The 72,089-nt window shown below is 35.4% G+C and overlaps 1 protein-coding gene across 1 annotated transcript; it reads right to left on the minus strand.

The window, feature by feature from the left end:
- Positions 1-23,302: 23,302 nt before the first annotated feature.
- On the minus strand, positions 23,303-52,218 carry LOC131167400 (vacuolar protein-sorting-associated protein 37 homolog 1). Its single transcript, XM_058126210.1, is given in 7 exon segments — positions 23,303-23,619; positions 23,699-23,819; positions 23,934-23,980; positions 24,064-24,103; positions 34,699-34,786; positions 38,598-38,817; positions 51,969-52,218. Coding segments are annotated over 7 exon segments (927 nt in total). The 3' UTR covers positions 23,303-23,458.
- Positions 52,219-72,089: the final 19,871 nt, after the last annotated feature.

Here is a 72,089-nt window from a genome sequence, read left to right on the forward strand (position 1 = left end):
GTACACATTCAAATCTTATAGGTACTCTTATATGATATGGAATGAAGCTCAGTAGAGTATGGTGATTTTCTCAATAAAATTTTTTTCAATGTTTGAATAAAATGTATATGATGAATACTTCAAAGATTCAACCCCAATAAATATTTCTCTAAAAAAGTTTTTCAATAAAAGTGTAGGAGAACCTAGGGCTAGGCAAAGATTAATGCAAGAATATTTTAAAGCAATGAATATTTCAATAGATATATGTTCAAAGCCTTCTTTACTAACTCTCAAAATTTCTCCAAAAAATAATTTTACAAAATATAAGTGTAGGAGATGTTGAGATTTAGCTCAAAATAAATTTTTGCAATAAAGGAATAAGATAAGCTTTTGAATCTTGCAATGAAGATGCTCAAAGATCCATAAGCAATATAAAGTTTCTCCAAAAATATTTATCAATAAAAATATGTAAAGAAACTCAAGCCTTACTCTCGAAAAATGATTTTCAAAATAAAGGATTAAATGAGAGTAAATGCTTTGGAAAAATAAATGAATGCTCTCAATTAAATGATTCTCCAACAATCCTCAAATGCAATAAATTTGCAAGTGAAGGGAGTGAGTAATAAACAAGGTTTTCTTTTAAAAAGATGTTAGCTTTACTGTGATCCCAAGAGGGGTGGTGAATTGGTATTTTTTAAAATTTAACCCCTAGGTATTCCACCTAACACCAGTATATTCACAACCCTATGGTCAGTCTAGTGCAAGTAAAGTAAATGTATACCAGAAATTAAATGAAGTAATTTAATCAATCACACATGCACCAGAGAGCAGTAAAGAGAGGGTGACACCAGATGTGTTTTCGAGTTCGGCCAATTGCCTACATCCCTGCCTTGGCTAACAAGCACAAGGATTATCACTATCACTTGTTCACTTAACCGAGTGGAGCGGCACATAAACAAACCAGGTCAATTAGCACAGGGCTGACCTCAACCTTTACACCAATCCTTACTGAACTAGATTACCGCCTCCTCAGGCCACGCCTGGAATCACTCAGATTTACAATCAAATGGTACAATGAAATAGTATTTTCACGTAAAGCAGATTTGTACCCAAATAATACGCTCAATCACATACGCATCAAAAGCAAGGATATAGTGTAAGCTCAGTGATGCAAGTTTTGTTCTATCAATACTCAATACAGTATAGTCAATATGAAGTTCAAGAGTATTCAACACAATACATTCAGTATGATGCTCAAGAATAATCAACACAAACAATGACTTGGAATCGAAACAAAATATTTTAACAACGCATCAATATTCCAAGTATACTATGCAGATAATCAAACTAGTTTCTAAATGATTTTCTTCACTGAAATGAGCACAAAGCTAGTTTGAAAAGGTTGCTTGCTTGTTTAAAAATTCTTTGCACACCAAAAGCAAAGATATTGGACACTTGCAATGAAATGCAAATATCCTAAGCTTCCTTAGTTTAATCCCACACTAGATTTATAAATGAGAAATCTGTGGGATAAACCTAAGCTATGCTCCCAACAAAATAAATCTCAGCACACACAACAATGGGAGTATTAGCTCTGAGCAACAATCAAATAAACACGAATGAAACTCTCACAATCTTGGATTTGATCAAGAAGATGCAAGTTTGAGAGTATTAGGGCAAAATTTTGATTTTTAAGAGAGGGAGAATTTTTGCTAATCACTTTTTGCTAATCATCAACTAATCATGCATATGAGAACATATTTATAGCCAGGTGGAAAAACATAACTGTTTGGGATAGGATGGGTATTATTAAAAATGTCCCAAAGGATTAAGATCCAATTAGCTTGAAATAACCTTGTTTTACCATGGTTAAAATAATTTTAACCAGGCGAGGTTCGGGTGGCTGAACCTTGGTTCGGTCGCCCGATAAGACATAGTTCAAAAAGTTCTTCAATTAAGTTTGGTCGCCCAAATAAAGGTTCGACAGCCCAAATCAAAGTCTGTAGCCAAGCTTCGTGACTTCTGGTGCCCGGTCAAATTTTTGGTGGCCCGAAGGCAAGTGTTCGGTCGCCCGGGGATATATTTGAACTAAAACCATAGGGTGCCCAAATTGGTGAACAGTCCCTTTCGAAGGGTTCGGCCGCCCAGTGAAGATGTGTGCATTTGAGGTTCAGTCACCCGAGAGCAGGTCAACATTTTGCCTTTCAAAGTTCGGGGGCCCGAGGAGTTTTATACTCCAAAGGTTTGATCACCCGACTCCTCTTATTTTGCTTAGATTTGTCCAATTTTAAGCACAATTATAACACACTCATATATTTTATGCTATGTGTGTGAGTGTTGGAGCCTAAGGTCTTGCTATGGTCTAATTGAGCTTACGCTATATCCTGTATGCATGATGTGCAGGTGATAAGCATACAACCATAGCTTAGGTTACTATTACAGACCCAAATAAATTATTACAGACAATATGAATTACAATTACAAATACAAGTCTTCATGGTCTTCTTGTTTCTTTAAGTGTCCTTCTTTGGGATATTTATTTGAACCTGCATAAGCACTTGACAATCATCAAATATCAGTATTTGTCATTATCAAAACCGAGTGCGACCTATAAGGTCAACAAAAGATTTTTCAAAGGAATTAAGAGAAAGAGAGTAAAATAAAGCTTTAGAGGATTTTCAATATAATCATTAGTTAAGAAAAGAGTTATGAGTATGGTATTTATAGACTTCTTTTAAAATATGACCATTAGTAACCTATTAGGCATTTTCTAATTTGTTTAATTCAAAATTAATGATGTTTTTGTGCTAAAAAAATAGGCAACTCGAGAGGTCCGGTCTACTGGTGAAGGTGTTGATTAGGTAGCCTTTGTTTTATTTTTCAAATTTCTAAGAGGGCCGATCGATTGGGAAAGGTACTAGTCGGCTAGCATCAAGCAATTTCCAAAACCACGATAAATGGCATGCCAGACCAAAAGGACCGGTTGACTGGGCTTTGAGTCCGGTCGACTGGGGCTCCTTTTAGTGCAAAATGGTCGGTTAGCTATGCCTTTGTTTTTGGCTAAAAACATGGTCTGGTCAGCTAGGGTTTTCAGGTAAACATGGACCGGTCAACTGAGACTTTAAAAACAGGCCAAATGTAAGGTCGGTCGACTTGGGCTTTCAAGTATAAAAGATGGCCGATCGGCCGAGCTTTGTTGAAAATATATATTTTCCCTCATGTCCTTATTGGTCAGCTGGGGCGTTTATAACTTGAAAGGTCTCGTCGATTGGGCTTAGTATAAAATGCAATTTTAGCCCTGATTTACTTTCAAAAACATCTTAAAACCTTTGTATAATTTTAGCTTTTATGAAAAAGGTTTTGCAGGCAAGGACAAGTTTCCTAAGGTCAGTCTATGGTCTACTATTAAGCTTAGCATCATATCATGCGAGACATGCATTTTTACAATCAAATCTAAATGCATTTACAACTGAAAATGAATGTCTTTTTTTCTTTGCTCTTCAATTCTTCATGGAATATGCCAGACTGTATATGCTTTATGTCTTTCATGGCTTCCATTTTCTCTTTGTCTTATGTGCGTGCCAAATTATAAACATGTTCAAGCACTAAGTGCATACATAAGATGCAAGTGCTTTGTTAGTATCAAAACAGGGATCAAACTCAAAAAGTTGACAATAGGCTTATGGTATCCAAAGTATACCTCCTTTGAAATAATTAGTTACTTTGATGAGGAATTTTTTGGGTGCAAAATTGATCGCAAAAGTGTGAGTGGAACTTGTCATTTCTTAGGATGGTCTCTTGTCTCTAGGTTCTTCAAGAAACAAGATTTCGTAGCCCTATCTCCCGCCAAGGCCGAATACGTTGCCGATGGTAGTTGTTGTGCCCAAGTATTATATATGAAACAACAACTTGAAGAGTTTAAATAAACTTATGATACTATGCCAATTACATGTGATAACACTAGTGCCATAAATATCTCTAAGAATCCCATATCACATTCACAAATAAAGCATATCGAAATAAGACACCATTTTATTTGTAATCATGTGCAAAAGAGTGATATAATTCTTGAATTTGTGTGCACTAGTGAACAATGAGTTGATATATTCACTAAACCACTTCATGAAGATCGATTTATTTTAATAAGATGTGAATTAGGCTTATTGCATATTAGGGAATTTGTTTGAAACAAACTTGGCCATTAAAATAAGTGTTTAAGACCAATTTTAAGATGTGCTCAGTCGACTGAATCAACATTGACTTTGTTGCCTGAGAGCTTCAGGTGACTCGGGTAACCGAACCACAGCTCGCTCGACCAAACCACGGGTTTTTAAAACCCTAACCCCCACGGTGAAACATAAATGTTTGGCATTTTGATATCACCCAAAGCTTTTCCTCACCTCCACAAAAACCCTAAAACTCTACAAATCCCTCTCCTTTCTCTCTAACTTCAATTCCTCATCAAATTCCACTCATTCCTTCATCTCCATCTCTTTCTCGTCATGCTTAGCACCAAGAATGCTAGGGGAAGAAGGAAATATGTTGGTCAAGATGACTCAAAGGGAATCGACCGTTGGCTTAATTACCACTTCTAGGGCTAAGAAGCTCTACAATGAACGTCTTCGCACCCTAGGCCTTGATTCTGGGTAAGGTTCTTGACCTACTCTTCATGGATCAATACTTTCCCAATGTTTGTCGTCTTTTTTCATATATTGGATGGGGTAGATTTCTCTATTATCAACCCCAATGTGTTTTTCCCCATCTTGTGCATCTCTTTTATGCTAATCTTGTTAAGGATGGTGATCAATACTCCACTCAAGTTCTTGACAAATCTTTTCATTTCACCGACCACAATCTAGCTAAAATTTTTGATATTGAATGTGGTGACTTTGAATGTCCTAGAGTAGAAAACACATGAATTGTGGCCCAAGATTTCACTCCTCAAGATTTCCTACCACTTGTAATGGAGGAGGTCGGTGGCCTTTTTGGTCATCCTCCACTTTACAAGCAACTCACCCTTGAGGCCAAACTTATCCATCTAATCCTCACCTATGACATTCTCCCTCGTGGTGGGTCTAGAGATCACTTGTCCTACCTTGATTGTTTCATCATGTGGTGTCTCTATACTAGTAAGCATCTTGACCTTCCATCGCTTATCATTAGGTGGATGCTTGCAAAAGAAGGTAGTAAGAGGGTTATTCTTCCTTATAGTGGGTCCACCTAGGCGTATCAATGTTGATGACCATAAGAAGGAAGAACAAGCATATGCTTATATGGATGATCCCCACCATGCGGAGCCTAATGTCCAAGAGGGTGCCACAAATCTTCCTCTCGAGCTCCTTTCCTCCATGACCAAGCTTATCAAAGGGATCTTCAAAGAGGTTCTGTAATACCCCAACCCCGAAGGATCTAAGATATTTGCTTTTTACCATTGATTTACGCCGAAAGTAAATAAACTCAATTATAATTAAACCAGAGCACTAATTAACCATATTACAATCATTTATTCCAAAAGAAAAAAAATTACACAAGCATAATTATCTGGCATCATACTAAAATTTCTAATCAAGCTTTATTTTTCTATCCTATTCTCACCTACATGCTTGTTATGCCTGATTTTCGATATGTTCTTCAGAATTATCTAAAATGTAAAAATATGATTGGGATGAGACAACACTCAGTAAGTAAATAAGATTATTATTAGTGTGTGGCCAAAATGAGCTTTTAAAATTTTGTAAAATAATATTTAATACTATAACTTCAAAACTGTTTCTAAAATAAATGTAAATTTAAAATTTTCTGCATAACACTTTTACCATCAACTATAATAGTAAAATTTAATAATCATATACTGTGACAGTTAAATTAAACTTTTAACTTTAAAAACTATAAAAATATTTAATTATATATATATATACTTTTCCTTATATGTTTCCTTTTAGATCATCATTTAGGCACAAGAATAGTCATTTTCATATAAACAAATACTTTTCCTTCAAATCATCAATAACTTTGTACACGTAATTAAATATGTATAAACATGTATTATAAAAATCACCCTTAGACCTGTTAGTCGTAAGTCATGTTTACCCACATGACTAGGTTGTGCGGTCTGAAGACTAGACTTAACTGGCTGGTCGACCAAACTAAATTAACGTACATAATCATTAAGTGAGATTTTCCTTATTAAGTCCTAATCTAGAATCAGGTATGCACTCAAGAGAAATCCACTACCATATATAACCACTATGTAAACAGTGTAGGTGCACTCTGATCCGTTTAAACTTTAAGTTGTGGTACCGAGTATCTGTAACTTTGAACTTCCTTTGTCATAAGGGGTTTTAAAACTATCTTATTATAATTTATGCAATTTAAAATAATATCGTAAAAATCTCATCTTTACTTATATTTTTCATGAAACATGCAACGTAAAAATAAACTCATGCCACACAATTTTTGTGTTAAAAATATTTTTTTTTTAATAGAAAGAAATGCTGAAAATTACCCAAGTGGATTAGAACATTTCTTAACCTAAAAATAAATGCAAGTATATTAAAGATAAAACTGGTATAATTAAATATGCGTAAAAATAAACTCAGGGGAATTTTATGAAACTAACATAATTGAAATTTACTTACAAATAAACTCGTGTATAAATTTTAAATAAAAATCTAACATAATCAAATTTACTTACCTCTTCCTTTACCTTGAACACAATGAATATCTCTAAAAAATGATATCGGAAAGAGTGGGTGAGTGAAAATTTAATTATAACCAAAATTCTTCCTCCACCACTAATTATTTCACTCATTAATCCTTCTTTTCCTTGGAAATTTTTTATGAAAAATGAAGGTTGAGAGCTTCCTCTTTATAGGAAAATTTTGGGGAAGAAATGGAATTTGTAAAAGTGTTAGGAGATTGGTGAAATTATAATTTTTTTTTTAAATTAAGGAATGGGCATGGGATGAGCTAAGTATGGGCTAAGTATGGGATGGGGATGGGGATCATATGGGGGAAATGAGAGTGCTTGCCGACACTCCCATTTAATTAATTTTTAATTAATTTACTTAATTAATTAATTACTTAATTAATTTTTTAAATATTTTTTTAATTTTTTTAAAACTCATTATTATTATCATTTTTATTATTTTTAAGTTATATTTTAGTATTATTTATTTATTTATTTATTTATTTTAAAAAAGAATTAAGTTTGAATTTCGAAAACTCATGTTGGCCTCACATGGTTTTGTGGGCCCCACACAACTTTGAGACCCAAATAGATCCTACGTAACTCCAATAGTTCTCATACGATTTGATGAGCCCTACACAGTTTCGAGACTCATGTGGACCCCAACATGACTTTGAGACTTATGTGGGCCCCACACGGTCTTGTGAGCCCTACATGAGATACCTATATTATTATTATTTTATCATATATTTTTATAAATTATGTGAGTCAAAACATTATTTTATGTACTTATTTACATATACAAACAGTGTCTACCCTATTTATCTTATGAAATTCCATTTTGACTAGACCGACCTCCAGGGAACGACTGAGCCGCAATGGTCTCTGAGCACTCACTTAGACAAGGTCTTTCTTAGGCATCAAACATGGAATCAATGATCCTAACAGAGAAACACTTTCATTTTAATACTAACTAAATGACCATTATTATTATTCTACATTTTTTTTTTTTTTTTGGGTTATTACATCTTCCCCTCCTTATAAAAATCTTTTTCCTTGAAATTTACTAAAATTAAAATGAGTACCTTGTATAATGTTGTGTTTTTATCCGATCCTACTATCGTCGAAAAGATGTGGGTATTTCTAGCGTATTTCTGCTTCTAGTTCTCATGATGCTTTCTCAATGTCATGGTTGTGTTAGAGCACTTTTACCAATGAAATCTTCTTTGTGCGTAACTTTTGATCCTTCTTGTCTAAAATCTGGATTGGTACTTCTTCATATGATAGAGTGTCACTAACTTTTAACGACTTATAACTTATCACATGAGAAGGGTCTGGAACGTACTTCTTTAACATTGAGACATGGAATACATCATAAATTCTCAATAGTGTTGGAAGTAGGGCAATTCTGTAAGTGACTGGACCAATCTTCTCCAATACCTCGAATGGTCCAATATACTTGGGGCTTAGTTTGCCCTTTTTCCCAAACCTCATAATTCTTTTCATTGGAGCAACTTTTAAAAATATATTATCCCCCACTTCAAACTCCAACTCACACTGACGAGTATTCGTATAGCTCCTTTGCCGACTTTGAGGGATTTTTATTTTGTCCAGTATGAGCTTAATTTTCTCAGATGTCCTTTGTATAATCTCGAGACCTAAAAGTCATCGTTTACCAACCTCATCCCAATATAATGGGGATCGGCACTTTCGACCATATAACGCTTCATACGGTGCCATCTCTATGCTGGACTGATAACTGTTGTTATAGGCGAACTCAAATAATAGTAGATACTGAATCCAACTTCCTTTGAAATCCAATTCACAAGCTCTCAACATGTCCTCCAATATCTAAATGGTTCTCTCCGATTGTCCATCAGTTTGAGGATGAAATGTCGCGCTGAAAGTAAGTCGTGATCCCAAGGCTCTTTGCTAACTCTTCCAGAATTGTGATGCGAATCGTGGATCTCGATCTGATACGATAGACACTGGCACGCCATGTAGTCTAACTATCTCTTGAACATACAACTCTGCAAGCATAGTTATAAAGTACTTAACTTTGATCAAAATAAAGTGAGCGGTCTTCATTAGATGATTAACAACCACCCAGATGGCGTTCTATCCATTGAGTGCTAGAGGTAGCCCAATTACAAAATCCATGGAGATGTGCTCCCATTTCCACTCGGGAATGTGGAGTGGTTGCAATGGTTCTACTGGTCTCTGATGTTTAACCTTTACTTGTTGACAAGTAAGACACTGTTCCATGAATTGTGCAATCTCCATTTTCATGTTATTCCACCAAAAAGACTCTCTCAAGTCCCGATACATCTTCGTGCTTCCCGGATGCACTATATAAAGAAATCAATGAGCTTCTTCCAAGATTTTTCTTTTGATATCTTTGTCATTGGTCACACACAATCTAGTTTGGAATCTCATAACTCCACCGTCAGAGATGTTAAAGTCTCCATTCAGTCCATTCTGCACCTTACCCATAATCTTCACTAGCTCTGCATCTTCCATTTGTGCAGCCTTAATCTTTTCCAATAGGGTTTGTTGGATTACCAGATTAGCAATGAGAGTTTGATGATTTCCCTCCACTATTTCCATACCAAATCTTTCTAGATCTATCATGATTTGATGTTGGGTCACCATTGCTGAGACTGATGCATTCAATGACTTTCGACTTAATGCATCTACTACCACGTTGGCTTTTTCCGGGTGGTAGTTAATGGTGCAATCATAATCTTTGATTAATTCTAACCATCTTCTATGTCTCATGTTTAATTCCTTTTGCATGAAGAAGTACTTAAGACTTTTATGTTCTGTGAAAACCTCACACCTTTCACCATATAGATAGTGTCTCCAGATCTTTAGTGCAAATACCACAGCTGCTAATTCCAAATCGTGTGTTGGATAATTCTTCTCGTACTCCTTGAGTTGTCGAGAAGCATATGCAATGACCTTGCCCTGTTGCATTAATACACACCCGAGACCTTTCTGAGATGCATCACTGTAAATCAAAAAACCATTTTCTCCTAATGGAATTGTCAGCACCGAGGGAGTGATGAGTCGTTGCTTTAATTCTTGAAAGCTTTGCTCACATTCATCAGTCCACTCATACTTCATATTCTTTCTTGTCAATCTCGTTAGAGGACCAGGTATTTTAGAAAACCCTTCTACAAATCGACGATAATATCCTGCCAGACCTAAGAAACTCTTGATCTCATGAATATTCTTCGGTCTCGCCCAATCCACTACTACCTCTATTTTACTTGGGTCCAAAAAAATACCATTCTTAGATATCACGTGTCCTAAGAATGCAACTCTTTCTAGCCAGAACTCAAATTTCTTAAGTTTGGCATAGAGTTTCTTTTCTCTTAGTACTTTGAGTACTAGCCTCAAATGGTTCTCATGTTTCTGGGGGCTTTTTGAATAAATTAAAATATCATCAATGAAGACTACCACAAATTGATCTAGATATTCACGAAAGACCCTATTTATAAGGTCCATAAATGCAGCAGGAGCATTGGTAAGTCCAAATGGCATGACTAAGAATTCATAGTGACCATATCTCATTCGGAATGCATTCTATGGAACATCTTCTGATTTTATTTTCACTTGATGGTACCTTGATCGGAGATCAATTTTAGAGAAGACTTGTGTTCCTTGGAGTTGATCAAATAAGTCATCTATACGAGGTATTGGGTACTTGTTCTTAATTGTTACTTTATTTATTTCCCGATAATCAATACACATTCTCATCGATCCGTCTTTATTTTTAACAAATAGTACTGGTGCTCCCCATTGTGACATGCTGGGTCTAATGAATCCCTTGTTCAGCAACTTTTGTAATTGTTTCTTCAATTCTTTCAATTCTACTGGTGCCATTCTATATAGAGCTTTGGATATCAGTGTCGTCCCTAGTAGTAGGTTGATAAAAAATTCAATTTTTTGGTCAAGAGGTAGCCTAGGTAAATCCTCATGGAATACATCCGAGAATTCCCTTCCTATTGGGATATCCTCAAACTTTAATTCTTCCTTTGGTGCCTCCACTACACATGCTTGGTACCCCTGACTCCCATTCAAGAGTAATCTCTTTGCCTGGATAGCCAACAATATTTGTGGTGAAGGGCATACACGAGTTCCATTGAACTTGCATTCTTGCTCTCCAGAAGGTCTAAACACCACCTCCTTATTATAGAAATTTATACTAGCATAGCTAAAAGCTAGTCAGTCCATCCCAAGAATCATGTCAAACCCGTGCATACTAAATACTATCAAGTTAGCCGGTATTATTCTTTCCCCAACACAAATTGGGTAACCTTTAAGTATTTTTCTACATACTACCAAGGTTCCCGTTGGTGTAACCATAGATAACTCAGTTTCTAATGGCTGAGTCTCTACCCCACATATTTTAACATAAGTTGTAGATATAAAGGAGTGTGTGACTCTAGAATCAAATAATACTACTGCTTTCTTTGAGAATATGGGACTAATACCTGTCACCACATCATTAGTATTTTATGCATCTTCTGGAATGAGGGCATAGATACACGCCTGAGCAGTGTTCTGTTGATTATTGTTTCGAGGTGCTTGGTTGCCTTCTCTTTGTTGATTTGGGTTGTAGGAGTTGTTTTTTGGGCACTCTCATTGCATGTGACCAGGTTTACCACACCGATTACAAAACCCTAATCTGGCTCGACACTCATCCCCATGTATTTTGTTGCATTTTAGACAAGGGATGCTTTATGCATTATTTGAATTTCTCACTGTTTTCCCTCGCCCCCACATTATTGTTGTTGTTGTTGTTGTTGCTTTTTTTCCAAGGTCCTTGAATTCTACCAGAGTCAAACCCTTGTGGCATGGGCCTCTTTCTCTGTTCGGATACTTTTACACTCCTTTATAGACTTTCTTTTGCCTTCATTGCTTTGTTTATCAATTTGGAGAAGTTTTTGAGCTCAAATACCGTTACCATTTCATAAATCCTTGAGTTTAAGCCTTCTTCAAATTTTCGAGCTTTTTTTTATTCGTCTGGAACCAAAATATGATACGAATTGGGATAATTCAATGAATTTTGCTGCATATTGTTGTACATTCATATTTCCTTGTTTTAACTCCAAAAACTCCCTAGCCTTAGCATCTCTGGTGGTTTTGGGGAAAAATTGTTCAAAGAAGACTTCTTTAAAACGCTCCCATGTAATGATTGTTGGATTTAGTCCTTCCTCTAGGAGTATGTTAACTTTGGTGTATTCCCAAGAGGGGGGGTGAATTGGTATTTAAAAAGTTATCCCCTAGGTTAATTCACTAGTAACAGTATTACACAAACCTAGGGACAATCAATGCAATTCCAAATGTGCAGATAATATAAGATGCAGAAATTTAAATCATGCACATCATTCACACCATAACATACACTTGTGGTAAATGTAAAGTGCGGAAATATAAATAAACACACGATATGTTATCGGGGTTCGGCTAACTATGCCTACGTCCCCGCCTCAGCTAACAAGTACAAGGATTCCACTAATGCTCACTTAAAGGGTGGAGCGACACCGATTACAACCAGGTCAATTACCACAGGGCTGACCTCAACCTTAACCAAGTCAATTAAGGGGCTGACCTCAACCAACACGCCTTACTAGGATGGCGCACCTAACTTTCCTAACCAGGTCTAAGCCAATCTGGGACTATTTCAGGGCTAGTCTCCCTCTTCAGCCCCATGCCTGGAAATACAACAAATGTGTATATAATTTTACGTACAAGGAAATGCTTCTTACACTAAGCTGATTATATACCACTAGGCACAATGTAATTAATACACTACCAAGATATAGGATTTGATAAGCTCAGTGTAGTCTGAGTGTCTACTCTCAAATATTTATGCAAATATAGTAATCAGTGCGTGAGAGTGTAAATGATAGGATCTTTGTGTCAAAATAATATTTCAATCACAATGCACAGACGAAGATCACAAGCACACTTTAAATATCTCAACAAATAATATTTCTCAATATAAACGACAAGAGATATTCAGATTTAGTTTATAAAAAAATTTGATCTTTGTGTTCAAGAAGATAAAATCAATCGAAGGATATTTCAACAAAGATCTTTTTTCGTATGCACAAATATCTCAATCAAATATTTCTCAAAGTAAATCACACGAGATATTTGAAATCGATTTGCAACAATTTATTTCACAAACAAAAAGCAATACGAACTCTTGAGTATTGCAATGATGATGCAAAACTCACAAGCTCTACGAAGTTTTCCTATGGAAGACTTATTAATGTAGTCTCCTAGAAAAACTTCAAGCTTACTCTCGGATAAACATATATATTAATCAACTAGAACAAATGAGAGTGTAAGCTTAACTAGATACTTACAATAGCACTTTTACTTAACAAGATTTGCAATGAGGATAAGTAAGAATGAAGAAATATAGATTGGATGTGAGAAATAGAGCTTTTGAGAAATAGAGGATATTTGCTAATTGTTTTGCTAATCTCATACTAATTATTCCAAATGAGGGGGTATATATAGACAACCCCTAAAATATAACCATTAAGGACACATATGAAATTATTAGGAAAGTTTTAATACAATTTAACCAAGTTAACCCCGTCTAAAACTATTAATCACGGTAAAAATTAGTTCCAACCCGAGAGCTTCGGTCGACCAAAAACATTTTTGGTCGACTAGGACAAAAATGAACTGGGGACTCGGTCGACCGGACACATGTGTCGAGGGTAAAATTACCGAGGTTCGGTCGACCAGGGAGAAATGAACTATGCTCTCAGTCCACCAGGAAGGGCGATTTTTCCAAACAACGCGGTTCGGTCGACCGGAAAGAAATGAACTAGATGGTTCGATCGACCAAACCGTTAGGGCATCTCCCGAGGACCCTCGGTCGACCAGGTAGTTGGTATTCATTTTTTTCTCGGTCGACCAGATGGTCAATTTGTTGACCTTAGATGATATCGGTCGACCGGGGGTATTTGAACTGTAATGATTCAGTCGACCGAGACATAGTCAACCGTTGACTTGGACCTGGGTTCGGTCGATCGGGCTATAAATGAACTATCTGGTTCGGTCGATCAAGCTAAAGTCAAATTGTTAACCCAAGCCAGATTCGATCAATCGAGGCAAAATGAACTGCCTTGGTCGGTCGACCGAAAGTGCACAATGTGTATATTTCGATCCTTTTTCCCTATGCAATCACCCGAATCAAATAATCAATCATATGTATGCATGAGTGAGTGTCCTAGGGTCTCTTCTAAACCTTTTTCAAAATACAAAAAAAATTCGGTGTTAGTCGACCAAAGGTCGACCGAAGGGTGTTTCCCAAAGGTCCATCTATGGTCTTGAGCTTATCGATCCTACCATGCAAGTAAGACATTAATTATTACAGACCTTATTCTCCTAATTACTATTACAGACCTAAATAATAATGAAATACAATAAACATTATCTTCAGGGTCTTCAGGGTTTCACTTCATATGTCATGTGCGTGCACCATATGATACGTTCAATTGGTCCTGCACACAAACTCATCAACCATTAAATATCAGAGTATTTGTCATAATCAAAAACAGGGATATGACCTATAAGGTCAATGGAGTAACTTTTTTGAGTTCCACCAACATTTGGCCTCACCAGTCATTTTATAGGCAGCATATTGCACCTTTTGTTCGTCCGTGCAATGAAGGACTTGTAGTATTTCTTCCATTGCTTGCATCCAATCTTTTGCAGCAATTGGATTAGCTTTTCCCTCAAAAGTCAGAGGGTGCATTTGATTGAACTGTTCAACCATACAACCTTCATGGGTTGGTGGACCATTCCGTTCCTTGGAGTTCTACAAAAATTCCGCCATAACTTGTGCCATATCGCGCAACACAATAGTAGCATTGATGTCTTCTCCATTGTAAGTCCCCATATTATTCTCATTTCCTTCAACACTCACGTTATTGTTCTTCGGGTCCATTCTGAGGGAAAGGACTAGAGTTATTTTAAAATCATAACCTTATTTTTAAAGTTTAATCAAAGTTATAGGCAAAAGAAAAACATCCTAGTTTACTCGATCTTACCCACATCATGGTTTATGTCTATGCTCTGGTAAAATTATTTCTTAAAGTCTACAGAACCTATAACCTATTGCTCTGATACCAAATGTAATACCCCAACCCCGAAGGATCTGAGATATTTGCTTTTTACCATTGATTTACAGCGGAGGTAAATAAACTCAATTATTATTAAAAAAAGCGCTAATTAACCATATTACAATTATTTATTCCAAAAAAAGAAAACTAACACAAACATAATTATCTAACATCATACTAATATTTATAATCAAGCTTTATTTTTCTATCATATTCTCACCCGTATGCTTGCTATGCCTGATTTCCGATATGTCCTTCAGAATTATCTGAAATGTAAAAATGTGATTGGGGTGAGACGACGCTCAGTAAGTAAATAAGATTATTATTAGTGTGTGACCAAAATGAGCTTTTAAAATTTCGTAAAATAATAATTAATACTATAACTTCAAAACTACTTCTAAAATAAATGTAAATTTAAAATTTTCTACATAACACTTTTACCATCAACTATAATAGTAAAATTTAATAATCATATACTGTGACTATTAAATTAAATTTTTAACTTTAAAACTATAAAAATATTTAATTATATACATACATACATACATACATATATATATATATAGACTTTTCCTTATACGTTTCCTTTAAATTATCATTTAGGCACAAGAATGACCATTTTCATATAAACAAATAATTTTCCTTCAAATCATCAATAACTCTGTACACGTAATTAAATATGAATAAACATATATTATAAAAATCACCCTTAAGCCTGTTAGCCTTAAGTCATGTTTGCCCCCATAACTGGGTTGTGCGGTCTGAAGACTGGACTTAGCTGGCCGGCCGACCAAATTAAATCAACGTACATAATCATTAAGTGACATTTTCCTTATTAAATCCTGGTCCGAAACCAGATGTGCACTGAGGAGAAATTCACTACCATATATAACCACTATGTAAACAGTGTGAGTGCACTCTAATCCGTTCAAACTTTAAGTTGTGGTACCGAACATCTGTAACTTTGAACTTCCTTTGCCATAAGGGGTTTTAAAACCATCTTATTATAATTTATGCAATTTAAAATAAAATCGTGAAAATCTCATCTTTACTCATATTTTTCATGAAACATGCAACGTAAAAATAAACTCATGCCACACAATTTTTGTGTTAAAAATATATATTTTTTTTTAATAGAAAGAAATGCTGAAAATTACCCGAGTAGATTAGAACATTTCTTAACCCAAAAATAAATGCAAGTATATTAAAGATAAAATTGGTATAATTAAATATGCGTAAAAATAAACTCAGGAAAATTTTATGAAACTAACTAACATAATCGAAATTTACTTACAAATAAATTCGGGTTTAAATTTTAAATAAAAATTTAACATAATTAAATTTACTTACCTCTTCATTTACCTTGAACACAACTAATATCTCTAAAAAATGAGATCGGAAAGAGTGGGTGAGTGAGAATTTAATTATAATCAAAATTTTCCCTCCACCACTAATTCTTTCACTCACTAATCCTTCTCTTCTTTGAAAAATTTTTGTGAAAAATGAAGGTTGAGAGATTCCTATTTATAGGAAAATTTTGGAGAAGAAATGAAATTTGTAAAAGTGTGGAGAGATGGGTGAAATTATAATTTTTTTTAAAATTAAGGAATAGGCATGGGATGGGTTAGGTATGGGTTAAGTATGAGATGGGGATAAGGATCATGTGGGGGAAATGGGAGTACTTGCCGACACTCCCATTTAATTAATTTACTTAATTAAATTTTTTAATATTTTTTTATTTTTTTAAAATCATTATTATTAACATTGTTATTATTTTTAAGCTATATTTTAGTATTTATTTTTTTATTTATAAAAATAAAATAAAATTCAAATTTTGAAAACTCATGTGAGCCCCACATGGTCTTATGAGTTCCACACAACTTTGAGACCCAAGTGGATCCTACGTAACTCTAATAGTGCTCATACGGTTTTATGAGCTCTACATAGTTTCGAGACTCATGTGGACCTCCACACGGCTTCAGGACTCATGTGGGGGCGCATGGGATACCTATATTATTATTATTTTATCATATATTTTTACAAATTATGTGAGTCAAAACATTACTTTATATACTTATTTAAGTATACAAATAGTGTCTACCCTATTTATCTTATGAAATTCCATTTTGAGCAAGTCGATCTCTAGGGAGCGACTGAGCCGCAATGGTTTCTGAGCACTCGCTTAGATAAGGTCTTTCTTAGGCATCAAATATTGAATCAAGGATCCTAACAGAAAAATACTTTCGTTTTGATACTAACTAAATGACCATTATTATTATTCTGTACTTTTTTTTTTTTTTTTTGGGTTATTATAGTTTCGCTAGGAAATGCGCTACAACTTCAAGACTCTCAACAAGAAGATTGACGAGCTTCAATCTCAATTGGATGGTGCTTCCTCTTCTAAAGGGAAATCTCTTATGAAAGTAAGCCAAGGAGTAAATGATGATGAAGATGATGAGGATGGCTCTTTTGATGAGGATGAAGAAGCATCCGATCCCAATCATGATTTAGACTCCTTTTGAAGATGCCAAAAGGGGGAGAACTTAGAGAAAAAGGGGGAAAGCTTGGAAAACTTATAGCAAAATAGAAGATCTTATGTATCTTATGTATTTTTCAATTTTTATGGATTTGAGAACTTTATGTGTATCTTATGTATTTTTAAGGTTTTATTGATTTGAGAACATTATGTATATTTATGGCTTGCTTTTGAGTTTTTATCCATGGGTATACTTAGATATGGTTGGCAATGTGAAATTAATGCTTTATGAGTATTATAGCAGATGACTTGATGAAAAATGCATGAATGATCGAATAAAACAGTAGATATGAATTGATGTAATTTTTAGCCATGAATATTTATTTTGAGCATTGATACATGCTTGCACCTAATGATTATATCATATAGCATGTAGCATCTAAAATGACGTAATCACTCCTAAGCATGGTTGAAAATCTTTTTAGAGTCATTATAAATCTTGGAAGCAAATATAATCAAAGTTGAGCTTAAAAGACAATAACTTGAAAAATTCTAAGTCTTGATCCTAATATGCCTAAAATGCTCTACATTGCTATTTTTATTTTTATTTTTATTTTTATTTTTATGCAAGTTGTGAGGAGGAGCCTTATCAAGGCAATCTCATTTTGCTCCTTATTTGTCATTATCAAAAAATGGGAGATTTTTGGCCTATCAAGGTTTCATGCCATTTTGATAATGACTATCAAACTAAGGCTTTTAATTGTGCTATTAAGTGTGTTCAATGGAATTAAGGTTTAAGCACAATAACAGATGTAAAATTGGAAGCCATGAAGCATACAAGATGATTTTATTTGGGTATGATCATGAAGCTTATAAATACCAAGCTTAAAGACTTGGAGAATTTTTTTAATGTATATTACAAATAGAACCTATGTGAGTACACTACCCTTGATAATGTGATGAAACCTATAAGTGACCTTAGTTGAACTTTAGACACTCTAAATTTCATGAAAAAACCATTTTATAAAAGTACAAAAATTATTTAAAAATGTTAAAATCAATTTTGGAATGAAAAACTAAAGGTTTTGGTGCTCCACCCAGTTCGGATGCCTAAAGTAGGGGACTTAGTCGATTGAATTGCTATTGGTCGTGCACTGGTCCTGCTCTTGGCAATTCAAGTGACCGAACTCCAGGTCAGTTGACCGAAACCTGTAGGATTATTATCCCAACGGCTATAAAACGACTAATTTTTCAAAATATTAAATTATTGAATTCGTCCAATAGCCATAAAACAGCTAGAACACAGTTTTTCCTATAAATACAAGGCTTCTAAACTTGTTTTTTAACATTGGGATTATTATTGGTATCATTTAGCAAGAAAGCCAAGCATCTTGATCTTTTGTGAAAATCATTTTCTCTCTTGCTCTCTAAATCTTAGAGAACCTTCATTACTTCTTTGAGTTTTATTCTTATTCATTTAGGAGTGTATTAGTGTGTCATTTTTCACTGTACTTATTAGCTCAATTTAGGAGCATTCATTGACACCAATTATCTTGATTCCACATTGTACTCTAACAATTCAAGAGTGAATCATGTCAAGTGAAAGGGGTATTTCACTTAAGAGATTGTAAAGACATCTCCACCTAGTGAAGGAGTGAGGCATCTCTGCCTATTGAAGGAGTGGTTAGTGGAATCCTCAATTGGTTTTCTTGAGGTAAGAATGTAGGCAAATATTGCCAAACCTTGTAAAAACTCGATTTTGTTTTCTCTTCCCTTTAACTCTTTAATTTCAGCACATTTGCATTCATATATATTTATTATGATTATTGATAGCCTTTGTATACTTAGAACACTTGTTTAAATGGTGGCAAAAATTGTTTAAGTGTTACCCCCACACCCCCCCCCCCCCCCCCCCCCCCCCCCCTCTCCCCTTCTTAGGCCTACACCTCAACTTACATCTCATCCCTCAGTGCCTTCCATTGCTTTTTCATTCTCTCATATTGTCACCGCCAAACCCATCACAGAAAACTATCTCCTCTAGAAAGTTCAAATCACAGCTGACCTAAGGGGTCAAGAACTCTTCTCCTATGTTGATGGCTCGCTCGCTTCCCCACCTGAATTTCTCATTATGACCACAGATCAAATACCCAAACCCAACCCTGCTTTCTTAGCCCGGAGACGTACTAACCAATTGGTCCTAAGTGTACTGTTCTCCTCTCTCTCAAAATCCATTTTAGGTCATGTGCTCTCATCTTCCATATCCCGAGAACTATGGTCTTCCCTCTCCTCCATGTTCTCCTCTCACTCACCAGAAAAAGAGTTTCATACTAGGCTCCAACTCACCAACCTCTCTTGTGGAAAACAAACCATCTCTGAATATTTTGAAAATGTTTGACTTCTAGCCAACTCGCTTGCAGCAACTGGAAATGTTCTCTCTGATAAAGAGCTTGTTTCCTATCTCTTAAATGACATATGACCCTCTTATGAACCCTTCATAACCTCCATTACAACCAGAGCCAATCCTTTGACCACCCATGAACTGTACCAACTTCTTCTCATTCAAGAGAACAGACACTCTCATATTACCAAAACCATAACTCCTTCTCTTGACTTCTTTGCAAATTTCAGCTTTCCTAATGGTACACGAGGTTGTCCTTTTCAATGAGCTAGGAGACAAGGTTGTGGACGTGGGAGAAATTCCTACAAAACTTGTGGTGATCGAAATGGTTCTCGCAACCCATCTCAGCAGAACACATCCCCATGGCCAACATGCCAAGTTTGCAACAAAATTGGGCATGTGGCACTCCAATGCTGAAATAGGTTCAATTATTCTTGTCACTATGATTCTCCTAGAAATTTATCTGCTAATTTCACTGCTCCTAGCTCATCTTCAGACAGTGTGTAGTATCCTAACTCTTCTGCTACACATCATATCACAAATGAACTGTCAAACATGAATCTGTCATCAGAATAGTACAGCGGTGGTGACACTATCATGGTTGGTGATGGCTCAGGACTTTCCATCCAAAATTTTGGTGATTCTTCTTTTCCTACATCTTCCTCTTCTTTTCTTCTTAATAAATCTCCTTCATGTTCCATCGATTACCAAAAATCTCATTTCTTTTTCTTCGTTTTTGCATTGACAATCACTGTTTCTTTGAGTTCCACTCATCGCATTTCTCTGTCAAGGATTCACAGACAAAGCAGACGCTCCTCATCGGATCGGGCCAACTCGTGATGGATTATATGTGTTTCCTACCACCGCTTCATATTCTCCTTCCACCCATGTTACTCAGAAAACCTCTCTTCCATAGTGGCATCATAGATTGGTTCACCCTTCCCTTGCTCTCGTCCATCGCGTTCTGCACAGCAGTTGTTTGACGTATTGCTCTTCAGAAGCCTCTTTCAAATGCCCAATTTGCCCACTTGCGAAATCACATCAGCTTCCCTTTCTTTCAAGTCGGGTCGTGTATCAGAGGCCCTTAGAATTAATTTGGTCAGACCTTTAGGGTCCATCTTCATATGTATCCCGTTTGGGTTATAAATACTATGTTTTTTTTTATCACTATACCAGATTCACTTGGTTGTTCCCTATTAAACTAGTTATTTGCATATTTTCAATTTTTTACCCTTTATTGAAAGAATGTTCAACACCAAATTAATAACCTTGCAAACTAATGGAGGTGGTGAATTTAAACCCATCACTGTCATGTGTCAAAAAGTTGGAATTCAACATCGCCTTTTATGTCCTCACACTCATCAACAAAATGGGCTTGTTGAGAAAAAGCATAGTCATATTGTTGAAACCGGGGCTTGCCCTCTTGGCCCAAGCATTTCTTTCCTTTTCATATTGGGCCGATGCCTTTGAAATTGCGGTTCATTTAATAAATTTTCTCCCCTCACCAACATTAAATCATAAATCTCTTTATTCAATGATTTATAATCATGAACCCAATTACAATTTTTTGAAGGTATTTGGTTGCCTTTGTTGGCCCAACCTTCGACCATACCTCTCGAACAAATTTAATTTTCAGTTCACTCCTTGCTTATTCCTTGGCTATAGTGCTTCCCACAAGGGATAAAAGTATCTAGATCTCTCAAACAATAGACTATACATATCACGTGATGTCATTTTTTATGAAAACTCATTTCCTCTTGCACAGTCTCTGCTCAATACACCTTCTCAATCACGGCCCACAAACTCTTCTCCGTCCGCTCCTACTCTAGCCTCCTTACCCATTATATCACCTTCAATACTCAGCCTAGCTCTGCACTAACCTCCCACTAGCCCAACTCACTCATAGTCACCTTCTGTTCTCGGCCCAAACCCCAGTCCACTACCACAAATATCTTCTCCTACACCTCCTTCTACCTCCCGATCTCATCAAACATCAAACACCCCGCCTCCTTCCATCTCCATCCCCTCAAATGATCCTCCAATCATGTCCCTCCTCGGTCCCCCATAATAACTCGTTCCCAAACCAATTCCTCCCGCCTTAGAGTGTTCTCCGATGGTACTGTGCCCTAGCTAGCTCACCAATGCCTCACCACCACTGTTCCTATTCCCGATGAGCCTTCAAGCTACATAGTGGCTTCAAAATTTCCGAATTGGTGTGTGGCAATGCCCCAGGAGTTTGCTGCTTTGACTCACAACCATACTTGGAGGCTTGTGCCACCTATTCCCTCTTCAAACACTCTTGGGTGATCCCTGGGTATATCGCACCAAGACCAATGCAAATGGTCCATTTTAGTGACGAAAGGCCCAATTAGTGGCCAAAGGCTTTCATTAACAGCCTGGACTTGACTTCCACGAGACATTCAGTCCCGTGGTTAAACCTTCGACAATTCTTCTTATCGTGTCCATTGTTGTGTCTCGACACTGGGCATTGCTCCAGCTATATATTGAGAATGCCTTTTTTGCATGGAACTCTTAGTGATGATGTCTTTATGCAGTAGCCCCAAGGCTTGGTGGACCCAACTCATCCTCCATTTGTGCGCAAGCTCAACAAGGCAATTTATGGATTGAAGCAAGCTCCAAGAGCTTGGTTCGATCAACTCAGTTCCTGGCAACTTGAGTATGGACTTCTTGCCTCCAAAGCTGGTCCTTCACTTTTTATTTTCAGTAATGGTGCTGTTAGAATTTTCTTGCTTGTCTATGCCGATGACATAGTGATAACTGCGTCTAACTCTTCTGTTATTGATACTTTGATTGCTGCCATGCCTATTGCCTTCCTTGTTCAGGATTTTGGGAATTTGTCTTTCTTTTTGGGTCTTGAAATTGATCATACCACAAATGGTTTGTTGATCTCACAAAGAAAATATATCAAAAATTTACTCACCCACAGCAACATGCTTCAATCCGAACCCATGTCCTCACCAATGGTCGCATCCCTTAAGCTTTCTAAATTTGATTAACCTGATTTTGATGATCATATTCTCTACAAATGCTTAGTTGGAGGTCTTCAATACCTCAATGTCACCCGCCCAGATATATCATTTGCTGTGAATAAACTGTCAATTTATGCACTTACCCAAACTTACTCATTAGAGTGCACTGAAGTGTCGTGAAATACCTCAATGGTACAATAAACCATGGTTTATTTTTTGCTTCTCAATCAAGTTTTGTTCTTCAAGCTTATTCCGATGTGGATTGGGGTGGTTGTCTGAATGATCAACGATCAACCGGTGGCTTTTGCATCTATCTTGACCACCATCTCATATCATGGAGCTCTAAGAAACAAAAAAACTGTAGCTAGATCATCTATAAAAGCTGAATACCAAATCCTTGGCATCTTCTTCAGCTGAATTAACATGGCTTCAACCTCTTCTCAAAGAACTTGGTCTGTTTTTACCTCAAACACCAACACTGGTAAAAGATATTCTTCTCTTGGCATTGGAAAATGGGGAGCGGAGGTTTAATGAGAGCGGAAAAAAAGAGTGAAATTAAAATTTTGAATCAAACATCATCCGCCGTAAAGACTGAAAAAAATTTGCAAAATCAGATTTGGTGAGCACATGAGGGTTCACTTATGAACAACGAATCATTATATCACAACAATAATACAAAACAGTTCCTAATTGCATCCAAATTATAACAATATAAGTCGCTAAAGCAAGAAAATCATTTCATAACTCAATATACATCTTATTTTGCGGGGATCATCCAATTGATGTCTTTGCTGAAATATAGGTGAGTGCCCGTCTCTGATAAGTTGTGCGCTGCCTCTTGTATTTCTGTACAAAAGCCCCAAGCTCCATCTCCCGGTCAAGAAGCTGCTTATGCAAGCTTTCAGACTCTTCCTCTGTTTGATTCATAGCCTCTGCAAATCACATCTCCATTAAATTTTTATAGCAAAGAGCTTTTAGAACCAGATCACATATTTGACCATGCCTTTATACCTTGCAATCTTCTAAGCAATGAGGCAGGGGAATGGAACTTCAAAATTTCTTCTTTTCTCTTCTCTAGTTCATTTAATTTCTCTTGAGCAGCAGCCAGCTCTGTTGTACGGATGATTCTGCACTGTGATCCCAGATAGAAAAAAATAATAAGAATATAAAAAAAATGCAAATTAATAAATAATGCTCTGAAGTCAGGCTTCAAGAAAGACGATGCAAACAAGCATCAAACATTCACCTGATTTCTCAGCTCCATTATGCGAGGCTCCTTTTCTAAATTCTCCCCTGTTGATGCAATCTAATCAGCTACCTAGTAGAATAATAGCAACCATAATAACAGTAATAATACAGACAAGCTAGATACTCACTTGTAAGCTGCAGTGTTTCCTTCCGAAGTTCATCCCTTAGCTGATGTCAGTTGCATGAAAGAGCACAAGAAACAGTTAAGAGGCCTACAAGCCCAAAGTAGGAAAAAAAAAATTCACATCAAAATGCAGAGAAATAACTGCAAATGATTCTATTGTTCTGCAATAAAACCACCGCTGTCGCTTCACACTTTGATAATTATTAAGTATTGATAATTGAGCTAGTTCAGTGATAATTATATCTAGTGCCTTGGTAACTGTTGCAGGGGCAGCATCGTGGTTCTGCAGCCATGGAGAAATTAGAAGAGAGAAGGGGAAGGAGAGAGGAGATAGCAGGGGGGAACACACATTCAATTCCAATTCATATTCAACAATAATTGCTTAAAACATGGATTTCACACACTATTTACAAGAAAACCTCTAAGCACATGAAATTACACATATACCCCTAAAACAAAATGAATTACAAACAATCCCCTAGAAAACGCAAATACTACAAACAAGCCCCCAAGTACTCATAATATTATCTTAATTAAGCTAAACACATAGTAAACTACTAATTAAATCCAACAATTCCTTAATCCAACTCTTCTTAATTATTCTCCAACAAGGATCTTCCCAAGGTTTGGCTTCTTGTCCTACATCAACTCTCCCCTAGTTAGAAAAAATTTGGCCTCAAATTTTTAAGTGTTGGAGGATCAGAATTAAGAGCAAACTTGAATTCTTCAAAAGCCAGCGGTTGAATGATACAGGAAATCACGATCCTTTGGCAGCATCATAGACTTGAATTGAGAGTTGGCAACAATTAACTCATTGGGGATGACAACTCTACAATGGGAATGTTTGAAAGACTCTGGATGTTTTCAAACACATTCATTTCCTTGCTTGTAGTGTCTTCAAGTTGAGTATCTCTAAGAGGATTCTGTCATGTTTAGTTGGTAGTGCAGGCTTTAAGGTGGTCTTCTTTATAGCAGAAGACATGTGTTCTCATGTCCTTGAATCACACCCAAATTATGCAACCAGGAAGAACCAAGAAGTACATGGTCTATCTTTATAGGTATGATATCACACCAACCATTATCAAAGTAGGCACCCATTTGAATAGGAACTAAACACAGGCTCTAGATGAGGTTATGGATGAAGTTGCATACGAACGACTCCATTTATAGAAACCATATTCGTAAGGCATTGTCCATCAATGATGATTTTGCAAACAATTCCTCCAAGCTTGATAAAGATGTGGAAAAGCTTGAAATTGTGCCCAAGGTATGATAAATGATTTATCATTTCTTTGTCCAATTATTTGTCCCCATGTTTGCTGGATTTATACTTGTATACACTGCAACCATATATCACCAAAAAATCTTCACAAACTTGCCCACAATTTCTCAAACTAATCCTTCAAAAACAATAGACTTGACTCCCAATTTTTAAAAAATATCTTCAATTCACCTTAATCCAGAGTGTCTTGCTGAAATGAAACAATTTTTTTTACAAAACTCTCAAATTGCAGCAATAGAATCTGATTTTTTATGCTGGCAATGACAATTTCTAGGGTTTTGTGCCAAATTATCATGCTTGTTTGCAATATAAAATGTGTCCGCAATCAAAATATCAACCTGCAGATCAAACTATAGGGGGGAATATCGTGGCTGCAGGCAATTTCTCGCAAGACAGGAAATTGCAGAGGACTTTGGGAGACTTCCTCACGTGCTTCGCCGGCACATGAATAGCCAGTGGTGAGACTCCAGCGATGAAACTTCAGGCAGGTGCAGATCAGGGGGTCGGGAGCACAGTGATGGTGGTGATGTGATGAGAAAAACAAAGGACACTAGGGATTCTTGAAGGCTGACGACCAGAGTATGTTTGGCCAACGCATGGGGCCACACGACTGATCAGATGGTGATGCAATTTTTAGGGAAGGTTGCAATTTTGAGGGAAAGTTTGGGAGGCTTCTGATTGCAATGGAATGGATGTTGTTGCAGCATGGTCACTGGAAAGTAGAGTTCGGAGAATTGGGAATACAATTGGAATTTTCAAAATTGTTCAGGACTGCTTTTCAGTGTTCTTTTATTTTTATTTTTTTAAATACTGAAATTTCAGAACAGAGATGATGAGATGAGGGGTGAACATAGAAGGAAAGAAGGAGACTGATTAATGGAGAGGGAGAGAAGAACAGACCGAAGAGAAGAGGAAAGGGGGAGATGGGGGGATTGAAATGGAAGAAAGGAGATCGAAGTTGGGCTCTGAAACCAAATAATGCTGGGGCAGCATCAAGATTCTGCAGCCATGGAGAAATTAAAAGTGGAAGGGGAAGGACAGAGGAGATACCAAGGGGGAACTCATGTTCAGTTCCAATTCAAATTCAACAATAAGTGCTTACAGCATGGTTTTCACACACTATTTATAAGAAAGCCTCTAAGCACATGAAATTATACATATACCCCTAAAACAACATGAATTACAAACAAACCCCTAGAATACACAAATACTACAAACAAGCCCCCAAATACACATAATACTATCTTATTTAACTAAACACATAGTAAACAACAAATTAGACCCAACAATTCCTTGACCCAACTCTTTTTAATTATTCTCAAGGATCTTCAGGATATCTTGCTTGTTGCCCTACATCTGTGACAAGCGCCAAAACACTTAAAGAGTATGAAATCAGGAAGATTGGAATGATGATCAAAGAATTTTAAATGTTCAGGCAAATAATTCATTTTTAATTTTATCAAACTAGTTAAAATCTCTTAGCACTACACTAAAATAACCTAATCCTCTTTATAAATTAAATTATTAAACTCACCAGGCTTGAAGAAGATAATATTGGAAGTACAATTATTTTTCACTGCTTCAGCGAACAAAGAAATTAACACCTGCCCACCTGTCCCCATTATAACTCAAGAGTGGCACTGGTGACATCCTATATTTGATCCACCAAAAATCATAGTAAGGATGAACAACCAACTCAACAATTGTAACTCACAACATGCCATATTGCCTTCGGTAATAATCACTACTATGCTCTTAGTTAGGCATAGCTTCACAAAAAATTATTGTATATAGTTCCATGACATCATAATTTCAAATATTTATATTTTAGGTAGAACATAATGGGGATGGGCAAATATCTGATCTTGAAAGATTTATATTACAATTTTTTTTTTTTAAACAAAAGGGTTTCAATGAAGAATAATAAGTATTTTATCTTTGCTACTTACAGCAAGTGTAGTAAACAGATGTCTCTATTTTATTTTGTTCTTTTATGGAAAAAGAAAAGATTTCATTAATAAGAGAAGAATTTATAAAGTGGAGAATAAGGCATCTCCCATCAAAATTCTGGAAAAGTCCAGAAAAGGAAACAACAACAACAACACAAAACAACAACAAAACCAAGCCTTAGTCCCACTAAGTGGGGTCGGCTATATGAATCCTTTTCCGCCAATTTATGCGATCATGGACCATTTCTTTTGATAGATTCAAAGACATTAAATCCTTACTCACTATCTCCTCCCAAGTTATTTTAAGTCTACCCCTACCCCTTCTACTGCCCCCCACAGTAAATAAGTCACTCTTCCTCACAGGTGCACTATAAGGCCTACGTTGCAAGTGTCCATACCATCTGAGTCGTCCTTCCCTTATCTTATCTTCTATAGGAGCCACACCTAACTTACCACGAATATGTTCATTCCTTAATTTATCTTTTAATGTTATACCACTCATCCATCTAAGCATCCTCATCTCGGCAACTTTTACTTTTTGGATATTATATTTCTTCGTCGCCCAACATTCTGATCCATATAGCATAGCTGGTCTTATAGATATCCTATAAAACTTCCCTTTCAATTTTAAGGGTATTCTACGATCACATAGAACACTTGAAGAACTTCTCCATTTTACCCAACCTGCTTTAACTCTATGCATTACATCATCTTCAATTTCTCCTTCAGCTTGCATAATAGATCCAAGGTATCGAAATCTACAAGTACTATTTATTTCTTCATCATCAAGTTTAACTTTGTCTCCAATATTCCTCCTATCATTACTAAAATTACATTTCATATATTCTGTTTTATTTCTACTTATCTTAAAGCCTCTGGATTCCAAAGCTTCTCTCCATAATTCTAACTCAGCCTCTACTCCATCCCTAGTTTCATCAATTAATACAATATCATCTGCAAACAACATACACCATGGAACCTCCTTTTGAATACTCTTTAGTCAATTGGTCCATCACTAAAGCAAAAAGATAAGGACTCAAAGCAGATCCTTGATGTACACCTATGGTAATTGGAAATTCTCTAGTTTCTCCATCTATGGTCTTTACACTAGTCATTACTCCATCGTACATATCCTTAATGACATCGGTATACCTAGAACATACACCCTTTTTTTCTAAAACCCACCATAAAACTTCCTTAGGTATCCTATCATATGCTTTCTTAAGGTCAATAAATATCATATGCAAGTCCCTCTTCTTTTCCCTAAACTTTTCCATTAATCTTCTTAAAAGATAAATAGCTTCTGTGGTAGATCTCCCAGGCATAAAACCAAATTGATTTTCTGAGATCTTCGTTTCTAACCTTAATCTTTGTTCAACTACTCTTTCCCATAGTTTCATCGTATGACTCATAAGTTTAATTCCACGATAGTTATTACCATTTTGAATATCTCCTTTATTTTTGTATATAGGTATTAAAGTGCTTTTCCTCCATTCATCTGGCATTTTCTTAGTTTTTACAATTGTATTAAATAAATTAGTTAACCATATAATTCCGTTAGCACCCAAGCATTTCCAAACTTCAATTGGGATGTTATCTGGTCCCATAGCTTTCCCATTTTTCATCCTTTTTAGTGCAAACTTAACTTCGTTAACTCTAATTTTTCGAATAAATCTTATATTTTTAGTCTTTTCCTCATTTGACAATTCTAAATTTAAGTCTTCTATTTGGTTTTCATTAAACAACTTACTAAAGTAACTTCTCCATCTTTCTTTAATATCTTCGTCCTTAACCAAGACAATATCATCCTCACTTTTTATACATTTTATATTTCCTAAGTCCTTGTTCTTCCTTTCTCTAACTTTAGCAAGTTTAAGTATATCTCTTTCCCCTTCTTTTGTACCTAATCTATCATACAAACTATTAAATGATCTATATTTAGCTTCACTAACGGCCCTTTTTGCATCTTTTCTTGCCTCCTTATATCTTTCAAAGTTATCGTTGTTTCTACATTTTTGCCACGTTTTATACCAAATTCTTTTTGTCTTTATGATTTTTTGTACATCTTTATCCCACCACCAACTTTCTTTGCTATTTGAGAATCTTCCCCTTGATTCGCCTAAAATCTCTTTTGCTATTTTTTAATAGAGTTAGCTAATCTATTCCAAAGAGTATTTGAATCTATCCCATCTTCTAAGGTCCAATCCCCATCTTTGATCATTTTATCTTTAAATTTTATTATATTTTCTCCTTTTAGGTTCCACCATCTAGTTCTCCTACACTGATTTATTTTATCCTTTTTCTTCCATTTTTTAATGCATATATCTAACACTAAGACTCTATGTTGTGTGGTTAAACTTTCACCTGGAATAACTTTACAATCCTTGCATGATAAACGATCTACCCTCCTAGTTAAAAAAAAATCTATTTGACTTCTATTTTGTCCACTTTTAAAGGTTATTAAGTGTTCTTCTCTCTTCTTAAAGCAAGTATTCATTATACTAAAATCATATGACATAGCAAAGTCTAAGATCATCTCCCCAGACTCATTTTTGTCTCCATATCCATATCCTCTATGTATCCTTTCATAATTTTTATTATCTCTTCCAACGTGTCCATTCAGATCTCCTCCTATAAATATTTTCTCAGTCCCTGGTATGCCTTGTATAATACTATCCATATCTTCCCAAAATTGTCTCTTAAGATTTTCTGCTAAGCCAACTTGAGGAGCATAAGCACTAATGATATTTATTATCTCTTGTCCTAATACCATTTTGATTTTTATAATTCTATCCCTTACTCTAATTACATCCACAACGCTATCTTTTAAGTTTTTGTCTATAATAATGCCTACTCCATTCTTATATTTTTCTTTTCCAGTGTACCAAAGTTTAAAACCTGATTTACCGATTTCTCTAGCTTTCTCCCCCACCCACTTAGTTTCTTGAAGGCAAATTATATTAATTCTTCTTCTAATCATTGTATCCACAATTTCCATGCTTTTACCCGTAAGTGTCCCTATATTCCAAGTTGCTAATCTAATCCTAGTTTCCTGAACTAACGTCTTTACCTGCCCACGTCCAGAATGATGCAGGAACCCTCGCATATTTGACACCGTACCCGGGCGCCGACACGGCGCGTCGCTTCGGGGCAACGACCTAGCCCACCCTCGCCCACTTTTCGCTACACCCGGGTGGTTCAAGTGCAACGCGTCGCTCGTAGGGGACGCCCCAGCAAATATTCGGTAAGGATTCATATCATAGTGATCTGACAAATTTTACGCTGGCTGTTAGCTACCTAACGCAACCCTCCTCCTTAACCCGGGCTTGGGACCGGCTGTGTGTGAAAAAATTAGGACATTTAAGTGCATCACAGGCGGAGTTTAAAGAAAAAATAGTATGAAATGTCAAACAAAAAATTCCTCCAATCTCACTGGATTTCTGAAAAGCTAGCTCCCTTAAAACATCCAAAGCCAATGCACCATAGAGAGGCCCATTAACCCAAATCAGCTAACAACTCAATTCTTTCCCTGAAAAGAAATCCGTGCATTAGACTCCAACCATGGTCCTCACAGCACAGCAAATATACAGAATTTCTAAAGAACAGCCCTATCCTTCTTCCAAAAGCCTCAAAAGAAATAGCCAACATTCCTTCCATCGACACTGAGCAAACCCAAGCTTCTCCCAAGTCCCAACACTCCAAATAATTTACTCCAGATGCTCCAAGCAAAGTCACAGTGCAAGAACAAATGAAATGCAGATTCAGAATTCAAATAACAGAGTACACAAGCATCTGGAGATGAGGCCTTCAAATGTCTCCTGATTTGCAACAGATTATTAGTATGCATAGTCAGCCAAATGAAAGCATTAATCTTTGGGGGAGCTTTGGCCTTCTAGATACACAAGTATAGAGGAGGAAAACAAGAATTAGAATGGGTCAAAAACTCCAAGAAAAAAAAACAAAAAACAAAAAACGAAAAAAAAAAAAGAATTACAAGAATAAGCCCCCAAATGATCCAAAGCTCAAGAACAAGTATCCCTAGCTGAAGAAAAATGATAATTGTTCAATAACAACAAGAAGGACGGAAGTCCCATCAGTTCTCCATCACTTAGAGATATTCTAAAATGAAAATTTCGAGAAAACAAGGGTTGACCGAAACAAAACAACAAAGAAAGAAATCATACTATCCTGCACTGAGTTCAATTGAAAGAGATGAGGATAAGAGACGGATAGAACATCATTTCCCAATCATGGATCTTTCCCAAAATGAATCTGAGAAACCCTCCCCACCTCAAATTGTAAAGAGTGTTTCTTCAAACATCTGTTTAAAATGGAGTTTTCAGACTCGAGCTAACTTTCTACCAAAATACTTTGTTCATTGAACAATCATTTCCAATATAGATGCAGCCAGTTCTCTGTACATTTTATAAGTTCCTTTTTTATTTTATTTTTTCTTTTGTCGCAATGAGGAAATGCTCTTTGTCAGAATTCCTCTGTGCCAAGTAACTCCAGGAATTGTGAACTTTCAAAACCTTTCCATTTGTATATTCTGGTCAAAATTCTTTATGCTTTTATGTTCACTAATTATCTCCAAACAACTCCACAAAAAGGTGCACAAAATCTGTTTTCCAGAGTTCCCACTTTCTCATGAGCGAAAAGAAATTCACTCTTCAAAACAAGTCAGAATTATCACAAATGAGAACTGATGAACATATGCAGGACCAGATTCCTTGGTGACTGAAATCCTAGTGCACCTTACTGCTTAATGTCCTAAGTATCATCTAACACCTGAAACAAATTGAACTACCTCACAAATACTTAGGCCCAACTCAGTAAGAAGCTCAGCAAGCTAGTTTGCTAACATAAAAGCCAAGCTCAACTCTACATATCAACCTTAATTGCTTTACGAACCAAGCAAGATAAGACTCATCTCATTTAGGCTTGTACACAATCAACATAGACATGACGCTGTCATAATAATATTATCAGCCCAAAACTTAATCCAAATAGCACTTCAAAAGATTTTACAAATATGACTTGAAATTTCTTAAGCATTAAACCTAATGCCACATTGTACATAAGGCAGTAAGCCTTGAAACCGTCATAATCACTAAATGTAGGACCATCAGATTATAACACAGCAATGAAATTACATAATACAAATTTATGCATTGAGAGATTTGTTCTCCCCTCACCCTTCTTTCTTCCCCTGTCCCTCCCACTCCCTCTCCTTTATCTCCACACCCCCCAACCCTCCCCCAGCCCCTGGCATGAATTTTTAGGTAAAGAAGAGTTAAATACCAAACAACTAGTTTATTTATAGTACACCAAGAGAACAGGGTTCCTATTTTTGCTGTGCCTCAGCTAAAGTGCTATGTTCTTCCTTACAAGAGCCTTCCGATAGAGATAACTACAAGTTCAGAAGATACTAGGTAAAGTACTAAAAACAGGCAAAAAGGGAAAGCCAGCAATAAATTCCACTGTCGAAAATATTAGAGCGCATAGAGATTAATATAACAAAACAGTGAAGAAACACATACAAAGAGAGGATGTACATAACTTAAGAGCACATTGAGGAAGAAATAAAAATCTAGTAAGCTAGTTCACTCAAAAACCTACAAATAAGTAACTGTAGAATGGTTGGAATCATTAAAGCAGACAAAATTGTTGCTCAAAAATCAAAATAATCCCAGTCAGATTGTCAAGTCCAGATTCCCAGCATTCAAAATTCTGTTAGTATATCTCCCAAGGTCCCTTATATGCAACCTGGAAGAATCTGCCATGCTCTTTTACTATTAATGACAAACATACTCTTCACAACATGAGTGGCTCTGTTACCCTTTCTGGTATATAAGATATAACCCACTTCAAGCCAAGCAACATAAGAACATGGTCCAGATTCCACTTGGCAATAGGGCAAGGAAGAAGCAGGTGCCTGAGTCCCACAACACACTCCTCGCGGGCTTATCCTTTCTACACAATGTGCATATATTGACAATCCGCATAACATCCTTTTTTCTTCAGATTACCCCAAGCAAGAAGAGACTCCCAACCCTCTAACCAAAGGAAAATTTGAAATTAATGAGGTGCTTCATTTTTCCAGATTGTTTTCTATGGATATTCCCCCTTTTCTCCCCATACAGCAAGTGATACACAATTCAACTTAAAAATAAATAAATAAATAAATTTCTGATCCTACACCAAATAACCCTTATTATCAGGCTAAATTGAAACTCTGCAAAGACTTTTCAGAAATATTCGATCTATTCCATCCCTCAGTCCTGCAAAGCTCTAATAAAAGCAGGCAGCCAGCAGACGCGGTCATCAATTATAGCCAGGACATCCTTCACAAAAACTTCTTTACCTCTGGAACTACAAACCAGGGTAATCCCTCTTAATGAGCCTTTCCCTACACCAGCAGTCATCCATAAAATTCATTTTTTGGCCATTACCAACTTTTAATATGATGTGCTTGGAGAATTCATCTCAACCTTTCTGTAATACCCTTCCAAACCCCTACATCATTTGGGCCTCTCATTTGTTCAGTTTTAAACCAAATCCCCCCCCCCCCCCCCACTTTCTTTTTTTTCCTACAGTTCCCCTCTATGTTGCTCTTTCCATAGCAAATTTCAAATCACTTTATAAAAATAGCCTTGTTGAAATTCTGGAGATTCCTAACAACCCCCGCCCCCCCTCAAATTCAAATCTCTACAGATCATCTCCCAATTCACCAAGTGAATTTTTTATTCTTCTCCCCATATAGAAGTCTCTTTCCAACTTTTCAATTTTCATAGCCATAGAGGCTAAAATGGTAATTAGAGACATGCAGAAGGTTGGGAGGCTAGATAAAGTGCTCTAAATACATGTTACCTTTACCTCTCTGAGAAAGCTATTGTCTTTTCCAGCTGGCCAACCTCCTTTCCACTCTTACCATTACAAAATCCCAAACTCCCACATTCTTGTTATTTCCACAAAAAGGGAGGAAAAAAGAAGAAAAAACAAGAGGCAAATTGCTCTCTATCTAGATTTTTTAATAATGGCAAAGCCCCAAAATTCCCTGTATATATTTACATATATTATCAACAAGTTAGATATCAGAGTGAGTTAACTACTGCCAATCAATCCTACCCAGTTTGAAACACTAACTGACAAAAGCACTGAGCCTGTCCCTACTGCAGCAGAAATAGGACATATTCAGTTGTATTTGAGGTGGGACATTTGTTAGTCAAGTTTCAGAATTAATACTGAAGGGTTGTCAGCTCATCCTAAACCCACAAGCATCCTAAGACACCAAGGTAATATATCTAATACAAGGTTAGAAAGTCAACCAACAAAAGCAATACGTGAAGACTCTTAAGTATAATATATGAGTATGAGCATAAACATTAAAATTGTAAAAAAAACTTACATTATTTTGAGTTTTGACTTGATCAAGGGACAGTAGGAATTGATTGTATGCATCTTTATCAGACAGGAGCTTTCGTAACTCATCAACACTGTTAGATTACAAAACAACAGATTGAGAGAGAGAGAGAGAGAGAGAGAGAGAGAGAGAGAGATTTATCAGGAGCAACAAAAAAAATACAAAACAATGAAGTAGTAAATCAAGAAACAATTCAAGGATTCTTCCCACACCCCCCCCCCCCCCCCAAAAAAAATTCTAACACCAATATGGCATATTGAAGATTTCAAGAGTATGGAAGAACAGATATTTTATATTTTAATTTGCAGGCTAGATAGAAAATTGGAAAAAGAATACTAATCTGATACAGATATGTCATCAGCATCACTATCCAGCACTGTGATCATCATGAACTGAATTGCCTAAGACTAACGATATGTCATCATGGCAAGCTCTTCTAACTTAATATACATTTCATTATAGGGGATAAGAAACCAGATCTTTTCCTCCCCTCAAAAGAAACCGCAGCTTAATTAAAGGATAAAGGATCCTTCAGCAATATATACTTCTCTCAGTTCGACCTTAAAATTATACAGGATTTTTTGGAAATGAAGGCTGAGTTGATTGTATGCTTATAGTTCATCCTCATGGCAAGCTCTTCTAACTAAATATACCACTATTCATTAGAATAAAAACCGGATCATTATTAATACAGAAAGAACACAGAGAAAGGATAAAAATCCCTCGCCAATATATACTTCTGTAGACTGAACCTTTAGGGTGCAATTGGTTGGGGACAACTGGAGAGTTTAGAAGAGAAAAGAAAGTCTCGCTCCACTTCTCATGTCTGGTTCACTTAAAGAGGGAAGAAGAGGAAAAAGTGGAGAGGAGAAAAGGGGCAAAAAGCCCCATTTTTTTCCCCTCCACAAATCAGATAGAATTAACAAGAAACCAACTAATAACTTTTTCCAAAAGACAATTATGCCCTTAACCAAATAAAAAATTACCAAAATCACAAATCTTACGTAATTTTATATATATATAGATTGATTATTTCGGAAAAATTTAAGGCCAATATATGTCTAATGAAAATATTTTGATCATGGAGTTCAATGTGCATATAGGTTTGTTCCACATTTTATGGGATCTTGTACAATTGGATCATATTGTCAATTTGTCATTAGTCACTAGCTTATTATTTTTACACTTTTCTTACAGGGGTAATATTGTAAAACGAATATATACAGTTTCTTTTCAGTTCTCTCCCATTAGTTTAACTAAACAGAAAAACAAAGGATAGTTTTTTTTTTCGAATTTCTCTCCTATTGAACAAAACATACAAAAAAGAAATGGGGCTTGGTGGATTGTATGCTTATAGTTCACAGGCCATGCGTTGATCTCATAGTAATTCTCCACCATGCATTCTAAAAGTGCAAGCATATAGCGGACCCCTGGCTCCCTTGCCTCTTTCAGAAAGGGGACAGGAGAAAATTAAAAATTGCAATCTCATTTTAACAAATAGAGTCGATATCTCACCAAATTAAATGCACCACCAATTTTTAAATCCCATCTTCACATTGACAACTTACCCTAATAGGCAACAACTACATAGGCCCCCCATGTTAAGAATTATAATCCCATAGCAAAAAGAAAACTCTTCTTCACTGGGATAAACTCAAGAGACAAATCTCACTAAATCATGCATTCTACCCATTTTTAAACCACATCCTCTTGTTGCCATCTTTCCAATATGACCATTGAGGCCCCAAGATGTCCAACACAAAGGAAAATAATTCACAATCATCAGAAGCTTCCTTAATGAAAGCATTTCTGTTGGACGAAGTTTGAACCTTCTACATCACTAGATGATCCCATGGATAAAACCTAGACCAGACCAGTCAGACAAGAACCATCGTCAGTTTTCTAGTTCAAATGATTTTTGAAAACTACGAAATGGTGTTAATCCGTCCAGACCCCAGCACCTTGGCATGACCCAGGCTGATGAACTGGCTGGATCAACCAAGCTTCTCACCAAAAATAAAAAATAAAAAAATTGATTGTGCTGCTGAAAGGAGCAAAGCAGAAGGGTGCATGGGATTGCCTACCAATGCGACCACAGGTGTTTGGTTGCTTTTAGCTAAACAAAAATACAGCATATAACCAATTGACTCCAAAGTCCAAATCTTACATAGAGATCTACACACACACACACACACACACGTGTATAATACACATATTTAGTAATTTTACACTTAAGTATATTTTTAACTGAATCAAACAACTCCAATATTATTTAATATTTACGAATTAATAAAATCCTAATATTTTACCGTTGAAGTAAAATCAAAACCTCACTCACTAGCACTTAATATTTGTTTGACTCCTGCTAAAACTATAATAATAATAATAATAATAATAATAACCATCATCAAACCCTCCATGTAATATTTATAAATATACCGGGTCAACCACCAGTTTGACTCCATGGCCTGCCCACTTTAACCACATTGATGGTTTTACCAGGTTGGTTGCTAATCTTTATTTTAAAAGCATGAAAGATACTAAGAAGTCATACAAGGAAAGTTTAGCAAAGGGTAATTGAACAAAGAAAAAAGTTAGAAGCTAGAATTTCAGAAAAAATTTTGATTTTATGCCTAAGAGATCAAGTACAAAAACTACATACTCTTAAGAAGATTAACGGAAAATATTAGAGGAAAGAGAGGAACTTGCACATGGATTTTATTGACCTAGAGAATTAGGGAAGTCCCGTGGTGGATTCTAGAAAAAAAAATGGAGTATGTAGTAGGTATATATTGATGTCATTGGAGATATGAGGTGACTAGTGTAGGACTAAAGGTGCAGGGTATAGGGAATTTTTCAATCACAATAGGTCTGTTTCGAGTCAATATTTTTTTTGCATTAGTAATGAATGAACTTACTATAAGTATCCAAAATGAGGTCTCACAGTATATGTTGTTTACAGATAATTGACAAAACAAGAGGGGTGCAGTATCAAGGTTAGAATTGGGATAGAAGCTTTAGAATCTAGAGGTTTTGAGACAGATTCGACAGAATGCATGTAATTTTAGACATGATATGAGGAATATCAGCAAAAATATTACACTTAATGATCTAGAAATGAATAGAACTAGTCGATTTTGATACCTTGGATATTTTATGCAAGTTGAAGGAGAAATTGAAGAAGTAAATATACTTTGGAAGATGTAATACATAGAGTTAGAAGATGTAATGCAGAGTTAGGATGGTAAAATGAATAAATACTTTAGTCGTGTTGTGTGATCATAAGATACCTTTCAAATTAAAAGGAAAGTTCTGCTAGACAGCTATAAGACCACCTCTACAATATGGATCAGAATCTTGGGTAAGTAAGAAACAGCATATCCAATATGTGAAACTTTACGAAATTAAAATGCTTAGGCAGATGAATGATACAACTGTTAAAGATAAATTACGAAATGAAACATTCATAATAAATTAGGTAAAGTATCTATAGAAGATAAAATATGGGAGGGGCGGCTAAGATGGTTTAGGCACTTGTAACGTAGGTCAAATAATGCACCAATGAGAAGTGAACTAATCAATGTTAGTGGCAGTAGCAGGCGTAGGGGTAGACGTAGAAGAACTTTGAGTGAGATACTAAGGATTTAACAACCGTCCATTTGTCAAAGGATATTGCCCAAGATCACAGAGATTGGCAGAAAAGGTTTCATGAAGTCAACTCAACTAGTGGAGCTTAAGACTTAGTTATTGACATGTTGTTGTTGTTGTTTTAGATAATATTTATAATAGCATTAACTCATCGTTTGTCCTTGCATCAAAAGACACTAATATGAAAATATAACCTATCTCCTATCTAGAAAGAATTAGAAAGATCAAGGTCTCACCTCTTTGTCTTTCAAAAAAACAATTATGCTGGCACTTCAGCAGGAGACACTTGTGATGGAGAATGTTGTGGCGGCTCTGAATGGCCTTTGAAGCTAGAAGAGGCCGGCGTACTAGGATATGAAGAGCGGGAAGAACCAGAAGAGCTAACTACCGATGGAGTATACCAGACTGCGTGGAGATTGTCCTGCGACGTGCTGAGCTTGTGTTCTTGAGATTCCCCTAAACCACATGGACAGTACTTCTGAATTTACAAGAATTCGTATGAATGTAAACACACCACACACACACACACCATATATATCTATTATATTATATCTAGCAAGTGCCACTTATTTATACAAATGCTAATATGTAAACAAAAATAGGCAGGGAAAAAATCTGATTTCAAAGTTGATCAAATCAAACTACATGCATGAGGTGAGCAGCCTGATGTGATTGCAAGCAAGCATGTGTTGTGTGATTACAATGCCAAGTTACAGAACACATTGTAAGGCTGAATAAAATACAGGTCACAAAACCAATCAACTATGATTACAATGGGAAAAAGCATGCTGAATTTCCACATTTTAGAGAAAAAAACCATCAAAATTCATTTGCTATATTATTCATGATCAAATGGAGTGAAAAGGGTAGCATTTATTTGTTTGTTTATTCATTATTGACATTTGTTAGAGAGGGAGAAGAGTACAACAAGGAAAATAAAAGAAAACAGGAAGGATAAAATATTCTGTCAATACAACAGAAAAAAAGAACAAACTAGAAAACTAATATATATATATATATATATTACAAAACATCTCTAATCAAGCGAAGCAACTATACATATTACAAAACAGCTCTAATCAAGCAAAGCAACTAGCCCCAAATCTGCCAGAGGTAAGTACCATGAGAAAACATTCACCAAAACCCACAATGACACAAGAAACACCATTCTATCCCGAAGCAAGTTAAGAGGTGCATTCAAGTTCTTAAAATTCTAGCATTTCTCTCCATCTAAAAAAAAAAACAGCCAAATTAGCAATGCCACAATGCCTCTGTCTGCTTCCCCTTTCCAAACCCCTTAAACAACAAAGTACAAAATGCCTCCAAGGACGAAGGGCAACCAAATCCTCTCCAAAAATACAAACAAATTTCAAGACAATGTGTTGTACAGTACCAGAGCTCAAGGCTGGCTAGTTCTTCTAGGGAGAAATGTGTTACTTGTAGGGTTACCAGTCTAGTTTACTAAGGCACAACACGTCGTGTAAAGGTACTCTTTGGTACCTACTTCTTGCTTGACATAATCAATTGCACAAGTAGCCTATTGTTGTTTGGGAACATTGTGGAACTTCCTTGATACATATGCTTAATGTTTTGTCCTAGTGATTACATTTGCCAGCCACCATGTGTATGTGTAATATATTTCCAGTAGAGATTTTCAGAAATATAGGATAACTTAATTTCTTTTCAGAGCCCTCAAATATAAGAATAGAGATGCCTTCTTTCAAACTCATGTGAGAGTCTTGAATGATATCTCTGCCTGTAACAAACTGATGAGTTTGACCAGAGTAGATTGAGAAACCTTTTTGAATCTCTTCTATAATTTGCCATATCCTTGAGGTTACGTTTGTTTTGTGGAATCTCTATTCTCAGCAATAGATTAGTTTCAGTATGTTAGTTATAATTAGTTATACAAGAAATTATGTTATTAGTATAAAGCAAATAACAATGTGAAACATTTTATGAGTCCATAATAAGGAATAGACGAGGAATAACTATTCCCAAATTTCATCATAGAGATGTCTATTCCTTTTTTAATGTAATTAGGAATATCATATTATTCCAACAAATAACCATTCCGCTGAACCAAGCAAGCCGTTATTGTTGATTTGATGACTGAAATTTGTGCACTGATAACTGCCATCTTTGAGTTTTCAAGATTTCAAGACTCTTTTATTTCTCTTTATATCTAAAAACAAGGTCAAAATAACTAAGCACAGGGATATTTTCATTTTTTATATATATAGAAAAAGTAAAATATATTAAAGAATAGGAAAAAGACTTGCACAAAAAGGAGGACAAGAAATCCTCCTAACACAAAAATAAAACTAAGCAAAGAAACAAAGTAAAAATATTTACATCAAAGCCTCTCTCCAATCCCTTTGAAGATCCTATAGCAACTTTTCTTGAAAGAAACCCAAAGAATAAGCTCAAAAAGAAGCCCTAAAAGTGACTCTATCCCAAAGGAAATGCTCATAATTTATTTTTCTGTTGAAAATCATTGCATTCCTTTCAATCCAAAATGTCCAAAAAATTCCAAAAACTGTAAAACCCCATAAAAATTTTCCTTTCTTGCTCCTCCCAAAATCCTTTGCACTGTACAATTAGGTAGGAACACATAAACAAACACTTGGACCACCAAAGCCTCATAAAAAACTAAGAAAAGAAAATCCCAAAGCTGACTTGCTACCCAGAAATGTAGAATCAAATGATTGCTAGTCTCGCTGTCTTCCAAACACATAAAACAAATATTCGGGCTCATGGCCTTCTAAGGTCTAATCAGTTGCAGTAAATCATTACTATTAAGCCTATTAAAGAGTCCACATAAAAGCCTTGAATCTTACAACCACCTTGGCCTTCCAAATAAAGTGGATGGGAAAAGAAAAATGATTTCACCTTTTCAACAATTGGGCAAGCAAAGATTTCGAAGAGAACAAGCCAAAAGAATCCCCAATTGCAATCCTCATATTACCACCCATTCAAGCAACAAAAGAATCTAGCATATGTGGCAACAAAGCCATATATCCTCAACCTCTCTCTCATTGAGATTCTAAAGAAATATGAAAATCCCAAAAAAGAGACCCCCCCCCCCCCTTCAAAAGAATAAAAAGTATTTATCGATGCATTATGCAAGAGGGTCAATCTAGAAAGATGAGGGAACAAAGATTCCAAAGGAACCTCATCCATCCAAACATCTACCTAGAAATGAATAGAATTCCTATTCCCTAAACGATAACTAATAAGAGGAAAAAAGAACTGAGCTACCTGAGAAATAAATTTCCAAAGACTAGCATAACAAACAATACCACTACCCCTAGAATCCCATTCATTCTAGTGTGTACTGTACTTGTTTTTAATAACAATGTGCCATGAAGAGTCAACTTCCAAAGAAATCTACCCACTAAGGAGATGTTTTTAGACACCAAGTTCACGAGGCCCCAATCCCCTTTAGAATTAATTTTTTCACCTTCTCCCAATTAACTAGATTATCTCTCTTCTCATCCTCAACAACTAACCACAAAAAATCTCACATAATTCTCTCCAAGGCTATAGTTAGCCACCCTGGCTGGAACTCTAAGAAGGAAAAGAAAATAAATGGGAATGTTGGAAAGAACAACATTGATAAGAGTCATACAAACCCCTAAAGATAAGTCCTCTTCCAACCATCTAATCTACTATCCACTCATTCCACTACCAGTTCCCAAAAAGCAGAGGAATTAAGATTGCCACCTGGAGAGAGACCTAAGGAAATTAAAGGACAATGCAAAGTACTACAACTACAATATGCTAAATTAGATAAATTTCTAAATTGCCCTCACTCAAATTAATACTTGCAACCCCAATCTTGGACATAAGCACATGGATATTTTTCAAGGAAATTGAGGAATAGAACCTTGTTGGATAGGTTTTTATCATTTTATACCATTGCCATTGACATATTGAATTGATCAATGAGGTGTGCCTGACAACAATCCTCACAAATTCCATCCTCACTACTAAAACAATTGGAGATAACCTTTGAGGATTAAATACATGGATTATTTTAGGAATACTGATTTTTGTAATTTCTAGAGGTCTACAAAAGAGAAAGATGCTTTCCAATTAAAAGAAAAGCACAATTCATTATATGATATTTCCTACGAATGGAGTTGCAAAGCTCAAAGTTGCAGGTTTATTGTAGAGAAGACAAGACTATTTTCAATGTGTGTTTGCAGAGTGATCAAACCCTGGATCAGCAGAAGAAATTGATTAGTAGTAGAATGGAACTAGGCATAAAATAAGCATATATAAGAGTCCTGACACTAATATGGCAATTGTACTAGAAGCATCCAAACTTCAAATACATCCTCTCTATACAAATAAGGGAACTAAAGAAAGCAGCTTGCTTCCCATCATTAAGATTTCTACAAAAATGGAACTCTTAAGAAACAAGATGATTAACATAATAACATCAACCAAAAAAAGAAGAAACCCATGCATCATGATATGGAAATAGACAAGAAAAAGAACAAAAGTAACAAAATAACATTGTCCCCACAGCCAAAGATCCTCTCAAAAACGAACTTTACAACCATCTTCCACTTTAAATTTAGTACAAGGAAAAGGGAAATGCATATGAAATGAATTTCAATGGGCTTTCATAATCACTCTTTAACTCTAATATAGCATGCCACCCATTTGTTCGTATGAAAAATTTACTCTTGATTACTTTATGCCAAAGAGAATCAATTTCCAAAGGGAAATGCCATAACCATTTTATTTACCCACTAGAAATATGCTTTCAAGACGCCAACTTACCAAGGCCTACGCACCCCTCATTCTTAAACCTCCTAAAAGTCACCCAAATCACAAGATAGCCTCTCCTCTCACCCACACCTAACCAAAAAAAATCCCTCAGAATCCTCTCCAATCTTCCAGCACCCCAAACTAACATTTAAATAATGAAGAAAATAAAGAGGAATCAACGAAAAAAGGATGCCTAGATTTGGGTAAATTGACCCCGCAATGAAAAATGGCCACCATTCTACCCGTCAAGACTTCTAGAAAATTTTGGAGAGTTTTAATAACTACTTAGGGTTATAAGTACTTCCATACAATTAATGAAACACTAATTATTTACTACAAAATTTCTAACAAGTGACAAATCATATAAGTACTTATTTATATGTGGTACCATTCTGGGGCTAATTCGACGAAACATTACTTTCATCATAGAACAAGTTAAGAGAACAAAACTCATATAACAAAATAAAACGCAGCTTGATCGCAATTCGCTGCTAGCTATACGCAATTCACTGCTATCTAAGTCAATCACCCCTTAGATACATTTCCCAAACCCTCCCCCATCTCAAAACCCTGGAAAAACACCTCATCAAACAAAAACTAGAAGAAAAAAACCAGAAATCGCAAAGGAAGAGAGAAGAGCAGTACCAGAACTTGAACATGGCTGCGAGAGATCGATGATCCTCAGATTAAGCTCTCTCTCTCTCTCTCTCACTCTCGCTCTCTCTCTCCCTTGACCGAAGCCTCCTTCTCCCCCTCTCCCTTGACCGAAGCCTCCTTCTCCCCCTCCGCTGACGCCCGAAGCCTCCTTATTAAGCTCTCTCTCTCGCTCTCGCCCGAAGCCTCCTTATTAAGCTCTCGCTCTCTCTCTCTCTCTCTCTCGCTCTCCCTCCCTCCGTCCCTCCCTTGACCGAAGCCTCCTTCCCCCTCCGCTGACGCGCTCTCTTTCCACAAAAGGATTTTTCGTGGTTGGTCCCCGTTTTGTTTTCCATTTGTCATTCGAAATACACGTGGCACAATCTTATTAGGAGTAGACTACCAATTGCCGGTGCGGGTGTAGCGTCGAGAAGGAACCTAGTAATGTCTTCAAGGAAATCGGCAACACGCTCACCTGTTTCCCTTTCTATTATTATTTTAAAATAATATATTAAATAACACCCAATTCAGAAAAATTATTTTTAGAATAACTCTCACGTAATGTCGCTACTTAATCTAACGAGATTTAAATAAATCTCATTGGACCAAGTAGCGACATTTAAATGGTCAGATAAATCGAGTGTTAACGAATATCAAGGCAAATCTCATTAGACCAAGCAACAAGATTTGTCTAGAAAATGGAACGGTCGATTGATGTGTGACACGTGACAAATCTCGCTGCTTAGTCAAGCGAGATTTTCCTTGACACCCTTCAACTCCTCCTTTCTTCTTCACTTTCCCCGTGAATGCACGGTTACAATAGAGAGATCAGAGAGTCTAGCAAGGAGGAGGACAGCAGCAGCAACAGGCTAGCAAGTTGTCTTTCGTTGTGGTAGGTGACCTATTGACTTTTTGAATCTGATCCTTATTTTGATATTGACAAAGCGCATGTATCTTATGTGTGTGGCTAATGTTTTGAATAGATTTACAAATTCAAAATGCACACACAAAAAATGAAGATAGAAGTTAGAAAACTCACATCAATTGACGTTTTCCACGAAAGACAGAAGAGTAAAGAAGAAAACATTTGTTTTGTAATTGTATTACATTTAATTTTTTATCTTTAATTTATAATAATGCATGCATTTGCATGATATGTTTGAATGCTCAGTAATGACCGTAGATAGACTTTAGGTCGATTGACCGACGCCAAGTTTTTTAAGCTAAATTAAAGCGTATTGACCTTAAATAGACCATAAATCCCTGCACATAACTTTAAACTCAAATCAAACCTTAAATGCACACTTTAAATGTGTTCAGTCAACCAAACCTCTCAGAGTGAATTTGTTGACTATTTAGTTGACCATTTTAAAATGAACTTGAGTTGTATGGTCAACTGAGCTGACACGTGGGTGATCCCCAATGCTCTGGTCGACTGAACCCTTAGTTAAAATCTGACCTAGTCGACCGAACATCAGAAAATGGTCAACCGAACCTACCCTGGTCGACCGAACCTCAGACGGTTCAAAATTGCCTTAATACGGTCGATTAAAACATCAGTTCAAAAATGTCACGATCGACCAAACTTAGTAATATGGTCGACCAAATCTCAAATATGGTCGATCGAAACTCTCGGATTGGAATTTTTTAAAAGCGCTAAAACGTCATTAACTTTTAATTAAACTTTTCCAAAATACCGAGCGTAATCCCAACGGTCATAATTGTCGTAAAATTTATAAATATCCCCTCATTTACTTTGATTAGCAACTTTAATTAGCCCAAATTTTCTCTCCAATCCATTGTTAATCAAAGTTCCCTCAAATGTTTTTTATTGTTAAAATCATTCTTTTGGGGCCAAATCTTTTATACAAATCTCTCAAACTCTTTTTCAAGCATTTATTTCAAAATCATTTTTGATGAGAGTATTTTATTTAGGGCATTTTATTTACTTTTACTTTCACATAGCTTCTCTCTTTGAAAAAATTTTTTAGGAGTATTTGCTTAGGCTTTCTCTTGATTATTTCTTTGATAAATATTTTTTGGGAGAAAATTATTTATTGCATAAATATTTTCTTGAGGTTAAATTCCTAGATTCTCCAAATATTCTTTATTTGCAAAAGTATTTATAAGAGAACAATAATACCTTTTTTTCGCATATATTTTATTTGTGCATTAATTATTTAGATACACATCTTACTCTATTGACAATTATTTCATATCTTTAGAGAGTGCATGTTTTATGAGTTTAATGTGTACATTTCTACTTTTATGTTTTAGAAGTATTTTCATACACAAAAATTGTTTTTAAATGTACCGGTTGGGTTCAGTCCGAAATTGAACTAGAGAGTCTCAGCCTTGTAAGTAAGTCCATTTGGTTCAGCCTGAAAATTGAACTGGAGAGTATCAGCCCCGTAAGTGAGACTGATTCGATTCAGTCTGAAAATTGATCTAGGATTTTCCTCGCACCATAAGGAGAGGATATAAACAGCTTCTACTCCGCCCGTTTAAGTGAGCAAGGATAGTATAATCCCTATGGGGTATACTCAAGGCGGGGACGTAGGCTGGTTTGGCCGAACCTCAATATTGTGTGTCACTCTCTCTCTATCTTATTTAAATTCTTATACTTTAATTTCAGCATGTGTATAAATATTTATTTGATATAATAATTATTTGCATACACACATTTGATTTAAATAAGATATATTGCACACGTGTTTGTCTTCAGTTATCGTTTTATTATTTTACATACACGCGTGTATATTGGATAATATATGTTTTGTAGTGAATCGGCGAAATGCTTAATTTAGCCTAAAATGTTTTAAAACCCATTTCACCCCCCCTTATCGGGATCACACCAATTCCAACATGGTCGTTTAGGGTAACAAGTGACCGTTCGAGAGCTCGAGTAAGCTATAAAAGGGGAGAAATGGGCTATGTATTTCTTACCCAAAATCTATTTTGTTTTCATTGATTATTCTTGATTAATTTGAATTGGCTTTGAAGATTTGTTATTATAGATTCATAATTAAGCATTTTGCTTCGATTTGTTGTTTGGAAGCTGCATCCGGAACCCCCATCTAAGGTAAGACTTTTATTTCATTATTTGGTATTTTATCAAATTAAAATTGTTATATTTGATTTATTAAATATTGTTGGTTAATATGCTTCAAGACTACAACAATAGTACAATTCTTTTTTTAATTATTAGCATATAAAAATTTTTCCAGTGAGGTGTTTTCAATGTGTAAAAAGATATGTAAATGTGATTTTGCTACTAAAATCTTTGTAATTCTTTATTTTTTGTTCACTTAATGATCAATTATTTTGTCTTAAAAATTTTGAATAAATTTAAATTTTATTATTTGTTGGCACTTCTAGATCTAAATTTGTTTTCTAACTTTTTTTCAAAAGTTATATTATTATTTATCTAAATGAATGTGTTTTATATGCTAATATTATTTGCAAGTACTACACTTTTATTGATAATTTTATTATTTTTCGCAATAATTATAGTGGTAAAATGATTTGGTTTTAAAAATTAAGGGTGTGTTTAAAAATTGATTTGATTTTGAGTAGTGGATTTGGCCAAGAAAATATGCATCATAATAGATAATTTTTAATTAAAAAATAACAATATGAATTATATTAACTATAAAAAATTATAATTAAAAATGGTGAAATATTATTAAAAAATTTCACAATCATATGTTAATTCACTGTATGATATTTACACATGCAAGCTTACCAAATACATCTAGACATACACATACTTACATACTTATACATTTATACAAACATACATATGCAAACTCACATTCACATGCACATATATGTATTGTTGTTAATTAGAAAGTAATAATGTGAATTATATTAAGTAAAAAATAACAATCAAAACTTTCTTTCATTTGTTATATGTGTTATGTGTAATTTAATTGACAAGTATGCTGTAATCTAGTGTTTTAAATTTGGTATTAGAAAAAAATGAATTACTGCTTGGATTTTAATTGAAAATGAATTATTGTTTCGATTGGCATTGTGAGTTTGGGTTTTGTATTTAATTTATTTGTATATATTATTGTTGTCCATTTTTATTTGGTTTTGCATTCCATATTTAAAATGAATTATTGTTTAGGCATGTTACTCTGTAGCTTAGATTTGTTTTTTCGCAATATATATGTTGAAATTCTTGGACAATATTACCATTTAATCATTTTGGGATTTAATATAAATAATAGTACTAATATTAACACAAACTTAAAACATATGCATCATAATATATATTTTTTTAATTAAAAATAACAATATGAATTATATTAACTAATTAAAATAATAATAATAAAAAGCTGAAATATTATTAATTAAATTCACAATCATATGTTAATTTACTATATGATATGTATTCTTGTTAATTAGAAAGCAATAATGTGAATTATATTAAGTAATAATTAATTTACTTTTGAGAATTTATTTTTTAAGATAAAAATTTGTTAAATAAATTATATATATTTAAAATAAAGTAAAAATTAATAAAATCACAAATGTCATATAGAAAAGAAAAACTAGTATTTCGCAAAATACTTGTTGGCCTTTGAGAAATTGCTAACTTGAATACATGACATAAATCGTGAGAAGAGACAACTATTTTCATGATGCAAGAAACAACTCTCAGTTATTTTGGAAAGATTGAGGTTCAAGAATTTTAGAAATAAACTCATATTATGAAATTTCTTTCATACAAACATGTAGTTCAAATTTTCTAACCAATTCTAACTTGAGAATCACACGCCCAAGATGTGTAAGCCTCAACTAAAAAGGCGCAAAAAGCGTTCTTTTTTTGTAAAATTGTGTTGACCTCAGCATGTAATGCGTTACCCTTTTTCGAATATGGTATTTTAGATTGAGCCTCAATGCGTTTTAAGCATGCCTTGCGTTGAGGTGAGCCTCGATTGAGCCTTTTAAAATATTGAAAAATACCATTAACACAAATTAATAACGAATATACAATTGAATATATTGTGTGGGCATGATTAATCTAGAACGTCAACTGCATGATTGACGCAATATTGTGAAATGCATGTTGATAGTTGATTAGGAGTGCATGCTGATTGAACTAAATGCCACCTACATGGCTGATGCAATGACTTGTGAATTGCATGCTATAGAAAATCATAAGATTTTTGGTGCATGGTTTGTGATATGCAAGATAGGAAAATGTCCTGTTTATAGACAACATGCAGCCGAATTTTTAATAAGAAATTTCCCAAAATAATCAAAGCATATAAACCATGTGTCGAATGATTAAAAAATGTTGCATGCTAAACTTTATTTTAAAGGATTACTGCATAATGAATGGAGTCATGATTATAGTTGATTAGCTTAGCATGAATGAACAGAGGTGTTATGTGATGTACTTATATATAAAATTCTATTTTTCGTAGGTCTTTGTTATTTTTTGAGGGTCGATCTAAATGGCAGGAAGCTCAAATAGTGTTCCAGTGACGGTGTTGTTGAATATGGGGGAAAAATTATCACTGGAGTGGAAGATGTTAGTTATAGTATTAAGCCGGTTTGACCAATTTGAATTGACCATAGGAATAAATTAAATAATTTGTATTCGAAGATATACAAATATTTGCATATTGATGGATATGATCATTTTTAATAGGAGACTGCCAAAATTTTTACAATAACGTCCAAATTTTGAATGTGTATGAAAGTTGTAAATGAAATTTGTGAACGTATGGTATCGATTGTCTAGGAAAATTTTTTTCTTTGAACGGGTGCATGGATGGGATATGGTCATTTTTTAAAAGGAGACTCTACCCAAATTTTTATAGAAATTTGATATTTTGAATGTGTCTGAAAGTTGTGAATGAAATTTGTGAACATACTAAAAGCGATTGTTTAGGAAAATTTGTTTCTTTGAACAGGAGCATAGATGGGATATGGTTATTTTTTAAAAGGAGACTTTGCCCAAATTTTTACAGTAATTTGATACTTTGAATGTGTATGAAAGTTGTGAATGAAATTTGTGAACATACTGGTATTGTATGTTTAGGAAATTTTTTTTATTTAAATAGGTGCATGGATGGGATATGGTCATTTTTTAAAAGGAGACTCAACCCAAATTTTTGCAGTAATGATTCTTTATATAATTAGATGCCCACACCACGTTAAATGATATTATTCATATTGCAGGATAAAAAATGGTGATGACCTACGATGTTGCTCTTCGACTTCGATGACCTGAAAAGGATGAAAACAAAACAGGCTTGGAGGACCCGGGGTATACTTCGGGAGATCACTCGGATGCCTAAGTAAGAGAACGCTTCGAAGAGGTTGAATGCAACAGTAAGATTGGGTTAAGAGTGAGTTACCTATGCTTGTTTGTGTTATCTTTCTTTATAGTGGCGAGGTTTGACCCTTGGGGTGATCCATCATTATGATGCGGGGGCGTGGATCGCTCCAAAGGTTTAAGGCGTCAGCGTGGATCTCTCCCTTTATTATTAGGTTAGAGCTAATTGCTCCTACTAGAACATTTGACTTGGGTAATGATTGCTGGATTTTGACTTCCTTTTATAAGTTGATGTATTTAGGGCATATCAGTTGTCCCCCCTAATTTTGAATTTTTGGAACTTGTTCTTGATATTTCAAGCTGGCGTCCTGTCTCCTTTTTTTTAGGATGGCTGGTCCAAGCTGATTGGATTCTCATTCGGCTCCGCTGAGCTGATTTGTGTGCTGGGTTGCAATTTGTCGAGCTGATGTTATAGGGGGATTCGAATGAGTTAGTTTTGTCGAGCCAATGTTCGGCTGAGTTGATTTTGTTAAGCCGATGTCAGGGGGGTTTAGCTGAGTTAGTTTTGCAAAGTTAATGCTAACATTTTGCCGAGTTGTTTTTGTCGAACTGCTCTTCATGGCATTTCTTGTCGAGTTGTTTCTGCTGTGCTGCTCTTCATGGCATTTCTTGCCGAGTTATTTCTACCAAGCTGCTCTTCATGGCATTTCTTTCCGAGTTGTTCCTGCCAAGCTGCTCATCATGGCATTTCTGGCCAAGCTATTTCTGTCAAGCTGCTCGTCATGACATTTCTTGCATAGCTGTTTCTGCCGAGCTGCTCTTCGTGGCATTTCTTGATGAGCTGTTTTTGCCGAGTTGCTCTTCTTGGCATTTCTTGCTGAGCTGTTTTTGCTGAGTTGCTCATCATGGCATTCATTGCTAAGTTGTTTCTACTGAGCTGCTTATCGTGGCATTTCTTACCGAACTATTTCTGCCGAGCTACTCTTCGTGACATTTCCTGTCAAGTTGTTCTTGTCGAGCTCGTTGTGGCATTTCTTCCTGAGCTTTTTCTATTGAGCTGCTCGTTGTGGAATTTCTTGCCAAGCTATTTATGCTGAGTTACTCTTCGTGGCATTTCTTGCCGAGCTTTTTCTACAGAGCTACTCTTCTTGGCATTTCTTGCTAAGCTGTTTTTGCTGAACTGCTCATCAGGGCATTTCTTGCCAAGTTGTTTCTACCGAGCTTCTCTTTGTGGCCTCACGAGCTGTGCTCCTTAGTTGGGCCTTCTTTGCCTAATGAGTTGTGCTCATTTGTTGAGCATTCTTCTAGCCTCACGAGCGGTGCTCGTCAGTTAGGCCTTTTCTTCTTTGCCTAATGAGCTATGCTCATTTGTTGGGCAGTTACGTGGCCTTACGAGTGGTGCTTGTCAATTGGGCCTATTCTTCTTTGCCTAATGAGTTGTGCTCGTTTATTGGGCAACCTTGTGGCCTCGCAAGTTATGCTCGCTAATTGGGCTGCTCTAATGTGACATTGGTGTCTATTCATTACATTTGCCACCCTTGTAAAATTTAAGAGTCTATTTTCAATTGTGTCATACCTTTGGAGAATCAAGATTCATAGGAATTAGCGCCGCTTCAGCTTTTGCACAGGGATTTGATTTTTTTCCTTGAGACGCACACACTGATTGATGAGTTCCCGCCTTCTCAAGATGCTAACTTTTTTGGGGATTCATATGGGCTTCTCTATAAAGGATGTGAGCTCGCTTAATTATTCCTTGTCCCAACCAAGGGGTCCCTTCCCTTTGCTAGGTACACTCTCCTTCTGCCCTTGTCTTTGTTTCTTTATTCTGCTTGTGTTTGGCATGGTATGTTTGTTTTTGCTTTGTTCTTCTATCTCTTCCTGGCTTTGGAAGATTCACCGATCTCTCTACTCCCCTTTCTTTTCAACTCAATCTGATTTCCTCTTATATCCATCATCTCCTCCAGGTTGACATATTTATGTGCTCTAGCCATCAGTTCTCCCATATCAGGTGGTGGCTTCTTCTTTAAGGAGTACAGGAAACTCCCTGACTGAAAGGCTGTGGTCAGGGCTACCAACGCCACTCCAATGTTCAGGTTGTGGATCTCCAGGGTCGCGATGATGAAGCGATGTATAAATTTTTTCAACATCTCTCGTTCTCCTTGGACCAAGTTCATCAGATGAGCCGAAGTTTTGACAATTCTTTGGCTGCTAGTGAAATGACTGGTAAACTATTGTTCCATCTTAGAGAAGAAGCCGATCGAGCCAGACCATAGAATTCGGTACCACTCCTTAGCACTAACTTTAAGGGTGGCTGCAAATGTCCGGCACATGATGGCATCAGGTGTGCCCTGCAATTGCATCAACACCTTGAAGGTGTCTAGATGATCGACCGGGTTAGTCAAACCCTCGCACCTTTCAAAAGTCGGCATTTTGAACTTGTTGGGCAGCGGGATTTCCATAACTTCTTTGGTGAATGGCGGCTCCGATGATTTTAAAGAGGTTTCCTCGTAAGAGGGGTTGGTTCGACCCTCTTTCATCATTTTATCTATTTGGTCTTTTTTTTTTTTATCCTCTCCTCTAACTCATTCGATCTTTGCTCGTTAACTCCTACGCTGTTCGCATCTTCCACCTTCTTAGTGAGGTTAGTTTTTCCCTCACTTTCCTTTCAGGTTCTCTGCTTTCTTAGGTGAGTCGGGGCTAACCTGTTGTTGGCGGGGGGCATGTTCTTCCTGACCCTTTTGTTGCAAGACTAAGTTGAACATATCCTCCATCTTCTTCTGGGAGGCTTCCATTCTCCTTTGGAAGGTGAGAAATTCCTCCCTGGTGACCCTTGAATGATCTTCGAGCATGGAGTGAATGGATTGGGGTGATTCTTTACTAGCGACAAGGCTGGAGCTTGAGCCGTGGGTTGTTGTCATTATTCAAGAATCGAAGGTCGGAAGCAAGATGAGCACCTCTCAGAAGCGGTTCCCACAGACGGCACCAACTGTTGTGGGATAAAAATGGTGATTGAAACCTAAGGTGTAGTCCCAATAGGGGGGTGAATTGGGTTATTTAAAATTTTTCTTTTAAGTCCCTTTTTGAAATCTTAACCTTTTACAATTCTTTTTAAAGACTTCTTATTTTCTTGTTGATTAGGCAATCCACACGAAAAAATTACGTATTCTATTCAATCTACATCCACAACATAAACAACTAAATAATCAATTATTCAAACCAATAAAACACAATACAAGTAATCAATTAATGTACACTTTCCAGTATTCAACTTAATTATTAGCATCTTTATATATGAATGTGCAAGTCCTATAGTTGGCATTTGAACTGAAAATTAAAATAACATCCAATCACTCTTTTCAATAACTCATATTTTAAATAAACCCTTAGTTTAAAGAATTTAGGAGTTGATTAACCAACGTACTCCCTTTTGGTTTCCACAATCAATGATGATCAATCAATTTTAATCTTAGGTTTATTTAATATCCAAGGTTGTTTGTAAGATTAACACATCCACGCAGTTTATATTGTTTCTGGAATTTAAAGAGAATAAGAGAAGAGAGTGACACAGTGTTTTTATGAGGTTCGGTTTACCCCAGCCTATGTACTCGCCTTAGGTTAATTACCTAAGGATTCCACTATACCATGTTCCTTCCGGGTGGAACAAAAAACCTTTACAATAACCAACCTTTTTTTTTCAGGAAGAGAAACCTCTCCAAGCAACAACTTATGCTTGGTGCAACGATCCAACTATACCTTGAACCGTCAAAGATCCAGTAGAAAGGAACGAATATCTGCGTACAAAAACGCTCTCAAACATAGAGCAAGTTGTATAAGTTAAATCACTAATCGTACTTCAAAACCAAAACTAAATAGAAATATATGAAGCTCGAGGTTTAGAAGTCACCAATGGTTCTTTCTTATAGATATAGAAATTTTAGTTGCAAATCAGAACCAAAGCTTTTTAATCAACCAGTAATTTCGTAGAGTTTTTCCCCAGCAAGAGTGTGAGCAAGTATGAGCTTTAGGAGAGTTTTTGTGTAGAAATTGTGTATTGCTTGAGCGTATATTTTCATTGAGCAAGAGAGGTATTTATAGACTTCTTAAAGAAATGTTTCCTCATTTAAAAAGTTGACATGGAGTATTTAGGTAACTTTTCAAAAGATATTAAATCATAGAATTAATTTTGAAAAACTTCCCGTATAGTTTGAAATTCAAAATCTCCGTAGAGTCAGTTGGCTGACTCACTCAACTAGGTCATTTTTGTATTAATTAATTGGCTGGACAAGCGGTTGACACCATTCTGATTCTCAAAAAATTAATTCTGATAAATTGTTAGTTGGCTGACTCAACTATGTTCAAAATAGTCAGTCGGTTGACTGATCCCAGTTAAAAAAAGGTCAGTTGGCTGACCAGTTCTATTTTTCATTTTTGATTTTTAAACTCTAGTTCATTTTGAAAAGCTCAAGTACCACTCTTTCAAAATCATTTTCAAGGGTCTTAGAAGAAATGATTTCTAAGTCTTCTTATCCTAAAGAGCTTCACATATCTAAATAGTAATGAATTTGAAATACTTACAAACATTCTTCTAAGCATGATCTCCTTAATCACTAGGTCTTGCAGCCTCTTAAGGTTCAGTCTTTACTTCAAGTCCTGCCAAGCCTTTAAGCTCTTCATGTGTCTTTTATTTCTTCAATATTCTGAGAAGCTTTCATTTGATTGTCTTTGATTTACAGCTTGCTTCCCTAATTAACCATTAGTGTCCTTTGTCTTGGTCCTGAAATAAAACCACTCAACAACACATGTTAAAACATGCTTCATTTTGTTATCATCAAAACAAGATTGAAAAGTCCAGTTAGGCCAACAATCTCCCTTTTTTGATGATGACAAACGAGGAGCAAAGATGAGGGTTCCTATCGAAAGGCTCCCCCTTACTATAAACATTCTTTTAATTAAATACTCAACATGACTATTTCTACTCATCATAAATTCAGACATAGCATTCATCATAAGTTCAAGGTACATATCATCTACATATCATTCATCATAAGTTCAAAAATACATCATATAAGAGCATATTACATATCATCTTTGCTACATTTCACAATCTCTTCCCATTTGGACATCATTCAGAACAAGGGGAAAAAGTTAGGCCATAAGTACAAGCAAAGTAATCAAATAGAGTTCATGACATACAAAATACTTAGTACATGTGGAAAAAAAAAATTACAAGTTCCAGATACAAAATAGTAGCAAAAAGATCCCTTTCTGCGTCTTCACTCCTTTCCATCAGCCTTTTCTTCTTCTTCTTCTTCTTCATCTTCTTCTTCAGAGCCTTCTTCTGCATGATCACTCTTCTCCGTGGAGTCTTCATCATCACTCCCATTAGCATTGGCTAGAGCTGAACTGATATCCATAGGATCAATAGTACGAGAGGATCTGACTATGTGTTTCTCAATACGGCTTAGACGTTCATAAAGTGAAGAGTAGTTGGTTTGAAGAGAGGAGAAATTGGTTTGAAGGAATTGCATCCTGACTTGTATGTCTTGGCTGAAGGTTGTGAATTCCTGGAAAAATGGATTAAACCATGTAGGAGTAGTGGTAATAGGGGGTTGACGTTCTTGTCCTCCACTTCCCTTTAGAATCTAGTCATCCCCGTACTTCTCATAACCCATTAATTTCAGAGTTGTGGAATTAAAGATATCATAATGGGTACGTTTCATAAAAAAATCATAAGGTCAGGATATTTGGAGTTTTGCAAAAATCTGGTTTAGAACACCTCCATAGGGAAGAGTTACTCGTCGTCTTTCTACCCTAGATAGCATCCATCTAAGCATAAGACTAGGGAGGTCTAGTTTCTTGCCCTTGAGCAAGCACCAGAGAACAAAGTAGACAGCATAGGAGATGTATGCATGTGATCTAGCCTGAGGGAGTATATTATAAGTGATGTTTTTTTAGCAAAATTTGAGCTTGAAAGTTCAAGTTTTTGCATAACAGAGGACTATCAAAAGAAACAGGCTCATTTTCTAGTATCAAAGGAAAGAATTCTTCTGGAGTAAAACCCTGTTCTAAAATCCAAGAAGTACCAAAAGGATAACATTCAAAATCTCCTTTTGTAATTTTAAAAATCTTTCTAAGGGAATCAAAGGTAATGGGAGAAGAATTTTCCATTACTTGAGATGATAGGCCAATCTCTTCCTTGACAAGGTTTGCATATAAAATTTTTGTGAGATTGGGAAAATATCCTTTAGCTTGATATAAAATGAAAATTTTCCATCCTAGAGTGTCAAATAGGAAAATGATATGTGGGAAATCATATTGGAAAAATGAAACATCGAGGATTTTACCTAGAATGGTTTCTTATGCCACACAATTTATGCAAACTTTGGAGATACTCCAAGTAATTTTTGGTAACATGAAATTACTTTTGAAAGCCTATAAATACATAGTTTTAGCAAATTAAATTCACCAAGAAATTGAAAAATATGTTCATAAGTTGAAAGCCATCTTGGTCTCTAAAAACTCTCTCTTGCTCTCACTCTTGCACAACTGATTTGCTGAGAATTCTAAAGTGCTGAAGCATCCTTGTCTAATCTCTATATTTTTGAGTTGTTAATTCTCATCTAGAGAAGATCCCGGTGATAAATTCTCTAGAACTTCAATCTATTTCAATTTGATATTTGAATATTAAAGTATATAGTATTTTAGCTTGTACTAATCTACTCTTTGTGAGAGTGGTATTGTACGCATAAATTATTTCTTATATTCTTGTAGTGTATTTAAGATTCCAGGTTGTTGGATCATTGAACCGAGCATGGGGTATCGCTTGGAGAGGTGTTGCTCTAGCCTATTGAAGGTGTGACTGAGCGTGGGGTGTCGCTTGGAGAGGCGTTGCTCTAGCCTGTTGAAGGAGTGACTAAGCGCGGGGTATCACTTGTAATAGTTTGTTTTGCCCGGAAAGGAACAGTATAGTGGAATCCTTAGGTGGTATTGGCCTAAGGCGAGGACGTAGACTGGGAATAAGCCGAACCTAAAAAAAAAATGGGGTGTCACTCTTTTTCCTTACTCTTTTTACTTTTCAGCATATACAAATTGTGTGGTGTATGCAAAGTGCAGGTTGCTGAAAGTTGAAAACTGAGATTAAAGAAAAACTCTTAACTCAAGAAAGTACGTTTTGATTAAACTTTTGTGGAAACCTATAAGGCAGTACGTTGTTTAATCATTTGCAGAAATTTTAGTTAAGAGAGTGCAAATAATTTTCATTCAATAGAGGGCTTGAAACAATCATATACATAGGGCTACAAACAAAGCTGGAAATTGCTAAAGAGCTGCATATTATATTTTGGTTGGGTATTTTGTTGGGTGATTACTTTATTTGCTTTGTTCGTTGTTTGATTGGTTAACTATTACTTGTGTTGTGTTGAAGTGTTGGGTTGTGGATTAAATACATAACTAAGCTTTTGCTGTGTGTTTGATAAATCAGCAAGAGATTAAGAATTCATAGAAAGAATTAAAAGAAGATTTTAATACCCCAATTCACCCCCCCCCTCTTGGGACAACTCCTTAACTTTCAATTGGCATCAAAGCGAGGTTGTAGCAAATCCTAACTAGAAGCTACATAAAGATCTATATGGCATACCTAAGAGTAGCTCCCTTTGAAGAGGGTCAATCCTCAACTAAACCACCTATTTTTTGTGGACTTAATTATATTTTTTGGAAGCAAAGAATGAGGATATATATATTCAAACCATGGATTGGAAAGCATGTAAGGTTGTCACATATGGTGACTACATTCCTACTAAAACTGTAGATGGCAAAGAAGTTCCTAAAGAAGAAAAAGACTTGACCGACATTGATTACAAAATGATGCAAGTAAACTCTAGTGTCATGAATGCACTATATTGTGCCTTAGATGTTAATGAGTTTAATAGGGTCATGGCATGTAAGTTAGCTAAAGAAATTTAGCACAAGCTAGAAGTAACCTATAAAGGAACTATAGATGCTAGAGATAGTAGAATCGACATGCTCACAAGCGAGTATGAGGCTTTCAAGATGAACTTGGATGAAACTATAACAAATACGTATACTAGGTTCACATATATCATAAATTCCTTAAACGCTTTAGGAAAAACATACTCCATTTATAAATTCCTTAAATGCTTTAGGAAAAACATACTCCATTTATGAGATGATCCATAAAATCCTTAGAGGTCTTCCACCCGTTTGGGAACCAAAAGCCACAGCTATAACAGAAGGAAGAAATCTTAAAAACACCTCACTAGATGAACTCATAGAATCCCTTCTCACGTATGAGACGACTATGAATGAAAGAAGTAGAAAATCTAAAGCTCAGAAATCCATTGCTTTTAAAGCATCAAACGAAAACTCTAGTGATGAAGTTGAAGAAGAGATTGATGAAAATGAAATAGCCTTCATATCCAAAAAACTTGCAAAAATTCTTAGAAGGAAGAATAAATTTACAAGAAAAATCTAAAACTCAAAATCAGATGAACAAGAAGAAAAGGAAATCAGTAAAAAGAAAATAAAAGCTGAAACTTTAACATGCTATAATTGTAAGAAAGTTGGACATATAAAATCAGATTGTCCACAACTTAACAAAGATTCCAAAAAGAAAAGGAAAAAGGCAATGTAAGCAGCTACTTGGGATAATATGAGTACAAGTAGTTTAGATAATGAATCAAGTGACCAAGAGATTACTTGCTATATGGCATGGGATGATGAGGAAAGCTCCTCATCCAAATCAATTAGTGATTCTTGCAATGATTCATTTGATGAATCCAATGATGAAAGTATACCTTCTTATGAAGAACTTCAAAATGAACTATTCAAAGTGCATAAGATCTTAGTTAATGTGACTAAAAGATATACATCATTGAAAAATAAGAATGAATGTGTAATGAAAGAGTTGGTGTAATGCCCCGACCAACCCTTTATATGGCCCTAGAGTGCTACTACACCTATCTCCGATAAACATACGTATACAACCGCCCTGAATAGGGACACATGGGTGCTTCATATTGATCTATAATCAATCGCCCTGAATAGGGACACATGGGTGCTTCATATTGATCTATAATCTTATGCACAATGAAAAAACATAAACATTCATATGGAATCTAAAAGACATAACCTATTCTTACAATTCCCAAAAAGACATTCTGAATTAAGTCTATTACATATACAAAATACTTACGTAATCTACACACAATACTACGCTCCAAGTCCCTCTAGCAACTAAAACCTGTGCCTTGCAGGACCTGAAACAAATGTTGTATGTTGGGGTGAGATACTTCTCATTAAGGTGGAAGATATTACATCAGTGTGTGACAACATGAGTTTAAATGAGTAGAAAGCAGTTACATACTTAAAGCATTCTCAATACTGTAATATTGGAGATATATATATAATTCGTGCAATAGATAGTTTAGCATCATAACGAACGAGAGTTCCCGAGGTTAGGGTAGGGTACAGGCCCATATATTGTACAATCCCTCTTCCCGGTAGTCAAACCTGTGACTTAACTCATTTTAGTTTTTAAGTCATGTATATGCATATTTAGAACACTGTCCAGCTTAGAAATATTATAACTAATGCCAAAACTACCCCTTAGTGTGGGTTATGCGATCATAAATCCCTGAACAAGCCCTACCTCGCATAGGCACTGTCAGTCATTATGGTTACTATAGTTCGACTGAATCCACCTGGTCCATTAATCCACCAGTGGCCACACCTACCTAGCTAACTATCTTGATACCCACACTAAAAAGCAGATGTGTGGTTGCACTGTATCCAGACTATAGCAACGAAACCGCGCTTAAGCTTTTTAAGTAAGGCTTCATATAACATTGAGCTTTTTAAGGCTTTCATAGTAACAAGCTGTGGTCCCAATATCATATATACAATTCACAATAAAACAAATTAACTTGTTTCCAATTACAAATCACCTGTACAGTTCCAGTATTTTCACAAACTCATTCATTCATATTGTGGTATAAATCGGGATACACACTCTCGGTTTAACCTTTTTCACATATAAAGCTCGGTATATAACCGGCACCTGTTTTCTACATTTTCTGATAGCTAGAACTCCAGTTCCCATAGTTCATATACGTATTTACACAGATTCACATATTCCATTTCATATCATATGTCACACTCATTTGGTCAAAAATCCGCTATAAATAGTATATAACTCGAAAAGTAATATTTAAATGGAAAATAAGGGGTTCAAGCATCTCATACATTAAGTTTAATGCAAATAAAGAAGTTTTAAAAAGTTTGGAGATCATACGCCAAAACCCTCATTTTTACCAAAATCGTAAAACCGACATTTTTACCTAGTGAAACTTTGCAAATAAGCAGTCAATACGTGCATATAAACATAAGTTAGCTTTCTAGCAGTTTAGTTTCATAAAAAGACTGATGTAAACAAATCCCCTTACCTTTCCCCAAACACTAAAACATGAACTACATGGCTCCAAAACAATGAACTGAGTTCTCAAAAGCTAACAACCAAAGTACAATACTTCAACACAATCCTATTTATTACAGATCTACCGAACCAAAAACAAACTTAGACCCTTACCTCGATTTCGGGATAAAACCCGGAAATCCTCAAAATGAAGATCCGATCCACTACAATTGTATAGGTTTTTCCCTTGATCCATGTAGTAATGTTGGATCGCTGAAATGGACGACGAACGACGAAGGATCGAAGAGAGAGAGAGAGAGAGAGAGAGAGAGAGAGAGAGAGAGAGAGAGAGAGAGAGAGAGAGAGAGAGAGCTTTGGGTTTCTTAACCCTTAAGAAATGAAAAATGGTATTTATATATCCCTTGACCCGGTCAAATTTGTCAATGAGTCGGCGCCTTCATCGAAAAACCACTAAGGTTGTTCATCGATGAACCCCAGCCCGATATTCTTCCAGTTGCTCTAGATCTTTTCGTCGCTGAGGCTCTGAATTTCAGTGACCAACCTTATAGGGCATTCGTCAATGAGAACCTTGGTTTCGTCGATGAAGCATGCTAAATTTACATTTTTACCCTTTTCTTATTTATTTCTTTATTTTATGGGTTCAGGTCTCTACAGTTAGAATATACTTGCTGAAAGAGAAAAGATTTAAAAATCAATAGACTAGAAAGCAAGATTAAGAAAGTGATAAAAGAACTAGAAGATTTAAAGTCCAAAACTTCTATAGATAATGAAAAAGACTTATATATTTTTTAACAAGAAAATAAAATTATCTAGATGTCTCAAAACCAAGAAAAACTGCAATAAAAGGGTAAAAATACTCTAAACTCAAGAATCAGTGATCTTAAGAGGAAAAATGAGGATCAAGCTAAAATAATTTACAATTTTACTAAATGAAAAGAGAACTTTGATAGAATGATTGGTGCACAAAATATGTTTTGAAAAAAGAAGGCCTAGGGTTCAATGGAGTTGAAAATACAAAGAAAAAGAACCTCTATATGAGGTACTTTATGAAAGCCTCCAAAGACTATGTTAGCACCTCCTCTAATGCTTATACTCACACTTCATGTTTTTTATGTAAGAAGAAAGGACACATTAAGTTCGAATGTCCATTAAAGATGAAAGATGTGAAAATTAGACAAGTTTGGAGAATAAAAGAATCAACTACTTCTAAACCATACGAACCCAAGAAAGTATGGGTACCTAGATAAAAAACCCTAGTTTACAAACTAAGGACTCCAAAGATATTAGGATTAGTTGTTTCTTTTCAAAAATTAATAAAGCTACTTAATCCAATTTAATACAAGGATGATGAACTAGTTGAAATAAAGAAAAGCTTATGAGATAATTGACAAATCGCAAAATGTCATTGGTGACCTAAAATCAAGAGAACCTTAATTGAACATGGCTTATCTTCTAAGAACAAGGAAGCTATATATCACAAAAGGCAATACTAAAAGGATGCTTGAAGCCTAATAATTTGATAAAGCAAAAGAGGGAAGAATTTATGCTTGAGAGAAAAGAAAAACTTTAAGAAGATGAGGACTTTAGATGACTGAGCTTGGAAGCTCAGACGACTAAACACTGTAGCACTGAAGGCTTAGATGACTAAGCTTGGACCTCAGACGATTGAGGTGCTACTGCATGTTCGATTCCTTGATTCTAAAAATCTTTAGAAGATTGAACTAAATCTTCAGTCTTCTAAGGTCGCGGGAACTATATATTTAATACTTTAAGAGCTTATTGATGACTATAACATTGAAACAAATAAAAACAAAAAATGACATTGTTGGCCAAAATCATAAGATGATTCGTACAAGGCTTAAGTTAGAAAGTATTAAGATTTGGAAAGCAATGTGAATTTTGGGTATTCATATGAAATCAAAAGAAAGAAAATTTGAAGCACATTAAGTTTATTGCATGAGTATTTTGATTAAGGAAAGATATTTGAGCAAAATGAGAGGTATTTAAGCAAAATGAGAGATATTTGAGAATGAGAGATACTTGAGCAACATGAGAACAATTTGAACAAAATTATGGCACAATGCACAAATGATAATAATATGCTACATGCTTACATGCTAAATGCTGATATTCTAATATATATATATATATATATATATATATATATATGTGTGTGTGTGTGTGTGTGTGTGTGTGTGTGTGTGTGTGTGTTGAGATACTAATGATATGATAATATGAACAAACTAAACATGAGCATGTTATGATATTTATGATATTGATATGAGATTGGTATTATTCTTGATATGGGTATCCATGAGCACTTACATGAAATAAATTAATATTTGAAGCATGAGATGATAAATTTAAAAGCATAATTGGTATCTTCATGAATACAAAGTTTACAATTCATGAATGAAAGTCTGAATTTGTTGAATATGAAATACATTTTATTCAGGGGGAGTTAGACTTGTTAATAATGATATCATGATTTATGGAAATCATTGAAAATTAAGATATACAATCTTTTGTATTTTTTCATACTACTTTGAGACTTTTTGTTAATCTTATTATGCATGTTGAATGCAAAAATTTTGTTTTGAACCTTCATTAGACCTATACTTTTGCTTACGGTTGCTCAATGCCTTAGTATTTATACGTTTTTTTTTATGATATCTTACTATTTTTTATTGATGTCAAAAGGGGGAGAAATTTTGAGCAAAAATTGAGCATGAGTAGCATACTTAAGTTGATATATTGGTATTTGATCTTGAATGATGTGATCTTGATATTGAATGATGTGATTTTGATATGATATTGAAATTAATATTGAAATTGATCTTGATATTGCAAATATTGTTAAGTTAATGCTTATTGTAAGGGGGAGTCTTTTTAAGGCTTACTCAATTTTTTGCTCCTTATTTGTCATCATAAAAAAAGGGTAGATTGTTGGCTTTACAAGGCTTAAAATCTTGTTTTGATGATAACAATTCAGAGGAACTCAACATATTTGGTCAAGTGATGATATTTCAGGACTCAAGTATGTGAATACAAGGTCAAGTGCTCACAAGGAACATTGAAAGCTTATACTCCAAAGAAAATGATCAAATGAAGCTTAAAAGAATATTAAGGCATAGATTCAAAGATGATCTAATAAATCTTGAAGATCATGAGAGCATGAATGAGAACTTGCTAAAGTATATTGAAGCTTGAAGACAAGATGGAGTTAAAGCAAAAATATCAAGGAAGACTTCAAAGCTTAGAATTTTAGGCTTTAAGACCTTGATGTAAGTACTTCATGTTTAAATATCTTATGGAAATATGTTGAAAGCTTTTTAGGGGTAATTATGGACTTAGAGACCTTATTTCAAAGCCCAAAAAATGTTTTATAACTAATGAAAGCAAGGGAGCCAAAAGAATTTTTGAAAACTAAAATGCAAAACTAGAAAATGGTCTGTCCAGATGACTGAGGTACATTGCCAAAAGACTAAAGAGTCACTTCAAAAGACTGAAGAATTAGTTCAGTCCGCTGAAGACTTTCCTGAACGAATACAGAACATGCAGTATATCCTCAGAAGACTGAACTCTCAGTTTCGTCATCTAACCTTGTGTCCAAACTAAAATTTTCAGTGTTTTAAGGTACTTCAGTAGACTGAACCCAACACTTCAGTCTACTGAACACTATTAAAGGCTAATTTTTTAAATGTTTTAAAATTCAAAGAATGGTTTCTTGTGCCCAAAATTTAAGAAAACTTGGGAGATACTCCAAGTAATCTTGGATAACACAAAATTACTTTTGAAAGCCTATAAATACATGGTTTTAACAAATTAAATTCAATAAGAAATTGAAAAATATGTTCATAAGCTGAAAGCCATCTTGGTCTCTAAAAGCTCTCTCTTGCTCTCACTCTTGCTCAACTGATTTGTTGAGAATTCTAAAGTGTTGAAGCAACCTTCTCTGATATCTATACTTCTGAGTTGCTAATTCTCATATAGAGAAGATCTCGGTGATAAATTCTTTAGAGCTTCAATCTATTTCAATTTGATATTTGAATATTGAAGTATATAGTGTTTTAACTTGTACTAATATGCTCTTTGTGAGAGTGTTATTGTACGCGAAAATTATTTGGTATATTCTTGTAATATATTGGTGATTCCAGGTTGTTGGATCATTGTACCGAGCGTGGGGTATCACTTGGAGAGGTGTTTCTCTAGCCTATTGAAGGAGTGACTAAGCGTGGGGTATCACTTGTAACAGTTTGTTTCGCCTGAAAAGGAATGGTATAGTGGAATCCTTAGGTGGTATACGCCTAAGGCAAGGATGTAGGCTGGGGATAAGCCGAACCTTGTAAAAAACGTGGTGTCACTCTCTTTCCTTACTCTCTTTACTTTTCAGGATATATAAATTGTGTGGTGTATGCAAAGTGCAGGTTGATGAAAGTTGAAAACTGAGATTAAATAAGAACTCTTAACTCAAGAAAGTACATTTTGATTAAATTTTTACGGAAACCCAAAAGGGAGTACATTGTTTAATCGTTTGCGAAAATCTTAAGAGAGTGCAAACAATTTTCATTTAATATAGGGCTTGAAACAATCATATACACATTGCTACAAACAAAGCTAAAAATTGCCAAAAAGTTGCATATTATATTTTGGTTGGGTATTTTGTTGGTTGATTACTTTAGTTGCTTAATACGTTGTTTGATTGTTTAAGTATTACTTATGCTGTGTTGAAGTGTTGGTTTGTGGATTGAATAAATAACTAAGCTTTTGTTGTGTGTTTGATAAATCAACAAGAGATTAAGATTTCATAAAAAGAATTAAAAGAATATTTTAATAACCCAATTCACCCCCCCTCTTGGGACAACTCCTTAACTTTCACTACATAATTTTGAAAACCTTTCACACACTTCATCCTTAGATGCTAGAAATAGAACCTATGTAAATCTAGATAAGTCATCTACAATAACAAAAGCATAAGGCTTTCTTCCTAGACTATGAATTTGAGTTGGACTAAACAAATCTAGGTCGAGCAGTTGTAGTGGCCTACTTGTGGAGATAAACTGTTTCTTTTTGAATTTTGACTTGGTTTTTTTTACCAAGTTGACAAGCATCACAAATCTTGTCCTTTACAAATTTAATTTTCGGTAGGCCTTTAACTAAGTCACCCTTGACTAGTTTTGAAAGAAGATCCTTGCTAGCGTGACCTAGTCTCCTATGTCATTGCCAACTAGCTTCACTAACTGCTAAACAACATGTTACATCTTGTGAAGCTAAATTTTCAAAGCTAATGGTGTAGACATTTTCAAAACGGTTTGCAACAAAAAGCACTTTTATGTTTATTTGAATTTTCAACTATACAACTATCTTGTTTAAAGGTAACATTAAAGCCTTTGTCTTATAGTTGACTAATACTCAATAAATTATGTTTTAATCCTTCAACAAGCAATACATTGTCAATAACAAGGGAGGGACCTTCCTGACTCCAATGATTTTAACTTTGGCATTATCTCCAAAGGTGACATATCTTCCTTGATTTGGCATAATGTATGTGAACTTTGATTTGTTTCCCATTATGTACCACGAGCATTCACTATCCATGTACCACTTATCTTTTGAGGAGGATGACCTAAAGCATACCTAAAAAAGGAATTTAGGTGAATCTTGGCCTAACAAGGCTTAGAATCTTATTTTGATGATAACATACTAAAGGAATTTAACATGTTTTATTACGAAAAGTTTCAGGACTCAAAACGTTTTGATAAAAGATCAAGTTCATAGAAATGAAAGCTCAAGTGTGTTAAAGAAGCTCGCATGACGATCATACTTAGAGACATGGATCATGATGAAGCAAAAGTAAATTGAAGAAAGAGCTCAATATGGATACAAAGAATGGAAGCCAATACATGAAGGCTTAGTGATTAGAAAGTTAGATTTATTACGAGTCTCATATAAGTTCTTCACGTTTTCAATATAAATGTTTAAAGCTCTTAGGAATAATTATTGACTTAGAGACCCGTTTTTTCAAAACCTTGGAAAATATATTTTTTAAAAAGTTACAATTCAAAATTCCAAGTTTAAAAGCTAAAGAGTTTTTGGAAACAAAGTTCTTAAAAATAGAAAAATGCAAGGTCAGGTGATTGACTAAGAAACCTCAGCCAACTGACCTTTTACATGCTATCTAAGAATGCAAACAGAACCAAGACACGCAACTGAGGAAATCTCCTCAGGTGATTGACATTTTTCAGGGTTGGTTAAAAAATGCAAATAGAACCAGGACAGGCAACTGACCTATCAGGCTTAGGCGACTGATCCAGTACTGACTTTCAAAATACGCTTTATTTTAAAGGCACAAGTGACTGACCCACCGGATTCAGGCGACTGACCTTCGTAAATTTAAATTTAAAACAGTAAGGGAATGTTTCCAAAATAGATTGCTTGGCCTCCAAACTTTAAGTAATTTGGGAAACACCACAAGAAACTTGGGGAACATGAAAATTTACTTTTTATATCTATAAATACATGTTAAACCCAAGAATTAAATACACCAACAAGTAGCAATCAATATAATTCTCATACTTGCAAAGTTCTCTTACTGAATATACTTTGCTAAAAGTTCTTTGCTGAGTTCTTGCTGATCAACTCTCAACGTACTCTGAGTTTTCCTGCTGAGATTTCAATCTAAGATTAACCTACAGTGATATGTACATTGGGCTTCAAAATCTTTATATTGATTATTTGCTAAAATATATTTGTTTTTTATTGTGTACAAATATGCTTTAACTGAGAGTTTTCTTGTACGAACCAATGATTGTTCTTGTTCTTCTTTTTTGACAGATTAGGAGATTGAATCGTTGCCTAATGGGAGGGGATTCTCGTTAGAGAGGTGAACTCCACCTTTGAGGGAGATAGGTTGTAACTTTGGCCTAGTTGGAATCCTCACAGCGATTGTTTGGGGCAAGGACGTAAGCCTTTGGCCAAACCTTGTAAAAATCCGGTGTCTCTCACTCTTCCCTACTCTCTTTAATTTTCTTTATATATAAATTGCATGGATGCTTACTTAATTGCTAGAAACTAATTTTTTATTGAGAATCATAGAAACCTTAATTAAAAGGAGTACGTTGATTGATAAATATCAAAGTTCATTAACTTATTGATTAGTTACATACTTAAATTCAAGTAACTTATTTGATATCAAAGTTTGAATTTTGGAAGCTTGCTGAAATTTCTATTTTGTTTCATATTGTGAAATCAAGCTTATCTTGTTGATTAGATTGACATATTCAAAAGTTAAATTGAGTTCTGATTTAAATTGCTGAAAGGAATATTAATACAGTTGCAAAGTGTTGTAAAATAAAATCTTTGAAATTTTATTCAAGTTGATATTTTCATTCATAAAGATTTAATCTTAAATTGTTCTTAGTTGTACTTGTGATTGTAATTAACTTAATCAGAAAAGGGTTATACTAGATTAAAGTTTCCAAAGAAATTTTAAAAGCCCAATTCACCCCCCCTCTTGGGAGTACACCTGACTCCTCAGTGACTTCTTTTGCTACCCAAATTTTCTTGGTTCCTTTCGAGTTATAATTGGGTTCACCTTTTACTTTCCAAACCATTTTTTGCTTTTGAATGGGTAGTCAAATTTGATGTGGTCTTTCTTTTTACATAAGTAGCATGTATTATATGTATAGGAATCATTTGACGGGGTATAAGATTTTGACCCTTTCACAAAATAGCCCATATGCAAATTTTTCTTTTTCATGTTTTCCTTGCTATTAAAATCAATTCCTTCTTTTTCCAATGACCTCCTTTGAGTACCTAAGTGTTTTTCAAAATTACTTTTTCTATTTGTAAACTTGTAAAAAAAATTGGAATCGTCTTCTAGTTTTCTTTCCAAGTTTGCAATTTTCAAATCCTTATCCTTTAGCAAAGTGGAATAAGCCTCCTTCATGTTTTCTAAATTCTTTGTTAATTATTTATTTTCATTTTTCAACAAAGTGTTCTTTTTAGTCATCTTAACAAGAATCTTGTGTGCATGAAGTAGTTCTTTTTGCAAATCTTTATATGAAGGCATGCAATCATTAATTGAATCATCACTGGAATCATCATATGAGGTAAATGAAGAAGACTGTACCTCATGATTGTCAAGTGCCATTAAACGAAGGTTTGCTACTTCATGACCACTTGAGTCACTATTTGAACTATTGAAGCTCGACTCATCCCATGTGACACCTTCATTGCCTTCTTTTTCTTCTTGGAGTCCTTCTTAAGCAAAGGACACTCCAACTTGATATAGCCAACCTTTTTGCAGTTGTAGCAAGTTGGAGGATCTAAATTTTGCTCTCTTGCTTGATTCCCCTTTTTCTATCTTTAAGCCCTGAAATTTTCTAGCAAATTTCCTGTTCCTTTTAGAGAAATTACTGAATCTTTTAGTCAGTAAGGCCATGTCCTTATCAATATACTCATCATCTTCGTCACTGGAGCTCTTTGTAGAAGCCTTGAGAGTAGCAACCTTCTTTGTTCTATTATGCTCATTTATCCTATCATTGATGGCCATTTCATAGATAAGGAGAGATCCAATGAGCTCGTTTAGTGTCATGGCTTTCAAAACTCTTCATTCAGCAATAGTCGTTGCTTTTGGCTCCCAGATGGAAGGTAATCCTCTTAGAACCTTCTTGATCATCTCATAAGAGGGGCAAGTTTTTCCAAGTGCATTAAGAGAGTTAATGATGTGTGTGAATCTGGTGTACATGGAAGATATAGATTCATTGGGAATCATTTTGAAAGCTCCGTATTCACTTGTGAGCATGTCAATACGACTATCTTTAACATCCTTAGTTCCCTCATATGTAATTTCTAATTTTTCCCAAATCTCTTTAGCACTCTTGCATGCCATGATCCTATTGACTTCGTTTACATCCAAAGATCAATTCAAGGAGTTCATAGCACTAGAATTTATCTGCATTAATTTCATATCATTTTCATCCATTTCATCTTCAGATTTAGGAACGTCTTTTCCTTCAATGGTTTTCATGGGTACATAGTATCTTTGGATAACTACTCTCCATGCTCTCCAATCCATGGTTTGAATGAATATTCTCATTCTTTCTTTTCAAAACGTATAGTTTAAGCCATAGAAGATTAAAGGCCGTGTAAAGGATTGACCCTCACCAAAAGGGGATACACCAACTTGTGCCATATGATCTTTATACAAATACGGTTAGACTTTTTGTAATTGGATTTTGATACCAATGGTTGGAATTGGTGATATCCCAGGGGGGGGGGGTGAATTGGGTATTTTCAAATTTTAGTCAAATATTTAACCGCTTAACAACCTAGATCAAACTTGAGTTTAGTGTGTATATATATGTAAAACAATCACAAACAATATATATATATATATATAACACAAAAGTGCAGAAATAAATGAGTGTAGGGATAGAGAAAACAATAACGAGATTTTATAAGTTTGGCTATACCTGCCTACGTCATTGCCTCAAGAGAACCACTTGAGGATTTCCACTATTCACTCCTTCAATTGGTGGAGCTACCTCTACAATCCCTTCTTCACACAGGCGGAGATACCCTTACAATCCCTCCTTGTAAGCGGAGATACCTTTCCAAGCAATATCCCTTTGCTTGACATGATTCACACCTGAACCGTGATAGTAGCATGAAGATACAAAGATTTTGTACAATGAATACTCCTCAAAGAGTTGATGAGTACAATGGAAAAGCAAAGCTAATACACTCTTAATAAATAAGATTGAAGCTCAGTAGAGAAGGAAGGTGTTCTATAAGGTATTTTGAAAAATATAAATGTGAGAACTTGCAAATGAAGTGAATGATAATTCTCAATGTTAATCAATTGCTCCAAAATTTTTCTCCCAACTCTCCAAGCCTTGTTTTTATAGGCAAGCATGAGATATAGCCATTTTGGGACCATTGGAGGGTTCAATATATACTTTATTTAAAAAAATATGACTGTTTTATAACCATTTTTTGGCTTTTCCTGAGAGGTTTGATCAACCAAACTGGGGTTCATTCACCTAGATTGTAGGCGATTTCCAAATTGGCAGTTTTTTGGTCGCCTGACTTGATGATCTAGCCGCCGGATCATACCTTGTGATGTTTGGTCGCCCGGACTGAAGATCTGGTTGCTTGACTGCCTTGCAATCTTTGAGTTTTTGGACTTTTTCATGTTCAAACTCATTTTAGGCCTTTTGAAATAGTTTAACTGTAATGACCCGAAGTATAATGGTATTTAAATAATAATAGAGAGAAATAAAAATGGAAACGGCAACAAAGGTGGCAGCAGACTTCATCGATGAAGGCGTGCTTCATCGACGAGAAGATACCGAGAGGATGTTTTGGGCGACTCTGAATTTTGTCGACGAAGGGGAGAATTTGTCAACAAATTGCCTTTTGACCTTGTCAACGAGGTGACGTGGATCGTTGATGAAGTCCATAGTATAAATAGCCCTAAACTCAAATTTTTATGCAAATTATTAGCAAAATCCTCTCTCTCTCTCTCTCTCTCTCTCTCTCTCTCTCTCTCTCTCTCTCTCTCTCTCTCTCTCTTTCTCCTCTACGGTTCCTCCCTCTTCCCTCTTCGATTCTGGCACCGTTAGTTGTCGGATCGACGATCTGGGGCCACCATGATGCTTTTGGGAAAGTTCTCTCCAAGTCTGCTGGAGCAGATCATTGGTGGGACATAGTTGAATTTCATCCCAAATTCAGGGTAAGACTTTTATTCAAAATTAAGCTTTCCAGCAGTTGTAGGAAATATAGTAGACGCAGAAATAACGATATTTTTTCTGGTAAATATTATTTTCAGGGTGTTGAGTGGGGAATCCTGTGGGTGTAGGACCCATCACAGCAGAGGATTTTAGCAGGAATTAGGTTAGGGAAATATGCTATGCTAGGAAATTCTAGTATGATTTCAGTACGAATTATATGTTTTACCAAATTATTATTCAAAACAGGAATTTATACAGTTTTTCAATTATGTTAAGATGTTTCAAATTACTATGTAGCATGAGAATATGGATACAGTATAGAATCATGTTTTACAGTATTTACATAGAAACATGTTTTACTGTATTTTTAGGGTTGTGTTTTAAAGAATATATAGACAAGGAACATGTATTACAGTATTATTCAGAATACCATGATTATTTAGTTTTACAGTACCATGACATATAGATTTACAGTTATTTTCAGAAACACAGTTAATATAGATACAATTTATTATAGCGTCATGGTTAATACAGTCATTATAGAATCATGGTGGAACAGATAGTTGTATATAGAAACATATTATATAGTATCAGACGCTGATGGACCATTACAGATACAGTTTACATAGCACGGTACCGTAGCTATTTATAGTTCAGAGTGCAACCACATAACTCAGATAGTATGTGGATTATAGCAGTCGATTGTGCCTACGAAGTGGACAGACTCCCCATTAGATATGGGTTGAGGAGGTCGATTGAAATTTTGTAGAAGAGTGATTTATCCTGGTAGGCGAACCAGTGATAAATCCCGCCCATGGGCCACACAACCCTG

The sequence above is a fragment of the Malania oleifera genome, chromosome 11 (genome assembly GCF_029873635.1).
Source record: "Malania oleifera isolate guangnan ecotype guangnan chromosome 11, ASM2987363v1, whole genome shotgun sequence".
NCBI classification, from domain to species: domain Eukaryota; kingdom Viridiplantae; phylum Streptophyta; class Magnoliopsida; order Santalales; family Ximeniaceae; genus Malania; species Malania oleifera.